At 40.7% G+C, this 72,089-nt stretch overlaps 1 long non-coding RNA gene across 1 annotated transcript; it reads left to right on the top strand.

Annotated features, from left to right (window-relative positions):
• The first annotated feature begins 44,211 nt into the window (after positions 1 to 44,211).
• Positions 44,212 to 52,634, top strand: LOC135443153 (uncharacterized). Its single transcript, XR_010438850.1, has 2 exons — positions 44,212 to 44,279; positions 51,365 to 52,634. It is a non-coding gene; the product is annotated as an uncharacterized LOC135443153 (long non-coding RNA).
• The last annotated feature ends 19,455 nt before the right edge of the window (positions 52,635 to 72,089 follow it).

The following is a 72,089-nucleotide window of genomic DNA, read 5'->3' as shown; positions in this document are numbered from 1 at the left end:
CAAAAAAAAACCAAAAACAAACAAACAAAAAGGAAAAAAAAAATGCCCAAAAGAGCCCAACAGCTGAGGAAAAGCAGGCATGTATGAGGCTGCATACCTAAGTCCTCCCTCGGAGTATCTGTGTAGCCAGCAAACACAAGGCTCGGGCATCTGCTGTGGGAACACGAGGCCCTGGCGTGGGCAAGCTGGAAGGGGCCATGTGAGGCTGGAGCTCATGCTGCTGGTGCTGGTGGATCTTTGTGGGACACCTTGGCTCCAGGTTACCTCAGAACAGCACACACACTGCTTGGCACACGTTCCCAGCCTGCCAGAGAGCAGAAAAACAAAGTGTGGTGAGAGGCATGAGAGTATGAAGTTACCCTGGAGTATATTCTCTTTGCAGATAGAAGTCTGCTGCTCCACGTGGAAAATTCTCCTAGTAATGTGTGGCGTCATGGGGAGAAGCAACATGAAATACCTGTTGGTAAAACAGGAATAAAAGCAGACAGTTAAGACACTGCTGCTTCTGCTTGGATTTGCTTTTAATTCTGTACCTGCTGGCCCCTGCAACAAACAGCTTTCCACAGACTGCAGTTTGTTATCCTGATGGAACTCCTCCCTGCCGTGATTTGCAGGGCATTTACAGTGCAATTATCCCTCCTTGTCTTTCTTGTTTGTGCTAGCTGAGGGTCAAGCCAGCTTTATGTAAAGCCAGAGAGGAACACGGGTGAGGCTGGGGTCAGTTCCAGTTCCCAGGGATCTCTCCTGATCCCTGAACCTCTGAGCCGTGCCTTGGAGCAGAGTTCCTGCAGGGCTGTGGTGCAGTGCTGGTGCAATAGAGCTGCCTGCTGTGCCATTGGAGGGAGGAGTGGGTGCCCTCCACCTCTGCACAGACACACAGACACAGGGACAGCCCACTGCCAAAGGACAGAGGTCTCCAATGGAACCTGAGGTAGCCCTGGGTCACACTCTGGACTCCTGCCCTCACAAATGTTGGTGCTGAGGGAGGTACGAGAGTCCATGCAGCTGAAAGGTCCCAGTTAGGTCAACAGCATCCAAAACACATCCAGAAGTATCCATTTCCATGGGTTTTTCCATTCCAGTGTTTTTTCCAAAATCATTTCCCTATTAGATTCTCTGATATTCAGCTGGACATTGCTGGTGCTGTAAACACTTTCTGGCACTTCGGGAGAGTCAGCAAAGCAGAGTGGCTCAATCACAGGGGGCTGAGATCCCTCTTGCAACATGCTGCTGCTCCACTGAATGCATCAGCAAAGAAATCTGTGTGGGTGGGATTTGCATTGCCCTTTTACCTCTGTTTTCTCCTCTGTGGGCTCCACTCCTGATCCACAGCATTCCTGCTCTGGGCATCATCCCTCCTCGTTGCAGGCCTGCTTGTTTGAATGTGGCTCCTTTATTTTAGCATCATTTTTAGGGGTTCTCACTTGCTCCCCATTCTGCTTGCCTTTGTTCCAATTCATACAGACCCTTGTGTGCCAATGCCTTTTATCCCAAAGCACACCACTTTTTCAGTTGCTGGTTTGTTTCCTTTTTTTTGGTGTTTTTCCCCCCTCCCAGTGGCAGGTCACTTGCATTAGAGGAAAACTCCTCTACTTTTATCACTACATGGCATAAAGCCAGTTCAGTTCAACAAGGCTTTTCTAGATCTGAGCATAGATAGCTGGTCCATCTTTACTGGAAATAACTGGCACAAACAAATTCTCAAAGGGAGTTCTTAATGAGATTTGAGCTGAAAGGCTCATCTTTGGGTCTGTGCACATTTTGTCAGTAGATATTGTCACAAAAGCTGTATGGTCACAAAGAGCCATTGACAAGCCTCACACAGCCACTTGATCACTTATTTTACTATTATCTTCATTCTCAAGAAGTAAAAAAAAAATGACACGGCTATTTTAAAATTATACAAGTACAGGAAGGTACATGCTGAGTGGTTTAAAAACATTCTTTTAAAATCATATATAAATTAAAAGCTGCTTAATTTAAGAATGTATCCTTGGCTGAGGTACTTCATATTGAAAAGTGGTTAGTCAGCATATAAAGTACATAAGTACTTTCCATAAGTATTTTTATGACATAACAAATTTTTTTCAATCGTTATTTACCCAATATTTCTGATGGCCATTATAGTTTATCAAATCAATAGTCAATGTTCCTAAAAGTCACTTAATTCAGATTTATGTAATCCACATTATAGAAAAGATCAGTTAACGTATATTTACCTCAGATAGCTTAATAACTCTCTTGAAACTGTTAAGACCCTCTGCTTGCAGTCATGTGCATTTCTATGAAGGCTTTCACCTTATTTAAATCCCTTAAAACTCAAAGAAATTCATACCACTAAACTTCACTGAGCTGCTGACAAGTCATGTCTGGTGATAAGGACTTTTGACAAATTCTTGAATAGTGAGGGAGGCAGGGTAAGACACAGATTTACCTTTAAGAATTTTTCAGATTGAAAGATGTGATTTTGCACCTTTTCTGTTTTCCTCTGATTCCACTGTGCCAGAGTGCTGGGTCACAACTGCTGGGTTTTCAGTTGTATGGTTTCATGGACTGCTCTTTGCTCACCAACTGAATTTTAATTAATGACAAGAATGCCTACTGCCCAACTAGGTATTCTTTGAAGCTTTAAATTAAAATACCTTAGCTATTTGGCTTAATAACACTTTAGTGCCTTAAAATTACAGACTTCATGTTTATACTACAAGCTCTGTCATGCTACAATTGAATATGCCCATTAGCATGAGTGGAGCAGGATGTTACTGCAAGAAAGATCTTTTTCAGAGTAAGAACTTGATCCTAAAATCTGCAGTCGTGGGAGAGCAATTCCATTTGATTTTAGTGGGTTTGAGTAGGTGACTAGTGATATTTGTGGGTACACTGCAGGGTCAGGTCTTGTTTTGGTTGCTGTTTAAATGTCAGCTTTTGTCAACAGTTACAGCAGCAGTATTAAGGACCTGTACATCTTTATCCTCACAATAAGGATACTTCTGCTCTATCCTACCCTTTGAAATGTTTATTGAGGTCTGAGACTGCAGGCACCTCAGTGTTTCTTTTAGATGTGCAGCAGTCATGTTTGCTAACATCACACTGTTGAAATTTTGAATGTACAAAAACCAAGTGGAAAAAAAGGGGAAAATAAAAAAAGCTTTGGTTTGACTTGCAGGGTGCTGGGGGTTTTTTTCAGTTTATGTTTGTTTGTTTGTCTGATTGTGGGTTTTTTCCCAATAACAACCATAATAGCCTCTGTGGATGAGTGCATAGCAGAGATTGCAGACACACAGTGGGAAGCAGAATGTCACAGAGCCACAGTGGGGTTTTCCATTCACTTCAGGCTGAAGTGAGCCATGCAGAAAGAGGAAAAGTTGGCTTGTCTCAGCCCAGGCCCCATGTCCTCACAGTTCACGTGGCTCTAGGAATGCTTTGGCCACAAAATGAGATTGGTCAGCTGACCTGAGTGCAGGCTGATTAGGGAAAGGGATGTGTGCAAACAGGAGAGAGGTAAAATTGGGAAATGCTTCTGTGGCTGAGAACCCTTCTGGAGACTGCTGAAAAAACTGAAGCAGGCTGGAAATGCATAGACCCTAGAAGAGAAAGCCAAGGGAACAGATACTGTCTGATCTGAAGGGAAAGGCATGTGTAAGGGAAAGACCTTAACTTGCTGTTGATTCAGATTCAGGGATTACTTCAGAAGGGTTAGGAATGTAATCGATAAAGTGCACAAGTGCCATATTTTTATGTGTTTGGGTGTTTCTTGAGGCAAGCTGATGTAAGATACAATTGGAGTTTAGAACCCTTCAAAGGTCATATTTCTGTTTGTTTCTCTTGCCACATGTCCCAGAAGAGCGTACTGTAACCCTAGTTTACCCTGGGTAAACACAGTTGTGGAGCCTAAAGCCATCAAAACCCTGTAGTCCAGTCCTGCAGGTGTTACAGATCCATACTCAGATACCCATCAATGAAGGGAGGATGTAAAAGAGTGGGGTGAATCAGAGGGATGCCACCAAATCAGCTTCAGACTAGACAGCATCTGAGATCCCTTCTCTGAATAAAGTCAGGGCATACCCCACAGTGGAAATCTCCCCAGGGAAGTGACTGGAGCTTTAAGAGACAAAAAAGGTTCAAAAAAAAAAAAATAGAGAACAAATCCATGGCTTTGGGAAATCTGTCTCCATGTAGTGTTTGACACTGCTTGGATCCCACACTCTGTACAGAGCAACTGTTTCCCCCATAGTCATTTATATAATTATAACCTTGCTTCATCCTTTCACCTTCAGAGTGGGAGGTTTTGTAATCCTTGCTAATTTCAGACAGATCTCCCACCGTTTCATGAGGAACATTTTATATAACACAAGTATTGCTGTATGGCTAATGTCTCTAAAGCTGTGTTTGAATATTTCATGGATAGTGGGTTATTTTCTTTCCTTCAGCAGTTGAAACTAAACCAAATATTTTGTACTGCTCACACAGTTAAAATTTGGACATTTCAGGAAGCAGATGTGACAAGGGCTAGACCTAATGGGCACTTTACTGGTGGCTGGGTGGTCAGTGCTTGAATCGGCTAATTATAAAACAGATATCAATTGCAACAAAGATAGTGAGACCTGATAGTCACATAAATCTATCCTCAGGTTCAAACACGACATGGTCAGCAAAGTCAGGCCACATGGATATATATATAAGGTTTTACTTCACAGTTTAAGTGCTGATAGTTTTCCAGATTCATTTCTTCTTTAAAACTAAGCTGTGGTTTCTTGTCTAGTTTTTGATTTCTCTGGCAATTCATAAAATATTTTGTTTATCTTCCCTGCTTTGACAGCACTTTATCAGTGCTTGAATGAAGATGACGTCCAAGAAAACCTTCTTTTTGCTACTAGTTTGCCAGGAGCTGAAACCAGCTTTCTGGTATGATATCAATAAAATTTGTAATTGGAGAGAAGGTACCCAAAAAGGCATTTTTTTTCACTTTGTAAATAAATAGGAGATGTGAAGAGGTAGGCAGAAAACAGTCAAGTGCACTATGAATCACTGCAGGGGTGCAAACAAAATTCCTTAATGACAGAGTTCTCACTGACAAATTCTGTTTGTTTTTGCCTCTAGAGCTGTCTGTGCTAATGACAAGCAACTCTGCTTGGAACTTATTTGCATGAAGTATTGTACAGTGCACACTGTGCACGAGTGGATGAGAGAAAGGAGGCAAGGCTACCCTGGGACTGTATCCCCATGACAACCCCACTTAATGAATTGCTAAGAACCTGGAGAATATTGAACAAAATGTCCCTTCCAGTAGAGCTAGAGGAGCACCAGCATGGGCATTGTCACACAGCACTGCTGGGAAGGAAGATTTGAGGAAAGACCTTTGGATGGGATTAGTCTGATTAAATGTAGGTTTCCACCTCTGAGCTAATCAGCTTTGGCTCCATGTAGTGGTGGGAAATACAGGAGTTCATTTTCCCAGATGAATTTCCTATTGAGGAAAATTATAAGGGGAGTCTTTACAGATTGGTTTAGAGTTAAACATTTCAACTGGGGATACCTAGGATATCATAAATACTTAATCCCCCTTTGTATATTCTCTGCTATGCTGGAATATAATTACAGAAAAATTCAGAGACAATAAAGTTATTTTGAACAAAGAAAAAGTCATATCATGCCAGTAGGATTGTTACACTAAATCAGATCCTTCTTTTTCATAGACTGCTGATAACTTAAGTGAGGGAAGTTCCCTCACTGTAAAACAATGCACATGAACACCCAGAAAATGAAATGTCCATTTCATTTTTAATATTTGGTGTGTCAGTGATTCACAGCCCACAGTGAATTGAGATGTATTTATTTAATGGGTTAATAATGTTAATGATTAATTTCACTTTAGATTAGAAATTCAATTCAATGTCTGTGTCACACTTCAGACTTAGAAGAAACTGGTTGCAAGGTTTTGTTCTCACACTTGACAGGTCAGAGCCCCAAAATGTTTCTACAAGTATCTCTGTTGAGGCAGGTGCTGAAAATAGGAGAAACAAAGTTTGGTACAATTATTTAAATGGCACTGAGTTGCTTAAAGGATTGATAGGCTATGTCTAAGCTGTGGAATGGGGAGCTGGAGTCTACTCTGCCTGGATCCCACATTGGGATGAAATCCAGGTGTGCAACTTTCTGTCTCAGTCTGAACAGCACCCTGGAGCCTGTTGGAAGAGAATTTGAAAACCTGGGTTTTTTTTCTGACAGGTACCCACCATAAAGCACTTAGGATGTGGCAGAAAAATGCACCATCCTGCAGGTTTTGTTGAATTGTAGACTGAGCTTTTATGTTGAGTCTCAATTCATGATCATGTGGTAATAATTAAGTAGCTTTCATTTGAAATCTGAATGTGTAAAAGTGATCAGAATTAAAATTCATCTTCTCTCAGATAGGCTTGTATCTGTAACACATTCATACACAAACAAGTCACTGCAGCAGTAGTGACTGAGAAGACAAGCAAGCATTTAATGAATTACTAGTTTTTCCCATAGATGAGCCGTGTTTGATCTGGAGAAAGCTTGGAGGGGAGAAACTAAAGAAAAGTTTGGGTTACTTGTGGGTTGTATGGTTAAAGGAAACATTTTAGTATTCAGAACTCTTGGGCTGCCAGGCTCCTTAAACACTATGTGAAAAAGGAAGGGTTTTAACTTTTTAGGGTGTTTTTTAAAGAAAAATAAAACCCAGTAAATTTCAGGGCAAGAACAACTGATCCATAATCAGCAGGATCTTTCAGTTGTACTAAATGTCTAGGAGCATAAGTCAAAGCAAGTGATCATAGTTGTAACGTGAAGATTCCCCAACCTGGAGTTCATCCAGCACCTGCAAATGGAGTTCTGAATTTCCAGATTCCCTCTTCCTTTAGTATCCATCCAGTATCCCATCTTACAAAAGAGCTTCTTCTCTAAGCACCCATGTTGAGGCAGAGTTAAATTAAACTGATATTAAACCCTCCTATTCAGGGGAATGGACAGTTTATTCCTGTGCAACTAGTCTGGAAGCTTTCATGCTGAACTACTGTTTATGAACTCTAAAGGAACTTATTTCAGTTGGATAATGGTTAATTTACAGCCAGAGCTTAAAAGGGCAGAAAAAGATAGCAGCACAATTGGGTTCAGTGCATGATGGGGAAAAATAAATATCTCACAGAAAGAGATATCTGAAATTCAGATCACATTGAGATGCAAAGAAAGCTGTGAAAAGCAGTAGGAGGGTGATTGTATTCCAATTAGATTTCTTCTGCTCATATAAAACAGGCTTGGACTGAAAGTTAATCATCTGATTTATGGATCTTGGGAGGAGTGAAGCCCTACGAACTCCTGAACAATAAGAGGCAAATGAGATGGAGGGGAAGAAAAATGAAATATTTCTAAGACTGTGCTTCTGGGAAAAAACAAGGACAACAAAGTCTAAACATGCTCTTGGTTTAAAAATTTACCATAGGGTTATCCTCTTACACTCATGCTTGTGCTATACAAAAACACTGCCTTTTTGAGCAAAGCAGTCAAAAGCAACTCATGATTTCACATGCCACAATCTTTTGGGCACATGATAAATATATTTCTACAAGGTTCCTGCAAGACCTTCCAGAGTTATGTTGCTGTGGTGGATTAGTTCATTTATATGACGGGTCATAAGCAATCTGACACCTGATCTGACCTGGTGTCTCATGTAAAAGTGTGTCCATTCCTCAGCTGAATCCCTTAAAAGCATTCCATGGGCAAGTTGTATGAAAATTACTGCCAGCCAAAGGGGAACAGCAGGATTTGTGTAACAGCCATGCTCGGGGACAGGGCTTGGAGCACTGTCAGGTCAGTGACAGGAGGACTGCCTGGCACCAGCTAATATCCACTTCTGTGCTCTTGTTTTTCCTTCATTTAATCCATCAGTAACTGGCGCTCAGAAATATAATACCAGGGGCATTTGTGAGATGGCCGAGAGAAGAGATGTGATGATGTGCCACAGATGCCATTTCTTTCTGCCATTCTTGAGTGTAGGGCTCCTGCCCAGACCTGCTGCTGGGTCTGATATGCAGCAAAACTCAGCCCAAGCAGGACAAAGATGGTCATGGTAAACAGAGGGCAGTACTCCCAAAACTTTTCAGCTCTTTTCCCTTCAGATGAAGACATAGCTGTGACCACTAAATCACATCCATGGCTAGGTCACTTTTGTAGCATTTTACACCAAGAAAGGTAAAATACTTTTCTTCATCAGGTTTTACTAATGCTTCTAGTTTAGTCCTAAGCCTGTAATCTGGAGTTCCCTTTTCCACTGCACTGCAGTCTTCCAAGTGTCAGCCTGAACTCTCAATCTTTAGCTTGATCATAATGCAGGATGAATGCCTGGCCCAGACACCCAGGTAGAACCTCAAAGTTTGCAAGCTGACATCTGGGCATCATTTATTAGTACCTTTTACACCTTCAGTGAACGTGTTCCAACATGAAGCTCTTTACAGCCTCCAGGTGGTGGGGAATGCTCTCTCTTAACCAATAAAGGACCTTTCCCCTGGTTTCTGTGGTAGCTTGCACAGAGTGCTGACACAAGGTCAAAATTTGGATCCTGATTTTCATTTCCTTGTCTGCATACCAAATACATAAACCTTTTCCAGAGAGCTGTTGATAATCTTCTGTCTTAACCTACAGGCCTAGAGCAGCTTCCCACCTTTCAGTGGGAAAGGCTCGATATCTCTTTCCCAGCAAGCAACAAACACTGACATATATGTTAACATTTTTCTGCTGCTGCTCTGCTCCTGTGCAACAGGAAGCAAAGCTTATTCCCTAATTGATTATTTCTATAATCTTAATAAGGACTATTTATAGTCTGAAATTGTCTTTAGCAGCCATCTGTTCCTTATGCTGCTCCATGCATGCCCTCATTCCGGACCTGAAGTAACCATCCTTTCTTCAAGCAAAGGAGATTTACATATTCATGTTGGCTAGGTCTTGAAGAAACTCTTAATTGGTATCACAATCTCCCACACAGAGGTGGTTTATTCCTCCTTTAGACTCTCAGCATTTGAAATATTTACTGTAGTCAATGAGGACATGTCTTGCCTCACAGGAGATAAAATCTACTTCTTGAAAAAAAAATTCATGTGTTCAGGCTTGCATTTCTGAAGAGCACTGAAGCTTCCACCACTTGAAATGCAAAATGAGACATACCCAAGACAGCATGTTAGGCCAATTTTGTGGTTTTATGTAACTGTGACCGTGTTGCCACCGAGGTCACAATAGGGAAGGTGCAGAAATCCTGGTGATGAGAAAGCTGCATTCACTCCTGTTTTGAATTCCTGAGGTTTCTCAGTCATCCATTCTTTCTGGTGACTAAGAACTGAGGATTTGAGCCACCACCTTGCGCACTGGTATCCTGTACTATCTGAGATACCCTACGGTGGGTATCCAGCCTGGGATTCAGGTGCCACTCCACAAAACCCCCATTCCTCAGCCAGATCCGCCAGCTTTGCAGGATGCTCCCAAGAACCCACACTGAACTGAGCTGTGAACCCTGAACCCTCTTCCCCCAGCTGCACCACTTCATCTCCTGCTCTTCAAATGGAACAACAGACACAAAGAGCTAAAATGTTGGTGCAATTCATGAGCTTCCTCCTTCAAAAGAAATTGTACACCCCACCACCTAGTCATAGCAATCTGCTGAACAAGCACCTAGTGCAGACCAATAAACGAAAGGAAACTCAGGGGTCAGTGCAGGTCATTATTTTCACATACCTTTGAATAATGAGGGCATCACATGTCAGCCAGAGGAGAACAAAATGTCACATTCTCTAGCTAGAGGTCATCATCGGTCATAGGTCATGGAAGGGAGGCCAGGAAATAACCTATGAGGTTAGGATGAGTGCACAAAGAAAGGGCAACAAATGTCAATGAAAGCATGCAGCTGTTGTGAGATGAAACAACTGAGGCACCCTTTTGTGCTGACACAGGCTTAAAAAATGTCTTTGCTGACATTTTTTTTTTTTTAGCTGGCACTTTTATAGGACATTGACATTAATGTACCCAGCCCTGAATTAGCCTTTTCTGAAAGCAACAGTTTGGAAGTTAAGTGCAGCATTTTCCAAAGAATCATAAGCATGACATTTTTATTTCATGTGATTGATGTTACAGTGGACTTCTAGCACCAAATTCTAGTTTGATTCTCAATCATTGCATCTGTGCAGTGTGATAGCAATCAGAAACAAATGGAGGTGGCAGTCTGCATTGCAGAAAGGTCTTCTGGAAATTCTTTCTGCCTTTACCAACAGTCAGATATGTCATTTCATGTTTAATACATTGCCTTGCATTTATCTGATTGTTTTAATTAATGGATTTAAAAAAGGTTGATTTCAGGTTTGCCCCTGCAGTGGTGACAAGCACTTGCAGGGCAATCATACAGGAAAATAATAATGAACAGCCCAGGAATGTGTGGAAATAAGTCCAAACTGAGAGACAATTCCTGATGAGTGAGCTGCACACTTGACTCATCTGTCTTTTGCTTTCTCTTTTGCTGAACAAAAGAGAATACCAATTTCACAATACCATTTTCTCTTGTCATTGTGGGTATAAACCTGACAGTCTTCATGAAATAACATGATGGTGCCAGGAATGCATGTCACTTGAAGGATTTCTGCATCTCCCATGCTATCTTCTTGGAGAGCACATGGAAAGAGACTGTCAGAAAACCCACACCAAATCAGGAATATTTTGCATTGATATCTTCAGTGTGGCTGGGCAACTTTGCAGAATGGAAGCCTTCAAAAATGGTTAAACTCGTGATGAGATACCCATGGTGAAATATTGTATATTTACATTAAATTACAAAACAGTAAGAGAGTGTGATCCAGAGAGAGGAGAATGGTAAACTGGAATACACAATTGCTACCTTTTATTTTAAATTCTTCCAATTCTTCCATTTTATGACATAAGACTGAGATAAAGACCCTTTCTCTGCTTCAGTAGTGCTTCCTGATCAAAGAACACTGACATCTGTTTGGAAATTCTCAGGTGACACTAACTTTCAAATTATTCCTGTTGCTGACTTGGCAGTCAAGTTTTTCTTCAGAAGTTCAATAGTTGAGGTGAATAGCTGGTTTTTTGGTTCACTTTATGTCTAAGAAATTGTTTAAAAATGAAACAAGAAAGCATCCCAGCTCTAGGGTTCCAATTTTGTGCTTTGTACTCATCATTGGCTGCAGTTTCTGATCTGAATCACACCACTCACACCCCTTTTTTTTATAAATTTCCAAAACCTGTTTTGTTTATTTCTTTGTTTGTTTGTAGGTTTGTTGGGGTTTTTTATGATGTCAAACTTAGTTTTGCAAAGATGCAAACACCTGCTCAGATTTGCACACCACTTATAGTCCCAGGGAAGCCACAAATATAACTCAGCGCAAGCCCTCTAAAATCTGGACATCAATGCTTTGGTTTCTGTCTGTAACAGGAAATTTAAGGGATTTTTCCCTGTAAATTTCAGCAGGAAAGAACTTCATAAGAATGAGGCATCTATGCAAATTCTAACAGACAGAATAATCATTTCATCAGACTATATTCTGACTGGGTTTGTTTACAAGTTGCATTTATTTTAATTATGTTTTGTATATATTCACTCTTCCTTTTTTTGGGTGTGTAACTGGCCACCTAAGAAACATACCATTCTTTCAGGCTGACTATCAGGGAAAACACTTCTCAGGCAGGTTTGACTGAAATGTTTTTGCAAGAGTATTTGGCTTTAGAATACGCTTTCTCCAACTTTCCTGTAAACAAAAGCCACTCTGATTAATGTTAACAGAGAAGAGGCTGTAACATATTCAAATGTGGCTGAATTGGAGTTTCAGAGTTTGCAAACACTCCCAGGAAGCATTTGCCCATTCCTCCTTACATCTATGTATAATTCTACTCTCAGTAAACTCAAAGGTTCTAGGGCTTTTTTATTCTGAGTACCTGCAAAGCAGTATCCAAGAAATTCCCTTTCCTATCACAGTTCTGTGCTATTCCTGCTCTGTTTAAACAGATCAGTTAAATTAGAAACAAAATGAACTGGCTTTACAGTGTCTGAAGTGAATAGTCCATGCATCAGAGATTTACTTTTCTTTTCATTACCTAAGACCAAAATAAGTTAACTTTGGTTAGAAATATTTTAGAAAAATACTGTCCAAAGCCCAAAGAATCCTTAATTTCTATTTTTTTTTTGAGAATGAGCTTTGCCAAGCCTGAATTCTGATTCAGCAGAATCAATAAATAAATAAGATTGTCTTTAGCTTGCAGAAAACTGCAATCAGTGTGCTGCCATGACCCATCAAACAAGAAAAGGGCGCTGGCCAACACAGTCCATTTCATTGTCATTACTGGTATTGTGGTGACTCTGGGCACCACCCAAGGAAGGTGAGTCAGAACTCTACAATAAATATTGTGGATCGAATGCTGAAGAGACTTTGCCCTTACAAGTACATTATATAATACTAAATATATATATATATATATATATATATATATATATATATATGCTAGTGCTGAGTTAAAAAAGAAGTCAGTGACTCTAGCATGTCATATCTATATGGAGGTCATTGAACTTTCTTTGAAAAGTAATTTTTTTTCCAATGTCATCTGCTTTTCTCGTGATTTTTGCCCCACTCAACCCATATAAAATGGATGTGTATTCAATCTTGAACTAAGCATGCTTGCAGTGATTGAGATATGTCTAAGGTCAGAGCTTACAAAAATTCATAAGGGAAGCAGCAGGCAAAAAAGAGAGGGTTTTTTTAAAGAGAGTTCAGGAGCCTCTGTATGAATTGGGCATGACATATTCATGTTACTGACTTCATTTATTTAATGTGGCTCCAAATAATTGATACCAGTGCAGTGATAAAAGTACAGAGACTTCACTGCCAGAATTGTGATAATGAAGAGCCTCCCTGCTGATTTCATTCATGGGGCTGCTAGTCTGCTGGGAAGGACCTCTGATGAAAACTGGGCTTCAGCAAATGCCATAAAATAATCAAAGGCACAGAGCCCTTTACCTGAAGGGAGCTCAGTCTGGGAGTGATTCAGGCCAGCAGAGGGAAAAGAGGGAAAATTGCATTAGCTGACAAACCAGGCACCTCTTTTTAAAAAATCTGATCCAAATTGTGAGGACTGTGTTATGTACAGAAATCTTCCACATCTTTGGAACAGATCAAATTGCATGGCTCTTACAGATAGTTAACTGGTGTACCAACAGTGCTGCTTACCCCACTGAATGCAGTCCAAGCTTATTTTATCCTCATCTACCAGCCATTTGTTCTCTCTGCCTCAGACTGTGAGCTCTCAGAAGCACTGGCTGTCTTTTTGTTATGTGCTTAGCACAATGGGCTCCCTGTTTAGGCTGTAGAAAACAATCCTGTAGGCTCAGGACAGCCATGCAGTGCTGAAACACAGTTAATGTCAAGAATCCTAGAAAGGAACTGAATATTAATATGAATCTAAAATCCTTTCTAAGCAAGGAACCTCATTTGTCAACTCTGCTCATTTGTTTCACTTCATGTAAGTGTGTCAATGGTTGATTAAAATTCATAAATGTGCAGTAGAGTTACTGGATAAATGTTGAGTTATTGTTTACATATCAGAGTGCAGTGAAGGCAGGAGCCTGGATGTGGAAAACTGTGTCAGGAGGAAAAGACCATGGGATGAGTCACTGCCAGGACAGACTCACCAAACAATCCACAATGTCCCTGGGCAAATTCTGCTAGTGGTTAATTATCTGTTACAATATCAAAAAGGAAAAAAAAAAAAAAAAGAAAAAAGAAAGCAGCTTATATAGCCCGTGTTTACTGAGCTTCAGCTTCCAGTGACTGCATGTCTTGATGATTTTCTTTCCTACTAGATAAAAGCTTCTGCCATCATAAATGTCCTGCTTGTGTGGGTGATTGAGAATTATCAAGTTGCCTAAATTCCCCTTGCTGTGCTTTCTCTTTATTACATCTCTGTTACCCAGCTGTCTTTATGTCTTCAGATGCAAAATCTGGGTCACAGCACTCTGTGTTTCCCAGTCTTGAAGTTTCTGCGCAGTGTTTAAGGATAACTCCATCCTGTGTCTTTAGCTACTCTTTCAAAACTCCTACAGGAGGTAGGAGGTCTAGTATCAGCAGGTCTAGTAAAAATTTGTCATGAATAACCCTTTGCTAATCCTAAAACAAAAGGCATTTCAGGTGAGTTCATAGGCACCTAGAAGTTCTTCTGCAATTGAGTTGTAGGGATTTGCCCACAGAAGCCAAAGTCACAGCTGCTGAGTGCAGTTATGGGTCACACATACTGAAGTGGATGCAGAATTAGAAAAGGCTTTTGCTTCTGGAGTCTGATTTTTTAATCATGTACCTTGGTGTGCTGCATTCTTTGGATTGGACAGATGGACAATTTCAGAATAGAGCTGTATCTGTGCTTGCAACAGAATCTGAAAACTGGTTTTCAGAGTTTTGGTGTGAACAGAAGTGGCCTCTGGGATGACAAAGACAGAGTTATTGCAAATGTGGCTTATTAATGACATGTGCAACTGTTCTTTGGGCAAAGGACTCAGAGAGAGCTGATTGCAGCTGAATCTCAGTATGGGACAGAACTGCAGCAATGCTGAGACACCTTCCCACGGCTGAGTGAGAACAAAACATCCACACAAATAGGCAACAGTGAACATTGTGTGCTATCCAAATATTGCCACTAACATTGTGTTGGCTGCACTTCTATTGACAGAGCTTTCTAATAGAGGAGGGAGAAAATTTGGGCAAGAAGGGCATAATGTGATGTGCATGTAATGATACCACTGCTCTCATGTCTGTTCTTTAAAAGGAAGAAATGTAGACACATCTTCCCATTAGTTAAGCTGTTGAACTTCTAAGACCTGGGCCTTGCCCAGACTGCAAGATTTATATTGCTGAGTAAAAGAGGGCCAGGGGGCAGCTAAGCACAGGCTCCAGACTGGGGACACTGCTGAACTGATGGCTCACATCTGTCTCTGTCTGGCACCTCTCCGATGAGCTCTGCCCAGGGACACTTTGGATTCTCTTTGGGAGGTTGCTCACCCCATGATCTTGGCTAACAATGACCTCACTGCACTGAGCCTGGTTTCCTCCAGCCCACACAGTGCTCTGCTGCACCTTTGCACCCTCCAGTACGACAACCCTGAGGCAAAGTGCAAAAGCAGCCCTTGGGCAGTCCTGTGGCCCTGCTGCACGTGCTTGGAACAGTGTCCCTGTCCCAAACAGGGTGAGAGGAGCCGGGGACAGAGGAGCAAGCATTGTGCAGTGGTGGAACAGCCAGTCTGCCGCGGTGGGCCAGCAGTCCTGATGAGTTTAGCAGCCAGCCAGTCAGTGCCACTCCTCCCTTTGTGCCAGGTACTGTCCCCTGGCTCTCCTTTGCTTGACTGTGCAGTATCATCCAAACTGTCCAAAGGCCAAACTCAAAAGTCCAGGGCTATCCAGTGAGAGGGTCTGTGTTAAATGAGTACATCTGGGGTTAGGCATTCACCTGACAGCAAGAACATTCCTAAAGAGAACTGAATCATTATGTTGTGATAGCTATATCTATTCCTAATCCAGCCAGGAGAATTGAAATGGTTAATTTACTGTGATGTGGGCTGAAAGTTTCAATTAAAGCCATTTCTCCCTGGCAAATCTAATTATGAGAAATTATTTGAATAGATAATGAGAAATAAATTATGTTATTTGAATAAATAACAGTAATATAAGGGTAACAATTGCAATTGAAAAGCAAAAGAGCACCACAGCAAAACAATGTCTTGCTTTTGAAATAATATGCACAAAATATTTTGCTTTATTAAAAAAAGCTGGTATTAGAATTAGAAAATAAAAGGATCCAAGGAAGGACCAAATATGGTATCCATGTTTGGATTCAAAAATTTTGGGCAAAGTAATTATCTTCAATACTTAATTTTTCCCTATGTTTGGAATATATTTTGGGTTTTTTCCCCACTTAATTTAAAGTGGATACTTAATATGATCTTTTATATGTCAGAACTTTTCAATCTTGACATTTTTAATGGAACAGAAAATCCATTTGACAATCGACTTTAATTTGTGTGCTTTTGAATTGTTGTATCAGCTTTTGGCTTCTCGCTCATAATGTCACTTAGCCATGGCACTCCTCGTTCTTGAAAGAACAACTATTGCAAATACACAATACTTTTAAAACACCAAAGGGTGGCTGAGCACTGTCTGTGTTCCCTTGCATCAGCTGTTTGCAGAAGCAGGGCACAGGGATAAACAAAAGCACCAGCTAGAAGGCTTCTCCAGGGCAAGCTCCTGTCCATTTGCACTCACTGCTCTCTCTCCTTGAGCAGGAGCAGTCAACACAAGTCAGCTCCAAGGAAATCACTGCCACTATCAGCCTGGCTAACATCAAACTGGATCCTACAGATTAAGAGCCTGATGCAATTTCATCTTGAAAATGACTAAGTCAGGACTTGGAGTGATTGCTCTGGAAAGCAGAGGTTCAGCTAAAACCAGCTCCAGTTGCCAGTAATGTATTGATTTAGTATGCCAGCTACAGCATCGATTATCTTCTGCCTGATTCAGCCCTCAGATTCCTATCTACTGGAAGAGCAGAAAACCCTCTCTCATGAAAATTATTTCTCCATCCTCCCACCAAATAAACCCCCTCCAAATTGAAAGAATGCTTAGCTGTAGTCAGAGTCACTTCCAATGTCCAGAGCTTCATGTTTCTCAAGTAAGGTTTCCAGCAAGGGTTGCACAAACTAATAGGGTCAATTGAGGGCACACCTGCAAATGCAAGGGTATTGACTACAGGCAAGTTAACCTCTCTGGCCATGATCTAACCCATCCAATCCACTGCCCTTTCCCCCCTTAGTAATAAGGCAGCTGGACTCCTTAAGGAATATGTTTTAATTTCTTTTACATTATGGACATTTCCTCCTGATGTTACTATATGTTAGATTTGCTAAACATGAGTATAGTAGTTAGACAATTTTTAAAAGCTAATTGTATTTCTTGTGCTAATGAATTATTCATAGATAATCATATAAATCCACTCTCCACATTGATGTTTTATTTTGCATACTAATCTGAACATTTTGCATTTTCTAGGTTTTGATCTACAGATGATCTTTGATACTGACCTATTAATGAATACAGAGGTTTAGTTGCCCTCAGTGTTCTGGGGTTTTTTAATGCAGCCAAATAGTGAATAGTCAAACAGTGAATTTCATTAATATATGAGATAGGCTTTGTCTCAGGACATCTTGTCCAACAAACCCCCTGGCTGTTACTTACCAAAGGCCTTGAAAAGATTTGCTGAGGACCACTGCAGATGTCTCTGCAGGTGACACACAATACCTGTGTACCAGATTTCACACCCTAACTTTTACTCTGCAGTTTTTTCTACTAATTTAATGCATTCAGGAGCCCCAGGAAAGTAATAGAAAGGGAAGGAAGTTACCTTGATCTGGAGAACAAAGCACTGGCAGTTGTATAAGGCTAGGGGCAGACTGAACATCATCATACAATTGAGGCAATGCATGCAGTCATTATGTCCAATATCTGGTCCCTCCTGTGCTAGAAATGGTTTATGTTTTCAAGGTTCTCAGCAGCTTTAATCAACACAATGGCTTAAAATTCAAATAGTGAACAATCTGTGTTGTTTAATTACAATTTTTTAGGATTTGGTATTGGATGAGAGTGAGTTAAAGTTGTGTCAAGGGAAGCAATTCTGTGGGAATTTGACTAGTAAGCCTGCTTTTGCAGCAGTTTTGTTATTTGCAAACCTCAGTCACAGCAAGCTTTGCCCATGAGTATTCCAACTGGAACTACTTAATATTATCAAGTTGGTGGTTAAAAGATATGCTGAAAATTACACCATAGTTTATCCATTTGCATCACTATTTTATACTGTGTTGAAAGCAGAATATTTTTCACTGATACTGGGATCAGGTTTTTTTAATAAGAATAATTAATCTTGAAGAAGAGTGAAACAAGGCCTTACTGATGCAAGGAGATTTCCTAAAAGAAATTGCCTGTCAGCCTGAGGAGCTGAGGTGTATGTAGTTCATGAGGTGGAGAAATGGAAAGTGAGCTTTCCCCGAAGCAAGCTGTGAAATCCTGACCTGGTGTGTTCCTGTGTTCCTGACTTCTGGAAATGCAAACCTGACTGTACAGAACAACAGCTTTGCCTGTTATGAAAGCATAATTAGCCCAGAGAGAAACATTTTTAGGGGAATTTAAAGATTGGATGGTCCTTTAGACCAATCACTTGAAATTTGAGCATTGTCATTTTCAGCATTGAAGTCTCCACCCCTGGGAAACATCAGGAGAGATTCTGCAGAGATGGAAAAACACTGCTACACATCTGGCTAGGTGAACAGTATCTGATGCAACTTCTGCTAACATGCACAGATTTTATGATCATGCCTATAACCAGGGGGCTGAGGGGAAAATGTTAATTAATCTGAAGGAAAAAAGCATTGCCAGAGGCCAGCTGCTGTCTGAATTGATAGAGTAGCTCCAGCACTGTGATTTGCAACGTGTAGATCCGACAAGACTCCTCTCTGCATTTTCATCTCTCAGGCACCCCAGGAGTGCTTTAACTGCTGTCAGGGAAAAGCTCCATCCCAACAAAAACTTTCTTGGTTTAGAGGCTGGCCAGAGTGAGGGTCTGTCTGCAATGTGGCTGCAAACTGGCTGGGGATGTCGGCTTTGTCTCACTATGAACTGAGTGCTATTGTTAGCAGACAGCCTATGAACTTGTGCTGGGCTTGGAATCCAGCCCCCAGCCCTTTCCCTCATTCAGCAGGCCCAGAATTGACAGGAGGCAAGGGAAAAAAAGGGGATGCAGTAATGATGACAAGGCTGCACCTCTGTGTTGCTTAAAGAACTTCCTCTGCAGAATGTGGTGTCTGAGAGAAAAGAGCCTGGCCTGGCTTTCAGGTCCCTCAGGAGCTCTGCTGAAGAGATACATTTTCTCAGTGAAGTTTGGCATCATCCAGACTGTAAATATAGATGTTTGATTGCAGGTTTAAGCGTTTTCTTTTCAGACTTCGGTACTAATTCTTCGACGTTTTATCCCTAATTCTGCCCCTTTGAGCAGTTGTGTCAAGCACAGCACTAAACAATTTACTCCCTATTTTAATAATATGGTCTCTCTAATCACTGAAACAAATGAACCGAAGTAACTTTCAGTTTAACTTTGATCCTTATCTTTCAGCTTGCTTAAACTTCCTAATCCTGTGCCTTTCCAACATCAAGAGCTCTGTGCCTAAAGGAGCTGCAATTCACAGACATATCTGGATCAGAGAAGCTTATCTCTTTAACACAATACCTGCCATATTGGTAAGCTTAAGTTACATATCTTTACATCAGTATATATTCTATAAATAAATTTTAAAACATTTGAAAATTAACCATTTTAAACATTTGAAAATTTCTCTGGTAATTTATCACCTCATCTTATATGATGAACTGTTGGAAAGAACTAAATATGTAGTAATTAGTCTAATTTCTAATCTAATATTGCATCATTATTTTAATATGTGACAAGGGTTGCATCTTAAATTTCTGTCATGTCAGAGGGATTTGTTTATAGGATTTCCAGAAGGAGAATGAAGGGCCATGCAATCAATGGCTTTGAAGCTGAGAAAGAGTCACCATGAGGTCACTCTTTGACAGATAAATGATGAATTTTTAAGGGTGATGCTTTATTCTGTGACCTTTTGACTTTCAGAACTGCCCTTGTAGCAGAGCCATGAGCTTCAGCAAATAAGTGAAATGTGAAAAACAGAAAACAAGGCTTATTATTTGACCTGCTTGTTAGGAAAAGCTTTTTGTGTGGGGACTAAGAAAATCCTTGGACTGGGGTTGTTGCTTTCTAACTAGCATCAGAAAATAAAGCTTGCATTATGTCAAACTCATCCTAATGACTAGGACTCTTCATGCTCGTGTAAAAGCTGCACAGTTTGACCAGGACCATGAGGTAATGTACAGTAAATAGAGGATGATGTTAGAGAAGAGATCTTGCTGACAGGAATAATGTGATTCAGCTGCTAATGACTCAGGGCTTTAAGAAGTGTTTTGGAGTCTACTTCAATTTACAATTCTCCTTTGAATTGCACTTGCCTATCATTAAAGCCTCCCAGCTGAAAGCCTCTCTCGCACACCTCAGGACAGGATAGCATCCTGCCAGGAGGAGATGTGGGTAGTGTTTCACTCAGAGTGATAAATATTCCCACAGGTACAATAAAGCCCCAAGTGCCATGGATGGTATGGATGGGCCACCCAAGGTGATGGCCAGCCCCTCCTCCAGCAGCCCTGCCACCACTGTGTCCCTGGAACCAGGGCACATCTGGATGCTCCTCTCGGCATTTCTGAACTTTGAGCATCTTCAAAAACAGCCCCTGGTGTGTGCCCACTTTTTCCTGCCCTACTCCATCTTGAGTCTCTCTCCTAGAAAATTCCTGCTTGCTGCTAGAGAGGTTAATGGGGTTTTCCTGCAGTTCTCCCACTCTCAGCACTTTTATTTCCAATGCAGCCCTGGGTCTCTCTGGCCTCCCAGCCTTGTCTCTCACACAGGTGTCCTGCACATCTCTGAGAGGTGAAAGATGCACTCACAGTGATTTTGGTTGGTATTTTTTGTACCTAAAATTTTCAGTGTCCTGTATTTTCCAGAGCTGGTTACTGTATAGAGAAAGAAAACAGGGAACCAAAATCTCCCTAAAGACTGAGCAAGAACAGGGAGAAGACTGAAATGAAATATTTCTGTCCTGCAGAGCAATTCCACTATTTCAGATTTTTTGTCTATCCCAGATAAAGAAAAAATACACATATTAAAGTTCCCTGCAGAAAATGCATTTCCAACCCCTACAAATAATTGAGAACAACTAAAATATGTATTTTCTGATTACCTAACTAAGCCTTTCCTAACAATTTTTTTTTAATTGCATCTTAGCAAGCTGCTCCTACAAGACCAAAAGCCTTTCAAATATAAGCTGAGCCCTTTTGTTCTTCTTGATTTTAGTGAGACTTCTCTCAGGTCCTGGAAAAATGGAGAATAGAGGTGTTGAAAAACTTCTCCTGCAGCCTGGGTTTCTGGGCTCTCAGCCATGTTGCAAACCCCTCAAAACTTTGTGGTCTCCTAAATCTGTGGTAGTCCATATGAAAGGACCATCCTGGAAATCTCAACCCTAGAAATCTGGATTCATTAGTAGCCTGTAGGCAGGAAGCAAAGCAGCTTCCAGTGGCCACCTTTTCTAGCAGAGCTTCATCTAAATTCATGTATTTCTGAAAAAACATGCTGCTATTGAAAATTTTACACATTTAATAGAAAAGGAAACCAGATCTGATTTTATGGAAATCTCCAGACATCTCTATGCATTGCCTGGATGGAAAAGAATGTCTGCAGAATCAGACACCAACTTTTGAAATATTCCTCAGGATGATAATCGTGAGGCTTCAGTTTGCCTATCTATACATTGTGAACAATTTAGATGAACCTTGGACCTCACACCCTCATTAACATCTGAAGGGTGCTTGAGCATCACTGGATGTACAAAGAACGTCTCTTCTCATGCCTGCAGTGGGAGATGCCTTGTTTGTGAGGTTCTCTGTGAACCTCCAGACCTCACTTGTCTGATATAAGATTGTAGTTGGGTGGTTTTGATGTCTTAGGAAGATAACTTGAACTCCCCAAAGTAGAAAATCAAGTTGAAACTTATTTCTTTCATGTGGTGTCTTACGAATAGGTGCTGTGGGTGTTAGGTTTAAGTACATGAGACTTGTACTTTTGGAAAACACCTTTAGCACAGTCTGTGGTGGGTGAGAAAGATTTCCCTGCACTCTTTGGTTCTCTTATTTTTCTCAATCAATTATGGTCTTCTAAGATGAGACTGTGTCAATGGGCATTCCTGCAAGATGGGAAAGTTCATATTCTGAGCTCAAGAGAGATGTGATTACTTCCTTTCTGTCTGTAAGGGCTAAGCAGTTACTCAGATAACACAGGAAAAGTCCTCAATTACAATCAATTTTCTCTCCATCAAAAAGTAAAATTTTTGAATCTGTCATCTGTGTTGACTCAAAGACTGTATGTGATTCACTTCTGAACAGGAGACAAAGAAAGGGGAAAAGCAGCATTCCTGCAGTAGCTACAGTTACCAAATTCCCAGCAACTTCTCAAATAGTCTCATTTCTTTAAATGTGTTAGGAACAGGCTCTTCCTCTCTGCCTGTCTGTATCCTCAGGTTGTAAAGGCAAAAGAAGGATTGCACCTCTTTCTTTTCTGCAAACTCAGCTCCCTCTCAGTCCCTTCTGATGGAGGTCTTTGGGCAATACGATATATAAATATTTATTGCTCTGCCATAGGAAAGAGTTTATTTCTCTTCCCAGGGGCATTGGCCCCATGAAACATTATGAGTTCTGAATGTTTTACTGCACAGTTACTCCACTACAAGTTCCACCTCTCTTCATTATACAGCAGCTGAACATTACATTTCTCCTCAGGGATGCTGAAGTGCTCTCACGCTTTTCCAGGGCACGCTTTTCTGGAGTCACACAAAGTTATTTTTTTACTGACTAGAGGATATAAACATCAGTGTGCCAACAGTCTTCGAGGCCAAGTGTCTAAATTTGACCAAAGTGAGCAAACCATCTTCAAAACCTATTGCAATGAAGTTTGTAGAGCTCTGTTTCACTGTACAGTCACCCTAGTCTTATACAGAGAGATTTTTGGTTTTGAAAACTGAGGCAACTGCCTGCTCACTCAGGAAGAACTTCCATTAGCTGTTGGAGTCTTTGAGACTGCTCTCCTGGGCAGGAGTCAGTGGTGCTACAGTCACCTTCTCCAGTCTGAGACAGTTTTACTGCAAGAAGGACAGAGACTGCTCCAGTCCTTGTTGCAGACTCGCTCAGAATGGATGGCTTTAAATAAACTCGGCAGGCCACTGTTTTCTGGCACGCCTCATAAATCTGCCTATATAAGTCTCAGTACATTCTGCCATCTATTACTCATGTCCATATTAGAGATAAAGTAATTCTCTTTGAAATTCTGCTGCTGCCAAAAAAAACAGCACATCACACTGCAGGATAAATACTTCTTCATGTTACACCCCCTTTATTTTGTGTTTGACCCTTGCGTGGGAAAAGATGGGAAAAGGTTGACAACTTCTCTTGGTTTTTGGGATGAATCCTGCAAACTTTGTGAGCCCAGGTGGAAGGGGAAGAAACTGATTTTGCAATACCTTGTGAAGTGAGTAATATCTTTAGCACAATATTCTGGAATAGTTCTTGCTCCTTTGGTGTACACCCCAGAGCAAATGTGTGCCAAATTAAAATCTATTAGCAGCGTTTGTGGGTGAATCATTAAAAAATCAGTTGCTTACACAAGCTTTGAATAAGTCTTTGCATCTTTGATACAAAACCTGCACTTCTCTAGAGACTTTTGGATAACCTTTGTGTGAAAGTTCTCATCTGGAAAATTTCTTAATTTCAGGTTTCTTTCATTCCTCACATCTTGAGGACACCTTGCCTTTTCTCTGAGCCCAGTAGCCTGCAAGACAGAGGCTGCAGATGGCCATCAGGAAAGCAGGCAGTGCTGTTCAGGTAGTGAAAAATTAATCTAATCACTTTTGGGATCCATTTTAGACTACTAGGCAAAGCTTCAGCCATTTCCCTTGCTTGGGCCAGTGTGCTTTCTCTAATTAGAGAGGTAGGTTAAGTTATCTTCTCATTGCAGCAATTAACACTTGCAGTGACTGCCAGAAAATTTTGTAATGACTCAGGAAGAGCATCCAACTTCAGAGAGTGTTCCTGTACTTCTTTGTCAGAGAGGAAAGTTCACATTTCAGTGAGGAACAAGCCACTCCAGAGTGCCATTAGGCCATCCTTGCTCATAGTGCCCAGCGTGCTGTATATTAATGTTCTTGCTATAAATAAAACATTCTGTTTATCCCATACATCTGCTTTTCACATCTATGTGAACAGCCTTGGGTTAGATTTGGGCATGTAGACAAAAAGCACCACAGCAAAGGTAGACAATGGAGTACTCCACTTAATTCAGTGCAAATTAATCTTTCCTGTAGCAGTTTGCTGCAGTGAAATTCACCCATTTGGCTGCTGTATAAACACTGAGACTGCATACAGCAATGCTAATGAATAGTTTCAGGCGCTTATTTACAGAACCTAACTGAAAGAAAAACCAAATAAAATATCTGTACACTTTCAGTTTTTGCTGTATTTGAAAGCCAGAGATTTCCTGTCTCCTGCCATCTCAGCAGTGATTTTCTGTGTCAAGCAATAGAGGCAGAGGAGCCTTGCTTCATCACCATGGCATGCATATTTGATAACTCACTTGTGCTCCATGTTACTCTACCTTTCAAGAGATTTTAAGGGGAGTAATTTCAGATACATGCAACTGTTGTCCTGCTTCTTCAGGGATTACCTTTTCTAGCTGCTGTCTTTACTCACTGTGTGTCAGAGCATACTTCACCTCACATGCTTCTCCTTCTAGGAGAGGTATGAACCATAATTAGGTGTATGGGGCAATAGCCTGCTGTTAAGATATGTTTACACATTAAGTTTTCAAAGATACAAACACATACCATGATTTTATAACAGGAAAATAGGCTGCATCAATTTTTTTTTTCATTTGCTTCAGTGTGACTTAACAGTACCTGCAATCAGCATGAATTAAAAGCTGAACACATTTTAAACTTAGATAAGTGTTTACATACATACTTGCATAGGTTTATCTAGATTGTTTAAAACTCTGCATCATGGTCAAGGCTTCTGTTAATCCTGTACTATCCCAAAGAACTCTGCAGACACAAGCAAGAGAGGAATGTGGCCTGTGACATTGTATTGGCAAAAAGAAAAGGATTGTTGCAAATAAATTCTGAAAAAAAAATGAAAATAAAAACTGAAACCAGTCATCTTTTAGTAGACACTGTTCTGGAAATCTTTACCCCCAAAGTGACAAACAAGTAAAGACAGTTTTGTAATGGAATCCTAACCAAACCTTCTGCAATTTGCCAAAGAGATTTATATTTAATAACATTAAGTGACAACAATCTTGAAATTCTAATAATTTTTAAGGCCATCCACATTCAGAAAGAGGTTGAAAATTAACAGCACAAATTTATATGGTTCTTGTGAAATTTTCCTGGTCTGTCTGGAAAGAGTATCCTGTTAAATAAAATATCATTAAAAGCCCCCTGCTAAGAAGCAGCCAAGTGATACCCAGGGTCTAGCCACATTTTAAAAATACATTGTCTACTTAGAATGGAATTCAATGAACATGGTTAATTCACTGTATATTCCTAAATAGCCAGACTGTGTCCCTAAAGCAAACATTGGAGGGCACATGGAAGAGCTGCAGTAGTCAAGTCAGACAAAAAAAAATGGATTAAAGTTTTAGCAAGTGGGCTAGAAAGAGCATAGGTCTCAGCCCAGCTAGATTCCAAAGACAGTAGTAAGACACTTTAATTACATGATTGATGTGGGCTTCAAAAGCAGGCACCAAATCCACAATGACCCCAAGGTCAGCAGCATTATCTGAAGGATAAAAGAAATACCACAAATGGAAACTACCACAGATGACACCTGAGACCTCTGCGCCAGTGAACTAATCAATAGCAACTCAGTTTTGTCTGTGTTAAGTTTAACAAAATTTGAAGTTACCCGTGATTAAATATCACAGAGGCAATTACACAAAACATCAAACTTCTTTGTAGACTCTGAAGGGACTGAGAGGATATCTGAATATCGTCTGCATACAAATGACACAGCAAACAGGGCAGCTGAATACTGTTAAGTAAGAGAGGTATATAAACAGAAATCAAAATGGAAATAGAGGAGAATCACAGCTTTCCTAAAGAATGGATTCCTTCCAGCAGAAGTGAATTTTATCAATACATATGAAGCAGCGAAAACAAACTAGTCCAAGCTCCCAAGTGGAATAAAAGAAAGGCCTGATAAATAGTCATTGGAAAGTCAACATCTAGTAAAATACACGAGCTACTAAGTAATTTAAATATTTTATTCAGCTTCATTAATATGTCTGGAAGCAATAATTCCTGGTGAAACAAGTGGCTTTATTCCATTTAAAAGGAAAAGCTTAATCTATGTAGATGTATCAGTGATGTGCTCAGCTTCTCTCTGTAGACATCTGAAGTATTCTTAAGTTGCAATAATGCATTAATATGGGGAGACAATCTCTGATCAATGATTTTGTCTCTTGAAAGGCAGGGCAGCGATGACTTCCAGCATCTCATCTACCTCTGGAATGAGAAAAAGGCCAGGCACTGACAGAAAGTGGAGTTAGGTCACGGTTGAAGGAGTGAGAGTAACTTTGTGCACACATTCAGGCCAGATGGAAGCTCCACTTGACAGGGGGAACATCAGGATGAGAGTAAGAAGAACAAGCAAAGGTCTGCGAGTGGGAAAAGTTCCAGACAAACGGTGGCAACGGCCAAAAAAATCTAGGCCATTTCCAAAACTTAACCTGGGAATTAATAATGATTTATGGCTGTAAAACTGACGTTAATTAAAGCAATTTTAGCAGTATCCTTATCACTTCGATTTGATGCTATTACAGCTAGAAGGGAAGAGCATACAAATTACCCAGAGAAAGACTTTAAGCTCACCTATGGGGTTATTTTCCTATCATGTTCACATTTCTTGACCATGTTAGTGCAGGATCTGAGCCAAAAGCAGTCACAATGGAATATGGATAGAGGATGAAATCTTACTAAAACGTAGAGGGATTGCAAGAAAGGACTGTAACAGAGTTCAACAGAAGGCAATGTCAGGGATGACAGCTTAAAATAATCTCTGAAGTAAAAAAGTTCAGAATATCAGGTACCTAAATAGAAACCTGTGTATAAAGGTTTACTGGAGATTTTATGTTGGTGTTTTTTTTGTTTTGGCTTTGTTTTTTTGGATTTTTTAGAGATATCTAACTGATCCCAAATACAAAGAAAATAAATGCAAAGACAGTTGCTCCCAAAAAATCAATTCTTGGTTTCTAATAAATCAGGACAGAGAGGAGGGATCAACCATGGACCATATGTTTCCTCTGCCACCTTGATTTAGTGGCAAAAATTGACCTTTGCTCTTGGGTTCAAAAGTCCAGGCCTTCTGTGAGCTTCCATAATGAGACGTCAGCTGTAAGGCAATAATGTAATGAAACTCAGGTGTGGATTTAGCAGGACAGCCAAGGGGGATGTGACCTCCTCCTCTCCCTGCCATTCCCCTTCTTGATGCATTCTGCCTGCCCATCCCCATGCAGCACTGGGAATGGGGCTGCCTGTCTCCAGGTCCATGTGTTCCTTCTGTGAGTCCAGCAAGGAGGCAAGAGAGGCTCAGACCCTGCAGGAGAAGATCCAGGGCTCAGTTTTCCTGCGTGGATCAGCACCTTGGAATGGTGCTATCAGCCTCTGCTGCCTACAGGATTGGGCTGTGAGAGCCTGGTGGGACTCAGAAATGCTTCCCAGCTCCAGGCACACATTTCAGTCATTGTAACAAATACTGAGTGCAGATTGTGAAGTTTTGCTTCCCATCTCTGCCTTCATGGCCTGATACCCACAGGAAGGAAATTCCAGAAGGTGCATGGAAGGGCTCTGAGAGAGTTCAACTTTGTCAGGTCAAGTCCCAGGACTGGACAGTCAGTGCTTGCGGAGATTTAGCCGCAGCGAGTCAAAATTTCCATGTGTGATCCCATATGAGTAACCTAAAAACCAAGAGAAAGAATTAGTAACTTTATCAAAATTGTCTGCATTTTACACAGAAAATAGAATGTTTTGAACAGTAAAGACTGGTAGAAACCCACTCTAAGTCTTTAGAAACTCCTGAACAGAAAAAGATCCTAGTTGTACTACCTGATTGCAAAAAATTCCATACCTGCATCATTTCTAGACCAGGGAACAACCTTAATTGCATATGTACATGGTTAGAAATATATCCTTATTTTAACTACTGTGAGTAGTTACAGTGATCACCACTCTATTTTTTATAGAATTCTTTGTTTTTAGTTTTGTGTTTGGATTTTTTCTTATTTGGTTTGTTTTCTAAGGTTTGGGTTGTTTCTTTCTGTGACATCATCAGACATACAACTGTAATATTTGCATTTAAGTCCTTTCTTGAAGTTCCCTTCTGGCTATGGGACATATGAAAACAGCTCTTAGCTCTTTCTAAAAGCTTTGCCAGGTCACTAACTCTTTCATAACAGTCTGGCCTTTCTATAAGGCATAAAATAGAGAGCAGACATGAGTGTTTCACATTGTGTCCTCACCACCAGTATTACATGGACAAAATACATGGCCTCAGAATGACCTTCTCATTAGTCCTTCTTGGTGTTGTCATGATTTCTGGTTAAATCCTATTTAGATCAGAAATAAGGCATGCAAACAGTGGTGTTCATAAAACGCTCCTGAATTTTTTACACACTACTTTCACATCTCTAATTTTGGAATTTCCAGACACTTAGGCTTCAGAAAGTTGAGAATTAAGCTGTCCTGTTTTGTAAATCTGGGAAAAATAGTCTCTGCTTGTTTTCAGCAATATCTATGTGCTTTTGCTGCTATTAATAGCTTATATGTGTATCAGGACTGGAGAGCTGATTATGCTTCAGTGGGAGCAGTTGATTTGGAGTAGTTCTTATTTCTCTTCTTTCCTATGTTGCCATATTTTTGGGAACAAATGCACTAAGAGATTCCTTAAAAATCTATATTGCTTGAGCAGGGCTCATACAGGTGACCTCTGCCAGGTGTAGCAACAGTGCTCTGAGACACAGCAGCCCAGCTGCAGACAGCTTATTACTTGCAGCAAAGGATGCAACAGTAAATATTCTGGCAGCAGTTGTCAGTCCAACATGCAGGAGGCAAGCAGTATTGAGCATTGACAGTACAATGGCAGCTAGGTAGGGTTCCCCTAAGCCAGAATGTAGGGGGATACAATATAAGAAAATGAAGGTGGTATAGAATGTCATATTATCTCCTAAAGAGTTGCAGCTGAGCCAATTACTAAAGATTAGGAGCAGGCCTGATGTTAACAGGCCATACCTGTAGCCAATAAGCAGAGTGTTATAAAAGAGTGGATTGGTGGGAACTGGAGTTAGTTGGCTGCTGTGAGGACAAGGGAGAGTCAGTGCTTAGAGGAGCTGCCTGCAAGAAACATCAAGGAGGTATGGAACCCTTGCAATATAATGACAATAGAGCTCTTGCGCTGTAATGGCAACACCAGAAAATCCATTTTCTGTTTTCCAGATCAAAAAAGCCGTAAAAGGAAGGATTTTTCTAGTTCCTATCCATCCTGACAGGACTACCTTTCTCTATTAGCGTGGCCATAAGGTTGCAAGCTTTTCACCCCTCCAATTCTTTTTGTTTTCACCAGAAATCCTTGCCTACTCTCCAGTGCGGGCTCCAGAGCTCTGTAGCATCTTTCTCTGTGGGCACTGACATTAGGCCTTGGCCATTGTGTCTACATGCAGCAGATTCAGCAGATGCCATTTCAGTCTAGCCAGGACCAAGCCCCAGGCCAAACCCAGCTGTCTGGGGCACCCATACACGTCAGCTCTGCTGGGAGAAGCCTGACATTTCCCTTCCTTGCCTTGGAGCTCTTGCAGCACACACACCTGTGTGTGCTGGTCCCCTCTTGCCTTCTCCATGTGGCCACAGTGGGCAGGGAGCTGGTGCCAAGGCTCAGTGTAGTCATGGCTTTGTCCTGGCCCTGCCAGGCACAGACACATGCTGCTGCTGCTATTTCTGTTGCTCAAGAGAGAGGCAAAAATAGCACAGGGTGCTTGTAATGCCAAGATTCCTGGGGCATTTTGGCCTGCCTGTGGCATGGCACTTTTTACAAAGCTATTTCCTGGGTCACCAGTTGACCTTGGAAAAGGAAAGCTGGCCCTGTCTAAGCGAACTGCCCCAAAATATTCCTGCTGTGAGGCAGGGCTGGTGGCCTGGTATGCACAGGGCAGACAAGCAGGGAGCTGTCTAGAATACCAGTGACACGTGCTGGCAGAAAATCACCACTGCATGCTTTTGCTAATTTGGCTATGCCTCCTTGTGCTCATTTCTGAGCTGGCTTAGCTCTGCCTTGCCTGATGATGCAGCCAGTGATGGCTCTGATACCTGAATCATGGTAAGGGCTGCTGCAAGAGCTTCCAGGGCTTCTCTTCCCAGCATAACTTGCATCCTGACTTCTCAAAGCTGTCACTAATTTTTCATCACTGTAATATGTGCACTAGGCTGCTATTATTTATTCTAGCGACACAGGTGTTGCCCTGATTTTTTAAGCTTTTTGATGTTGACATTCTTGTAGTGAACTTTCTCACACACTTTCTGTAAATAACTTGTTTTGCATTCTTTTGTAGAAGAAGAAAAAGTTGATAGACTGTTGGTTTTTCTAGTGTCATTGGAGAAGTGGCACTGTCACCCTCCAATCCACTGTCACTCTTAGAAAACCATAAATGTTAAAATAAAAAAATAAACTTTCCTTTTTTTCTTCACCTTGAGAACAGCAGTGTGCGCTTGTGTTCTTTCGCGTCCCATAGTGACACACAGGTAGCTTTCACAGAACCAGTACAGAGAAATTCTATCCTCCCTGGTAGTCAGGTTAGTTAATACACACCATGGTAAAAGACTCTTCAGATTTTTTCATTACAAATCACTCAAAGCTTCCCTGTTTGTTGTAGAGCTTCGATATCCAGCAAAAAAGAGCATTAGAAGTGTCTTTTTTTCTCTAAAACTCTCTTCTACTACAGTTGAGCTACAAGTTAAAGAAGTTAACACATTTCCTTCTATTGAACATGTGCATCATATATAAAAATTTATAATTTTAACCTTACTTAAAATATTCTTAAGAAATAAGACATCCAAATGATGCAATTTCTGTGTTATGCTGGTCTTGTCTGGAGTAGAGTTAATTTTCTTCATGTGGCTGGTGTGGGGCTGTTTTTTGGATTTGTGCTGAATGTGGGGTTGATACATAGAGATGTTTCTGTTATTGCTGAGCAGGGCTTACATAGAGCCAAAACCTTTTCTGCTTTTTGTGGTGCCACATTGGAGAGGCAACTGTGGCTAAATGGGAAGTTGGGAAGAGACATGGCTGGGGCAGATGGCTCAAACTGACTAAAGGGATATTCCAGACCACATGGCATCACTTTCAGTATATAAGTGGGGGGGAAAAGGAGGAAGGAGGGATGTTGGAGTGGTGGCATTTTATCTTCCCAAGTAACTGTTACTTTGCTTACATGTGTGCCTTTAGTTTTCCCTATTAAACTGTTATTGTCTCAGTCTACAAGTTTTCTGGCTTTTGCTCTTCTGATTGTCTGTCTGATTCCCCTGATGGGGGAATGAATGAGGACCTGTTTAGGATGCTGGCTGGGATTAAACTGCAACAACTACAATTAAAATTGAAGCTGCAAAATGAAGTACTAAAAGGTTGGAAAATGACACAGTCAATGTTGGCTGTGTAATCATAGGTGGTCTCCAGTCAATCTGAACTCTGGTACTATTGGAAAAAATCTGTTTGAAGTTGCTGATCTTTCTTCTGACAGCAGGATCCCCTGCACGACAGAGCTCACAGATCAAAACAGAAATAGTGATTCTCTCATCTTGTGGTCCTCAAGTCTAGTTCTATAGGACTCAGGGGTGGAGGAGGGGTGTCAGATTAAGAAAAGTAGGATTTGAATTTTTGTTTGCTTATTAATTACTCTGCTGGGAGATAGAATAATATTGCCTTCAAACATGTCAGTGCTATGGACCAGCAGGCTCCAATCTCAGCCATACTGACTTGTCTGCCCACAGACTGTAAGCTGTCTTGACAACTGCATATCCAACTTTTAAGGCAGCATTTTAAACCAAAATAAAACCCCTCAAAGTCTAACCCCCTAGCCCTGTTTTCCACCAATCTTAGAAACTGTGTTAGAAACTTTATTAGAAATTTTCCTCTGATCATTGGCCAAAGCATATCTTTATTCCATACTTTTTCACTACTGACCACAAGTATTGGCTATTTTCATTTACAATATTTGCATGCACCTCAGATCATGGTGTTTGGATGCTTGACAGTGCTATTCTCAGCTAGAAAAGAATCCAAATGGGACCAAAGAAAATATGATGGAATAGCCAAGAAAAAAAATCAACATCTTAAATTTGTTACTTTTGTAGATTTTTTTGCTTGGGTGAAGATCTTTTAAATCAAGCTTGCTGGCAAAATGCATGATAGCCATACAAATTGTAAAACCTGGAAAAAGTGCTTCCAAATTAAAGAGCTTGAAATCAAGAGATGATGAATATAGACCATATTCAGATCCTTAAAATATGTGCAGTTGCAGAAGCTAACCTGGGCATACCATAAAGCATAAGTCTTTAATGTCTCATTAGAGACTAAGGACTATAGGTGGTTATTAGAGAATCATGGTGTACTGAATGCATTCTGAATTGCTGGGATGCACTGCACCCACCAAGCCAGAGTGAGAAGGAAATGAACGCCTTGTCTTATTTTTGGAATACCAAAGCCAGGTACCTTTGTGCTGATAGTGAGGAGTATGAAAATTACCTCACAAATGACAGTTCTTAAAAAAAAAAATCCTATAATAAAAATAACAGCAGTAATAATGTCTGTGGTAGCTAACTTGGGACCAAACATCAGCATGTGCATTTTCTCAATGTGAAATAGCTGTACCTTCTGCACTCAGCTGGATAGGCTTGTGCCATGAATTTGAGGCACCTGAGGCTCTGATTCCCATGACCTACTAACAGTCATGCAAAGCAAAGAACTTGTACAGCACAACAAATTCCTGTCTTCTTATTTCCCTCCTGACAGGCAGGGCCAGAGAGTTAGAGCTCCTGTGCTGCTTACAGGGCTTTTCATACAGGAGTTATTCTCATGAGACCCTTCCATAATGTTTAAGATAATTTTAGATAGAAGAGTGGATTAAAAAAAAGACTTAATGTAGTTGATGATCAGGTTTGTTGTGTACCTTGCAAAATACTGAGACATCCAAGTTTTTAAGAATTAAAGGCAGCAAGAGATTTGTGCATTAAATTTTGAGCATGGCTATATTCCAGCAGTAAAACATAAATATTGTCAGAATGACAATAAAATGATGGCCATTGAATAAAAAAAGATCAGGATGTCTCAGGTATTATTGGCCAAATGCAATGTAATAAGAACATCTTCATTTTGAAACATGATATGCAAGAATGGTGAGAAACTGCTTCTTACTCCAAATAAGAAAATATTTAGTTTTTATAGTTGATATCAATGTTAGTTAGAACTTGACCTTCTTCCCTTGATATTCCAACAGACACCAAGTCAGTTTCATATTAACCACACCAATTGGTTTCAGCTGATGCTTTATAACCAAACTGCAGAACTGGTGCTATATGCAACTGAGCTTTCAATTTCTATGAGTATGAAAAAGGATTCTCTCAGGTTTATATGCCAAAAAAGCAGGCCAGACTTTAATCAGTGATGCAAACAGTTCACGGCAAGCATCTGACAACAGACGATTTATAGAGGCAAGAGAGAAATTATACTAAGGAAGATCATACTAATTAATGGTCATAGCATATTAATAATCTAATTATAATCGATGGCAAGAGAGAGCTTTGATATAAACATAGAGTACACCAGTGGATGCTAAATAGACAAGTATTTTGGAAAGAGTGTGGCTGGATTTAGGCATGTATTGGCTGCAATACTTACAAATTCTTAACAAAGTATCTCATGTTGGCATGAAGCGTGACCATATGGAGACAAATCTGTCAGAAGAAACTTTAAGTGGTACATAGCTATAATCCTAAAGATTCTGAGAGAAGGAGTTGCCAGTTTTTATCAGCTAGATCAACTTGGCCTACTGGTAATGAATTAAAAGTCAGAAGCACAACCCTCAACTCATGCAATACCACTCTTGAGGTTAAAGAGTTTGGCTTTTGATCCTATACACAGACACATCTGAGGGGCTCTGACATCAGTTCTAAAGTCAGAAATGCTTGTCTACAAAATATCAGCAGGGAAACAGGCTTTTGTGGTTGAATATTCTTAGAAAGCAACTCTCTGAGAGAGATCTGGGAAAAACAATGTGGGACAAGGCTTTTTAAGAATGTCTTTCAACAGACTCAAAGGTTTTGATCATTGCTGATTAGATGCTCATTCAAGATGTAATTGAGCCCATAACAAATTTCAGGTTTTAAGTACCATTTGTACACTACTGATTGACCTCTATGTCCGGGGCTGGTTTTTGCTGCCTATTTTCTGCCTGCATTGGGGCCAGCAGAGTGGATCTGAGTGCATCTCAGCTTCTCTGAACTTCCACTGAATTTCACTCTGGGCTCCAATGAGCAGGAGTGGGGCAAAGCAGCTCAATGAAAGCACCATCCATGTGCAGCCTGTGACTGCAGGCACCTGAGATCCACCCAGAAAAAGGTGAATAAGCAACTTATTTCTGAAGCTGGACAAGGCCAGTTATGGAAGGGCTGAAAGAAATCAGGAGAGGCCAGATGTCAGTGATTTAGTTATGGGTGTTGGACTGCAAAGCTGTCTTTGATTTGGGTGAAGTCCAGCCCGCTCTTTCCTTGCCTTCCCCAGTGCAGCTTCTTGGTACAGACACTATGGGAGTACAGCCTTGTGAAGTAGTTCCAAACCTTGGACTTTCTCTTTCCAAACCTCACCCACATGAGCATTTTGAGTTGGCTTTAGCCTGTCTGTGGCTGGGTGGCACTTACAGCTTATAACACAAAGGCCTTTCAAAAGAGTTTCTGGACTAATGGCTCTTCCCTCTACTACCACTACAATAAATCTAGATAAAATAGTGCAGCTCATCTATGCATCCCCATGCCTTCATTTCCTCAGTTTCTGGATAATTCTTTAGGCTGAGGCACAAATTTTCCAGGTTCTTTCCTTTCTTCTCTCCCTCTCAAATGTGCCTCTCTGCCAGACTCTGGAATCTGCTCTCTTTTGGGAAACCAACTTCTTATTTCTGCTTCAGCTCCCTTAAATGGCTTCTGAGACTTTGGTGGCTGCCAACCTCTCTTTTATTTTGGTAGGTTGATATCTTGGTGGCAGAATGGATGTGGCTCTGAGCAGCCAGTGAAGATGTGGTTCAGAGAAATGCTTGTGGAAAAAGGTTAGAGGAGACTCAGAAGGGAGACTGAGCATTAATCAGTATTTCTGTTTGCACTGAGGGAGATCCAGGCTTGAAAGCCTCTGCACTGCCTTCTTTGAGGCTGCTTATTCCTATTAATTACTAATTACTCATACTAATGAAGAAAAGGAAGATATGCTTCCAAGTATGATTACAAAATCAGCGATTGGGAGCTAACTCAATGGATCTGCAATGACTTCCCTGACTTCTTAGTATGAAATTGGATACCTCTTGTCACCTTTTTATGGCATGCTTCTGAAGAATTTATGGGAGCTAAAATGAAATAAAAGATTAAGCTAATTAAGAAAAAAATATTAGGCTGAAACAATCATGTGAAAGATATCTACAAACCAACTGGTTCTATGTGGAAGCTTACTTCAAGAACATATATTGATCTAGAGGTTTAACTGTAGTGCTTTTATTTGACATGAATCCTAAATAGTATTTAGGTTCTTTCTCTAAATGTAAGGAAGTAACAGCAAAGACAGGAAAAATAAGCAGAAAACTCATAATTCCAGGAAAGGTAGCTGCAACTTATACCACATTTATTGGTTTTAACAAGTAAATATCCAACTACCACAGTCATCTGGCAGTCAGTTGCTGCCAGAGGAGAAGTGAGAGGTTCTACTGTGCAGACACCCAGCAGACCCATGAGCCTTTCATTATATTTTTCTTTCCCCGTCCAGTTCATGAGGTGAGTGACAGAATGACTTTAGCCACTGGCACCTGGTGTGCAGCTGGGGACAACCCACCATGCTGTCCTAGCTGCATTTCTAAAGCAATTAAAATTATAAAAAGAAAGCATACACATTGAGTTCTGCATCTAAATTTCTTTTGGAACGCTTAATGTTTGGAACATTAAGTGAAAGATTTCAGTCTTTGAAAGGAAAGAAAAACAACCCTACACTGAAATTGGCTGTTTGGCTGGTCCAAGCACTCTCAGCTTTCAGGCACCTGTGCAGCTGAGTGGAGAGAAGGGCACAGCCTTCCTCAGGCTGGGAGTGCCTGGTGCAGTTCTGGCCAGAAACAGGTTTTCACCTTGCTCCTCATGTCACTTGCACTGCTGCCCATGAAGAGAGGACAGCATCAGAAGTGGTGAGATACTTGCTTTTAATGCCTGGCTATGAATCACACTTGAGTTGAGATGTTTTTGTCACCCTTTTCTCCCTTCTGCTGCTGTTTTGTTGTGTTAAGGCTCTTAGATCATAGCTCTGAGACACAAACAATCAGTTATGGTATATCTTTACAATGTCTAATACAACAATAATCTGAATATAGCCTAATATTTCATTTACTACAGTATAAATTATACTACTGTAACAAATTTTGGGACTATAAAGGAACATCCATTATTTCTGTGTTATCTCAGCTAAAATTCTTGTGCTACATAATGCCACATTTCTCATCCCTCTTATTTAAAGTTATTTACAAAAAATGTGATGTGAAACTTCAGAGAAATCCCAAGCAATGCAATTTATGTTGTCTGACAGCAAAAAAAAAACCCAAAACAAAATAACCCGACATTAATTTGAACATCCAAAGAACATAATCTCTCCTGGTGCATATAAAGCTCAAATAAATGCTCCTCTTCATGCAGTAAAAAGCCCCGAAGTGGCTAGATCTTCTTATTTAACATGAAGGAAAAGGTCTGGCTTTTAGTGACCTAAAAGCCTTTGGTCTCAGTGTGTTTTGGTGGCAATTTGCACTTCCTCTGCTCCCTCTGGAAGCTGCTGAGCTGCAAAGGGACAAGCTGTGAGTGTCTCAGCACCCTCTGCACCTGCCCAGCTCCCAGCATGGACAGGAGGTGGGACAAGTGTGAGCAGTCTATGGGAACATCCTCACACCTCAGCCAAGTGTGGGGACCTGGACGGCCTCTCTGTCCCTCCATGGCATGTGCTGATCATTTGTACATTGCTTGAAGAGTTCAAGCTCTCTCTCTGCCCATTCAGTTTTTAAGGGAAATGAGAAAATCCTCTGTGTGGATCCTCTTTTTCATTTTTATAGTACTTACAAATAGACGCAGTGGAGCAATCCTGACAAAGCCAGGTATCACCAGCACAGGAAAAACAAATAGTGAGAGCTACAGAAGAGTTAAGAGTGTTCCTGTGCTTGGATGGAGTAGATGAAGTGTGGGTCTCTCAACAATAGGCTCTGTACTTGGCTTCATTTCATCCTGCACTCACTCCTCTGCAACCTGCTTACCATGACAAAAGTCACCAGAGACGCAAAGTGCTGTGATAATGAGAGAGCTGCAGGTAACTTCCAATCAGTCCCCTGTGGCACATTTGGAGTTTACTAGCCATGGGATAGAGTGGTTTCTCCATGCAATTGCTGCTGACTCCACATTTCTCCTTCAGTAAATATATGCAAGCGTTGAAAAATAAAATTCAGGTTTACCTTAGAATAGTGCTGAGCACGTCCCTCTTTGTGTGCCTCATGTTTATCCATCTTGCAATCTTGGGAAATCAGTATTGGCTTTTGTTATAGTAGTCTCACTGCTGGAAGCAACCATCATTTGGCTATTGGATATTTTGTGTAATTAGTAATTTATGGCTCCTAATTTTCTCAGACACTTTTTGCAAGTGAAGCTGCAAATAACTTCATGCCAACTATTAAACCTCTGGATGCAGCATATGCAGCCTTTCACAGACCAGAATTATACCTCTTTAGGAGTTTTACTCCTCTAAAAATCATTTCTTAAGAATTATTTCTCTGCTGGCATAAATTATAATATAGGAAATTTAATAATTAATGATAATTTTTAATTATATGGTTTCTTCAATGTTATATTTTTATCAATTAGAGAATGTATTACTGTAATAATAGTTTTATGCCTCCTAAGACACACATTTGAAATTACTTCATGGGCTAAATGTTTAAAAGCTATATTACATGTTTCTTTTTTTCAGCTGTTTGCAAATATAGCTTACCTCTGGTAACACTGTATGCAATATAGAGAGATGAGAAACCCGTTCAAGCATCTCGTGACATTACCCTTAAATTATCGTTCCCATTTTCAAGAGAAAGAGGAATGTGTTTAACATTTTCTTTCATTTTGTTCTGCTTTTAAGTATCCTTAACACTGCGCCAGAATTAAAGTCAAAAGTTAACACCATACTAATGGGGTTAATGTGTGGTCAAAGTCTGCATTTTTTTCCTGCCAGAAAAGCATTTGACATTATTCTTGTTGAATAAAGACAGTGGGCAGCGATAGGTTACAAGCCTGCAGCTCTGAAGAGGAAAGCCAGGCTGTTTGCACGCACTGATTGCTGGATGTCTTTGTTCCAGGCAGGGCAGGCTGTGCCAAGAGGGGGTTTTATTCCCACTTCCAAGTGCCATGCTGCTGCTTTGCAGTGCAAGGAGCACTTTGGAGGCACAAGGGCCTCAGGTATAAATATAATGATGTGACTGTGTATTCTCTGTGCTGACCCGCTGCAGCTCTACTCCAGCCTCATCCCAGCTGATTTCCACGGTGTTGTATTGCCCTCGGCCTGGCAGCAGCGTGGTGATGGATCAGGAATCCTTTCCCCCAGTTTGCAGTGCACAACAGTGAATTTTCTGCTCAGAGACCTCTGCATTCCCTTATGCTCTAAGACAGATGAGGATGAACAGGAGCCAAAAGGAAAGGCAAAACCTAGAGAGAAGCCATCTGCCCTCTTTCACCTTCACACGGAAGTCTCCTGGTAGTGATACTGTGAACTCCGGCCCTGGCTAGAAAGGGTCAGCTGAGTTTGAGAAGGAAACATTTTGCAATGCATGGTTCCCCATTAGAAACTCAGTAGAAAAGGGAGACAACAGTGATGACGTTCCTTTGGTTTGCTTTCTACCCTGGCTTGTGCCCAGAGGAAGAACTGGGAGAGATGAAGGTGCAGCCATGGCACTGGGAAACAAGGCTGATGTCTGTGGCCTCAAGAACATGAGGGTGGCGACTTAGGATATCCACCCAGCTGCTAGGAAGTTCCCATGGCTCCAGGAGGTCCTACAGACAAATGCTTTAAATTATTTTTTCCTTTCAAGGACTTGCAATTCTCACCTACAGTACTGACACCTGCTCTCTTTTCAGCATGAGATTCACAGGTCTGGGAGTCAGACTCTTTCAGCTCTGTGCCCTTTTTAGACACAACATCATCCAGAGGCCATATTAGTTGTACATAGGAGAGGTTTTGAGAAGCAAATGTGTGTGATTCTCAGATTTTCTCAGCTTGGCCTTAAAGCAAAATTGATTATTTAGTTAAATCAGACACGCAGAGGTTGGAGAGTTTTGCTGTGGGAGTGTGGACCAGGAGGCACCTCCCTGACCAGGCCTGTCCTGCAGATCCCAGCAAGATGGGCCAGGCTGGTCTGGGGATGGTGATCCAGGGTCAGCCAGAGCCCAGTCATCCATAGACCCCCTGGAGCTCAGCCAGGAAAGGATCCTATGGGATGGGATGGGATGGGAAGGGATTAGGGCAGTGCCAGCTCAGCAGGGCCCAGGGCCAGGCAGAGCCAGGGCTGCAGCACCCAGCCTGCATATCAAAGAGGTTCTCATTACTAAACGAACAGAATGTTTCAGTTAATCCAGTAGAGAAGGGGTACTTAATTAATTTCTACCGAGGTCTGCTGGGAAATTCTTCTAAGGTCTGTTAATTCTTACTGAGATTTGATCAGCAGGAAGCACTGCACTGGTTCTGCTCTGCCTTCACAATTCACAGCCACCTTCTGAGGGAGCAGGGTAATGGGAGGAACTCCTGGGCTGCCTGCAGATAACGTGAAGTTTGGGTAAAATGTGCTCATGAGCTGGATGAGAAGCTGCTATTTAAGTACCAGCACAGCACTATGTCTTCAGAAATGTAAATTAAAGTTACAGGTGAGAGCACAAATAGCAATGAATGGTTTGTTCCACGTTATAATTTTTTTCCAGCAGAAAAGCCTGCTTAGCAGGTTCCTGATCTCTCCCTTGTCTCACCTCCATCAAGACAATGACCACCACAATTTCCCAGGCCTTCAGTCAAGCTGCTGCAGCTCTTTGTGGAGACACTCCTTGAACCCACTCAGTGAAATCATCCATTTTTTAAAACAAATTAGGAAAATAAAAAGGAACTATTTCATATGTAGCCACATATGGACTACACTGAGCACTTACACAACTGTGGTGCAGTGGAACTGGAACAGGGCAAACAGCTGTAAAATCCTTCTAAGAGCCTCACTCTTAGAGCAGTCTGGCACAGAAAAGCCCAGATAACCACAGCTCCCAGCAGAAATTCCTCCAGATCATTGTATCACCACGAGTCCCATATGTTTTCCATTATAAAACCCAGTATCATATTGTTTTTCAAGATCATTCTGCTTCCTCCAAGCAGACCAGAACTGCAGACACTGGAAGGATGAATCTGCAGAAAATTGTTCATCTACAATAAGTCAAGTGTTTCCAAACACAAGGGCATAAGGGTGCTTTGTTTTAACCCTGTGAAATTGTTCTGGCAGCACTTTATTTGGTGAAGGTGTCAAATTCAAAATTCCCCTGTCTTACAGAACCCTGATTCACACCCCACCCAGGCATGAGGTGCCAAGGAATTGAGGCATATATAGAGACAGCCCTATTAAGGTTACGCAGGCAGCATTAATTTTGGTATTTCCTCGTTTTTGCATGTCTGCCTGAACAAGCATGATCTACTGTCCTATGGGCTGCTGGAGGGAACCAGATCTCAGTCACTTTTTGTCTTCACACACCTTCATTAGCTCTGCATGTCTGTTATAGAAATGTCTAAATCAAAGTTGTTCATGTGAAGGGAAAGCAACTGCTCTAACTGAAAGCAAACTTTCTCTGGTTACATACAAGGTTATCTACATGTAAGTTAAGCAAAAGAGCTGCAGTTACCAATATATCTAGTGACAACTCACTGCACTGTCCAATTGGTTTGGTTGCTTTGTTTCAAGAGCCAGCCAGGAGTTAAATTAATCCAGCTAACATTGCTTGTACTTTTAATCTAATGGAAAAACTGAATTTCAGACTTTTAAAAGTGAAAGGCAAGCAACTATCCATCAGTGGTACTACCTAACTGCTCACAGTGGGTAACTGTGGAAATAATAGCAGACAATACATTTAATTTCTAAGGCTGAACAATCAGGAACCATTACAGGAATGTGGAAGACACGAGTAAAGCAATTAAGATAAGTGGAATGTCTTTCATTACTTGTACCAAACAAGTGAACTATTCAGAAAGACGGGCCAAGTTGGCGAACTTGCTCAAAATAAATGACCGATGCAACTTTCCATGTGTGCTTATTGAAACTCAGACACTGCTAGCTGGGCTGGCTCCTTGTCAGCCTACTCCTGTGGCACTCAGCTCCTGTTTAAATAAGAGCATTACTTGTTTTGAGTGAAATGAGAGTTAAACTGGCAGTCAGAAATGTGAAGTAAATGACTACACTTTGTTTGTAGAGAAAGCTGAGCACTTATTTGCAAACACATAAGGAAGAAGTGGCTTCTGTTCAGTGGGACTGCTCCAATGTGGGTAGTTACTCATTTGCTGAAGTGTTCACAAGATCAGATCACAACATCCAGAAACTCAGCTGCTACACCCAAACATTTTTCCCACAGCACCCAGTTCTTAGTCACCGCTCTCCAGGGAGAGCAGACGGTGTAGAGCAGAAGTCTTTGTGGTCAGTGTGTGGCTTATTTAGTAAAAGAACTTATCTTGCTCATTTTCCATGATTCATATTTCAAGAATGCATTATTAATTTCTGTCAGACTAAATTTATACTAAATCAAGAGTTGCAGAAAGGCTTGCCATTTGTTCTAAAGCCTAGTGTGAGAACACCAACCTCACATATATACAAGGTAACACTTAATTTCGGATCAATAGTATTAAGTCTATCAGTGATCAGTATTTTCAAAAGGTACAAATGATTTGGTGTAGGGGATTACAAATGAAAAGTGATTTTCTTTAGAGAGATTCCTTTAGGCACTGTGGTACTCAAAAAGCAGGTCCTTCACCCTTCTGAAAAGTCAGTGGCTCCCTGAAACATGTCAGAAGGGACTCCTGAAACCCCCTGGCACTTTGGAATATCTTTGCCAGTTATTTTAGCTATCCTGCAGAGAAAATGCCCTGTCTAACCTACTGCTGTTTGCTACCACCCCTATGGAGCCGGCAGTGCTTTTGGACGTGGGTAAATAATGACATTATTTCCAGTCATAATGTTTATTTAGCCAGCAGTTAACTGACTGGTAGTGGACAGTCTTCAGACCAACGTTCATTCAATTCATGAGCCAGAAGGAGAAGTAAAAGGTAGCTCTCAAACACCTACACACCCACTCCCAGCAGATTCCAGCAGAGAAATCAACCTTTCTGCCTGCTCACTGCTGCCCAGGGAGCCTCCCTAAGCCCCGGGGATCCTGGTAAGAGCTGAGGGGAAAAGCAGTTCCAGCTTCCAGCAGCTTGCAGGAGCCACTGGCTCTGCAGAAAGCAGTAAGATGCCTTCATTAAACAATGCAAAATTTACACTACAAACCACACCAGGAAGGCCGTGCAAAAAAATGCAGTAACATTTTTTAAATACCTCGGTCAATTCATTCAAAAAATACACATTGGCAGGAGGAGGGGAAGTAGTTTAATAATTTTAATGGCTGATACTTAAGAAAAGATTAAAGGTCTAATACATTAAAAAGGAAACTCTGCTGATGGTAATCAGTTCTGCTGCTTTTATGCATCATTTTGTTCCGTGTTTGTGTATGAAATGAGGTGGGGAGGCGGGGTGGGGGAAATTTGAAGATTTAGGGAGATTACTGCTTTCATGAGAGTGTTTTATTGCACTTTGGCAGTTCTGGATTTAACCAGAAAATCCAATTGTGGAAAAAGGATGAAACAATCTGTTTTTCCTCTAATCAATCACAAGGTTGCAGGACACATTAAAATAAATTTGTGACCGCCATTCTTCTTCCTTCCCACTGCTGTCGTAGCAAATGATGATCCAAAAGCTGACTGACACTTCCCATACCAGCCCTGATGCCTGCTGCCCTCCTTCTTTTACCAATTCTTATTATTACAAACAACTAACTTCAGAGCTGCTGCAAGAACATGGAGAAAAACCTTCCAGCAGATGAAGCATTTTAATAGTACTAAAAATTTAACCCAAAAAATCAGCAAAATTACAATCAGTCATGAAGCAGTAGGAGCAGAGTAACAAATACTGTGAAGTTTTCCTCCTAGCTTTTGCCTACAGCTGCCTGCTATTCCTAACCTAGTTGATACCTCAAATAAAGCAAGTACCTATGAAAGCCAAAAGCCATGTGCTCAGATCAATATGGATTGCAGAATCAATCCCTGCCATTGCCACAATCAGGAGCAGTGTAAGCCACCGAGCTCCTGTGCAAAGTCTCAAATCCAAGGTAAGCAGAATTTAATGTCCCAATTGAGCATATCAGGAATATGCATCACATGCAGACCACTGGCAGGCTGCTTGTGGTACCTGATCAAGTTGGTTCCTGTGACTGCCGTGGAAATAGACACCAACATGGAGGTACAACTTGTTGTCCTGTATTTAGGAATCTAGATTGGAAATATCTAGGCTATAAGGGAGTGTTAAAGGCACTACAGCAAATCCTTGCTGAAGAAGCTTTCTCTTCTGCTGAGACCAGGTATAAAGTAGATAATCAGTATTTAGGAAGTTAAATTCAAATTAATTCCATCCAACATTGACTTTTAGGAGAAGCAGTTATTTAGTTACTACTGTGCCAGTGATACAAAATGAGACCTTTGCAAGTATGGAAGATTGCAGACTCAATTTTCGTTGATTGAGGTAATTAACACTGTCTTTGGACAGCAATTTACTGTACCTCCCTAATTACTAGGAACAGTTTTCCCCAGTCCGCCACAGTTAGGTCCCTGAACCCATTCACAAGAGGAAGGTCCTCCCATGTAGGGGGATAGAACATAAGTAAATAAAGGTAGTATAGAAAGTAATCCTACCCCCTAAAGAGTTGCAGCTGAGTAATTATTCAGGATTAGGAGCAGGCCTGATGTTAACAGGCCACACCTGTAGCCAATAAGCAGAGTGTTATAAAAGAGTGGATTGGTGGGAACTGGAGTCAGTTGGCTGCTGTGAGGACAAGGTAGAGTCAGTGCCTAGAGGACCTGCCTACAGGAAACATCAAGGAGGTATGAAACTCTAGCACTATGGAACCCTTATAATATAATGACAACACTCCCACTTTTTTTTCCCTGGGAACTATTCCCTGATTCTGTGACAATTTGTAGACTTGAACTACTGCAGTATCAGAGCCCAACTGCAGCATGTGCACCTGGGCTGGACTGCTGGGGTGTGAATGAAACAAAATTCCATAGAGAATTCCAGTAGCAAAACCCCCATTTAGGCATATAAAGATCACCCATAGTCAAAGACTCTATGACCTGACAAGAAATCATTAGGATTTTTTAGGGCTTATATCCTAGTATCAATGCTCACCTATGTGAACATTGGTATTAGATGGTACTGAGCAATTATCTTTTTGCTAATGTCCAGATAACAATTAATTGGGAAAGTGAAGCCATTGATAGGCATTGAAAAAAAGTGCTGTGTTATATTCTTATGTGAGGTTTGTTCTCTGCCATGTTTTCTAGAGCCTTCTCATTTATTTTTTCTCTAGTGCCTTTCATGAGCTAAATATAAAAGTGGTGTGCAAAGGGTTAAAAACATAGAGTCTCTCATGCTTCAATTAAAATGTTCAGGTGTAACATTGAAAAACATGGCTGAAAAAAAATCTTTGCCTTCCAGCATGGAAATAAATGCTGCATAAGAAGATAATTAAGCAAAATACTATGGCCTGTTGCTCCTCAAAACAAAAGCAGCAGTGGGCAGGAAGGTTTTGCTGAGTAACATTTTAGTGAAGGAGAGGAAGGGAAACTGAAAAAGAAGCAGCAGACCATACATAGACAGCTTAAAGAAGCATTGGAAATGCTGCCCTTGAGAGAAGCCTTCAGACAAAATTCTGGGCTGAGAGCTGAGTAGCAGAGGGCTGAAAATGTAGGAAAAAACCCCACCTGTTTGAATTCTCCCATGTGCAAATGAATGGCTGTGGTACATGTTTTGTGTAAAATACACACACAGAAAAAGATCAGCAAAGGTAGCAACTGTGGAAGTCACTTCTATTTCTAATTAAGTCACATCTTTGAAAATTAAGTAAACTTCCACATATCATAAATATGGCTTTATATAGGACAAAATTTTTATACTGTTCATTCACTACAGTCTTATGCTTGATTGTATCCTTAATAAAAATAATAAAGATACCCAAGTTTTGATAATACAGATATATGATGAATATATGTTACTTCTCAAGTGCTCACCACATAAATATTTATCATGCAGGGGTTTTTTTTTCTGTGGGAGAACTGCATTTAACTTCATCAATTCAATTTCGTTTAAAAAAGACTAAGCCAGCATATTGAACTGATTTCTGGCACAATAATAAGATTTTTTTTTCTTTACTGTCATTTTAATTCATTATATTACTGTGCTATTTTTAAAAGGTCCCATTTATATTGTACATTGCAGTTCCAGAGATTAACAGTTGGAAACTAAAGATTAATTTACAGGAAATGCAAGGAAGGTAGCAAAGTGTAGTGATATGAATTTTCTTTGGAGTTATTTTGGATATTATACCACAAGATCTTTACCATGGTATATTCTGTGCAGTTTTGATTTTAAACTTTTAAAGTTGGGCTAAATATTCTTGACGCTTCTTATGAAATGACATAAGTATACTATGTCTTATGGTTTATTACAGCTTCATTCTATTTTATCAAATACATTGCATGGTAAATTATGCTTACAATTTAAAATATGGAAATTAATTGCTCTCAAGTACCAATAGTAAAGCTCAGAGTAGAACATTACAATATTTCAGTTACAATTACAAAAGCAAACCCAGTGCAGGTGAACAGCAGCTGAAATTTATCACCACCTGATGGCTGTTCAGTGGACCATGTGAAGGGAATTAACTTGTCTGTCCAGTTTGGAGCTGAAAACTCTCTGTATTCCAGAACCTGCCACCAAACCTGGCACATTCATTGGCAGAGATCAAGGGTTAGGTGGGTGTTGGCGACACAAGTACTGCTGTGCTTTTAACTGCTGACAGACTAAGTGCAGAACTTGATTTGTCAGAGAAGATGGCAAAAACCTTCAAAAGTTTTTTAAAGCCCAAAAAACAAATAAACAAAAAGACCTCCAGACAGTTACAGCATTTGCACAAATTTTCTCAATTCTCCTTTACTTGGAGTAAAGAATTGGGCACTGAAAAGAAAATCTGCCTCTACAATAATTATGTTCACACAAACATGGGTTATGGTCTTGGGGCAGAAATTAATGGGTGGGAGTCTCTGGCCTTTGTGATACAAGAGGTTAGAGTGATACAAGAGGTTAGATGATGGTCCCTCTGGCCTTTTAAATCTAGAAATCTCTGATCAGTGCGTGGAAATCAAACTGTTTGCAAAATCAGGCAATGTCTCTTTTTGTTTGGTCTACACAGTGGCATCTGCATTTGACATTTTATGATGTAAAATAATACAGAGGTGAAGAGGCTACTCTGCATGTGTGTGGGCATTATCCATTCTCACAGAAAGCTTTCTGCATCCCAGGCTCTATCACAAGACCCGTTTTAGGTCCCCTTCTGCTGTCAGTATGGCAGACAGCACTTTATCACTTGAGTAATGAAACTGTGAGAGGAAGCAAAATAGATCCGTCAGTGCTCTGTGGATTTTAGGCTTGCACTTGAGGAGTACATGGGCAAAGGCAAGGTTATTCTCTCTCTCTCCCTCTTCTTATTCTCTCTTCTCTCACTCTGATGTATGATCTGGCTCCTTGCATCCCCAAAATAAATGAGAAGCAATTTCCCCACCAATATCAGGGAAGGCTGGATGGGGCTCTGAGCACCCTGGTCCAGTGCAAGTTGTCCCAGCCCACAGCACAGGGGTGGGGACAAGGTGACCTTTAAGGTCCCTTCCAACCCAGGCCATTCTATGATTCTGTGATTATACATGTGTACAGAACTACCTATTTTCCAACCATTGTCAACCAGATTAAGTTTACCAGTTCCTCCTGAGTATGCTGTTGGTCATGATGGAGTGGCAGCAAAAACTGACAGAATTTGTTTGGAGAGGCTGGGTTTTCATTTACTAAGGCTTTGATTTCTTTCAAATGAGAAAAATTCCATAAAAAAAAAGATAATACTAAGTAGCTCAAACTTATTGATTGTGCTTTCAGGGCAAATAGTTGCAGTCAGTAGATAATGGCAGTCTTATTCACCTCACAAAATACAGAGGAAAAAGTTCATTTTCAGGTTTACTATTTGTGAGAGACTAATATATATTCTAGGCATGACATTCCTTGTTTATCAAAGGATTTCGCTTGCTGGCTATGTGACAGAATTGTTTTCGCAATCTAGTGCAATTTTTTAGTAGGCACTTACTGCATGATGGAACAGCTAAGAATGAAAGGGCACCCTGAACACAGTGGGACAACTTTGCTCATCCTCCATCATCACTCTGCCTGGAAAGAAGGTGTCTGGACTGTCTTCAGGCTTCATGAGTGACTTATGTGAGGAGATAATTTCAGCCTCTCTAGTTTTGCATTACAAGTATTCACCCTCTTTGTACTTCAGTAACTGGGCCATTTTCTCCTTGCCCTGGCTATCCCATCACAGTTTGCCACAAGTAGGTTCAGAATCTGATGGTCAAGTTATTCTTTGTAGTGTACTTTATTGCCACTGATGAAAACCACAAAAAGTAGGAAAGATGAGCACTGTGTACTAGATGCTACCTGCAGTGAGGGAGAGAATAAACCTCCAGTACAGGATAGAACTGGCTATTATCTCTCCAAGCTGTTCTCAATGTCTTCTGTTAGTCTGGAAAGGAACAAGATAATGGAAAGTTGTGGATTTAGCAAAACAACATTTCTGAGGGACAGCATTTCAGATCAGAAGCCTGGCTTCTGTTTCCCCTCTTAGAACACACGGCCATAGGATGACCTAGGCCAGGTACCTCTTGGGGAAGGTGTGTGGAGGGGGGATTTTAGAGCCTATTTTAATCCTTCCCCTCGGTGACACCTCATTGTTTTAGACTTGTAGTGATAAATGTGATAATGAGTAATGACATCTATTCGTGGAATGTGTGAAAGCAGGTCTGAAATGTCAGGATTTAGCGTGAGGAAAATGTGTCTCCAGCAAGGTCAGCTGCATTGACTTTCTTCAGCCCATCCCTCATTAAAACACAGCCGGGATTTCTCGTAAGTCTGGGCAGAGCACATTCTCCGTCTCTCTGTCTCCTTCCCCCTCTGCCTGCAGTTTTTTTAGATGGTGCTCAAAGGGCAAATTATGGGAATTTTCAAACTCATTGTTCCCCATTAAAATGCTAATTCTGCCTGTGATTCCTATTGTTTAATCCCTTGAGTGTTCTGGACACACAAGACAGAGTGCACATTCTGTGAAAGAGCGCTCACCCCGTGTGCTTCCCATCCCACTGCCAACAGCCAGCCAGGACAAATGGTGTGGCTTGGCCAGGGGACAAGAGGCTTCAGCGAGGTGCAGCAAACGAGCTGAGCCCACTTGTCACCCTGACTGTGCTCCTGGCACTCCATGGATGCACCTCCTCTCCTCCACACTCGTCACCAGAGTGCCCGAGGGCTTTCTGATACCGCAGCAGCCACAGCACCCGATTCTGGCACATCCTTCTCCTCTCCTCCTGCCCCCAGGAAGAGAACATGGGCAGGGAAAAACCTTTGGTAAAGGGAGTTCTTTTTTATAAAAGCAGGATAGGGAAGGAAGCTTTTAAAGTCTTTATTAGTGTATATGTTGTAAATTTATATGGAGCAGGGGCAGTGGTCAAAAAATGTACTTGGACCAGAAGGTTCTGAAAGGATATGATGGTTCAGTCTCTGAGGCACTTGACTCTACAGGGTTGGTGGACTCTTGTTTCTGGCACATCCTTCTCCTCTCACCCTGCCTCCAGGAGGAAAACCTGTGCAGAGAAAAATCTTTGGTAAAGGGAATTATTTTTTATGAAAGCAAGGTAGGGAAGGAGGATGGCTTTCAAAGTCTTTATTAGTATATATGTTGTTGTAAATTTATATGAAACAGGGGCAGTGGTCAAAAAATGTACTTGGAGCAGAAGGTTATGAAAAGATATGATGGTTCAGTCTCTGGGGAATTTTGACTCTACAGGGTTGGTGGGCTCTTGTGGAAAGCCTTGTTCTGAACACCCGTGTCACAAACCTAAAAGTGCCAACCATAGGCCTGGTATATTGGAGTAAGACCAAGATTTTGAATCTGACACCCAAAAAAAATACCAGTGGTCTACACCAACAGCAGCAAGCTGAGCCTGTGTGGGTAACTACTGTTAAATGGCATGATTGTGCTTCTCCATTGGTTTTGGGTTAACTTTTGTACACCTTAAGGCAGGTGAGACTAGACACTGACTTTTGCTTCCAAAGGAAAATGAGGATGTGGCATTTTCACCTAGAAAACAGGATCTTTCCACTTATGATCAGCAAAGGACTTCATTTGCCACCTATGCATGTGCCTGGCAGAAGTAAAGATGCCTTTTTTGCAAGAAGAGGAAAGGAATCACAGATAATGAATTAAAATCTCCATGACTGAACTATTTTCTGCAAGACTGTGTATTCTCATTTTCATTCTGATACCTATAACTGTAGAAGACTTCTTTGTTCTACTGTATAACATTTTGCCATTTTGGTTAAAACCATGATCTAAGGATGCAAGTGAGGAAAGGGAGAGGATGCAACATTTACTAAGTCAGATAATATTCTGGGAACTATGCTTTTGGATTTGACCTTAAAAGATGACAAGTCCAAAAGCATCTCCATTTTATTCAACCTTATCAGTTTGTCTAGGAAAATATGTACTTTATTCCAAAATACTGCCATTAAACTCTCCTTATATTTTTTGTGACTATATCTAGATTTTTAGGTCCTTCTTAAACCATTGATAGTTCTTCCTGCTCTTCTGACTTCAGTAATTTCTTTATACTTCCTGAACCACTTGGTTTTTATTCCATAATACAATCATCATCCATGCTTGGCAGACACTGCCTGAGAAAACACTGCAATACTACATACATGCTCACTAGCTAGTTTAAAACTGTATTTTGACAACACCGAATGGCTTATTGTGCCTTTTTTCTTTGCTTTATATTAATTTGTTCTGATTATTTCTGCCTTAAATTAACTCTTAGGAACTTTGGCTATATCCAGCTGAAGTTATATTTGATCATATGCAAGTAGGCAGGTAACAGAGTTTAGTTCTTAGGTTTGAATCAAACTCAAGGAGCCTTGCAACTGGACTGTGCTGCTCTCTGGAAATGTGCACTCTTTTATTCTGTGACTTCCTGGAATTTATACATAGGAGAATCCCTTTCCATGTCATCCAGCATCAAGTAATTAACACTAAGGTGATCTGCCTTGCCTTTTAACAATGAAAGATACTTTGTTCTTAAGTTCATCAAGAAGAAAGGCAAGTTACTTAATTATTATTGTAAGGTCTGGGTAATAGTTTGTTTTTTCTAAGCTTAAGTCTGCCTTTTGAAGATCTCTTTGCTTTTTATCAGTATTTTTCAAAAGCAATTACAAGGAAAAAAGCCAGAAAATCATATTTAGCAGTAAATAATTTACATATTTTTATGCCACTGAAAGAACAAACATCTGTAAAATTGTTGTATACAAATATAAAATATCACCCTTGAAAGACAAAAAATATACTGAATGTTAAGCCATCATTTTGCTGTTTCTATTTCATATGTTTTATTGCAATAATTAACATTGCTTTCTCAATAATTACAGTTAGGAAATGGTAAAAAAATCTGTTAGACGCAGGCAAAACAACAAACAACACACATCACACTGTGTTTGTGACTCTAATCCATATTAGTGTGACAGGATGTGGTTTTAACATAAATGTACCAGAGATGTAAGAATATGTTATAACTTGAATATATACAGTAGATGTTCAATTGAGTCTGTGCTATTTAGAAAGTGTTTGCACAAACTGATGGATTCACAATATATTGTCTTCATAATTTTCAGTGACTGCACCCCTTGAGCCTAATCATTTTTGGTGTCATAGGGACAGCCATGTGACTGTAATGCCCATGAGGAGGAATAAAAAAAAAAAAAGCAAAGCAAACTTAAGTACCTAAGTTTGCTAACACATCTTTTATTGGTCTAATTCTCTCAGGCCACCTGTTCTGTAGCCGCATAAAACCAAACAGCTGTGAACCCAGTGAACTCCAGGAAAGTGCATGAATGCAACACTGCAGATCAGGAGCCTGGATGTGACCTAACTCCAGTTTCAGGAACAAAACAAATAAAAAACCAAAGTGGTGTTTGCGTGACATTTTTAGTGGCCTGAAAACCTGCCATATCATGTTGCACCTAATCTGCAGCTGCCAGCATGTCCTGATCCTGCCTGCCCTCCCATGGTCCCCCCAGCTCCCTGGCAGAGAACTCAGCACCAGCTGCACAGGGTTTTGTTCGGGGCGAGCCAGGTGATTGATTCAGCTCACCTTGCAGCCACACAATCATTACACCTGCTGGAGGAAAGGAAGAGGGGACACACAGCCAGGCACAGGCAGATTGATGGGGGACATTAGCCCTTTCATTAGCATTGCCCCATCAAATGGGGCAGGTTCACATGAAAATGTATGCTGAGAAAAAGCAACACTTCATTTCCCTGGTGCTTCAATAAACTATATAAAGCACTAACAAATTCCCACATGCATTGAAGTCAAAACAAAACAATGTGGTCACAGGTGAGAATCATGTTTGGTAAACTTTTAAGTGTGAATGTGTCAAAACCAGGGCAGAATGACAGAAAAGGGTGAAGATTCGTTGTGGAGTGCAACAGTATGTATAAAATATTACACATGCATCAAAACAGAGTGAGATTTTCCATGCACTTCAGTTCAATCTCACAGCTTGGTTAATTGATTTGGATGCTGCTTCAAAAATCTGCTTCCTATTTAAAGCTAAAGACGGAACATTTGAGACTTCACACGAGTTCCTCAGCATTGACCTCATTCACACATTTTATAAAGTAACCACTCTGACAGCAAGGACCAAAGGACAGGGTCCCAAAGGCTTTATGTGAGAGCTGTGCGTGTCATTTCCAGGAAAAGAGAGTCCTCTAGCGGTGAATTCCGAGTTTTCTCTCCAATGTAGCATTTGAAGGATTTAACTTTTAACTGGGTTTCTAATGCAAAAAATACTCCAGCTTAAAAGTCCTTGCTGAAGGTACAGTGAACATTTTAATACCTACAAGTTCATGCTCATTGTCAGCTTCATTGACAAAGCTTCTTGCTCCTTTTACTCGGGCTTTTTCTTTTGTTCTTGGCTTATTTGGTTTGGTTTTAAGGAGATTACACCTGTATTAGCAATCAACAAATATATACATGCTTTAATAATCTTATTTTTTCTGCTATTAAAAAGAACTGCCATCTGAAAAAGAAGGGGAAGGAACCACTTGTTTTATGTGACTCTCCCAACAACATGAGCCATCAAATGAAGCGTTGGCAAATTGCTCAAACACTCTTGCAAATAGCAAATATGCTTCCAGGAACAAGAATTGGTTCACAAGTAATGTACCAGTAGCAGAAAGTTAAATTAGCAGTGAATATCAATCACAATGAAGCACTCAAGCAGCTCTGGATGTGACACAACTTGAAGGGACACAATGTACTTTGAAAGGGCACTGATGTAATAGGATGAGACACGGTGACCTTTGTATGCTTGCCTTATTTGCTACACAGGCAGCAATCAAGCAACTATAAACAGCCCTGAGATTTTGTTCCTGACCTCTTCTGAACATTTTTCATTTAATAACGTGTCAGTGGCTTTTACATTGTCCCTTCCTGTTTGGACTGCACAGAGGTGGGGAAAAGAGAGACCAAGACAGATGGCAAAAGCCTGATCTGGTGGAGAAAGGCTCTCCCCTGTGAAAGACCTGTGTGAGTTACAGGGTTTAGGAGAAAGAACCTTGTGTCAAGAACAGGAGCCAAAGCAGTTCAGTTCACATTCTCTTTTTTTTCTCTGACATATTTCACCTTAGCCTGTTATTCCTCTTACCAGTCTTTTATCTATCTTACACCAGATAGGGAATTTCCTGCGCAGGGTGCAGCCTTTATTGTACCAAATGTATTGACAACTCTACTCTTGCAAATTTATCCCAAGACCTGCAATTTCTGGAAACATTTGCAGAGACCAGCTGCCAGACCATAAAGTTTCAAAAGAAATGTCAGCTTTTATTTAAAGAAAAAGGGGAAGGTAAAAAAAAAAAAAGAAGAAAAAACAAAGAAAAAAAAGGAGAAGAAAACAATGAAATTGAAGTCTCCATATCTACAGTGTAAATGCAAAAATACAGAATATATTCATCTGTTTCATACTTTTAAAAGCCCTGTGGCGCTGCTCTGAGTCTTGAGCTGTGATTTCCGACTGTCTGGAGCTGCCAGTCCTGTGCCTGTGATAATTTCTCATGTGGAGACTTTATTCTCCACCACACAGCTCTGGCCACTTCTGAGTTGCAGGGCACAAAGTGAATTTGGCAGACAGCAAGATCTGTCTGTGTGCGTCAATCACGCTTACTAAAATGTCTCTCCTTATTCATTACATCCAAATGCTCTGTGAGTAAACTAAGAGTGAATCGCAGAGCAGAGGATGTTCTCATGGTTGGAGGGCACAGTTTGGCTAGAAAAATGGAGTAGGAACACCTAATTCTCACAGTAATTTTTTCCTCCTTGCCTCAGATGCTGAAGTACTGGGAAACATTATCTTCAGCAGTATTCAGGCATATTTTCTTTTTAGTACTGTACCTGTGCTATCTCCCCTTTCATTTCCTTCCATGGCAGCTACATGTAATTGCTCACCTGGGCAATTAGAAAATCTGCAAATGCAAAATAAGTCTAAAACAGAATTTTTTTTCTAAGTTCAATGATGATTAAATAATAAAATAAAAAATCAAAATAAAGCATTATAACATAAAAAAATAAAACAGTATAAACAGTCTTTACATTATTTTCTTCAATTGTATTCTTAATATTTTGCACCCTTTTCCTCTTTCTTATATTCTAGCAGATAGCATCTCTGGGTGAATGTGCAGAGACCCAGGGCTGTGTTCAGTCTCATTTGTTGTCATGAAAATTCTCATTAGGGCTAATTTCATCCAATAAGAAAATTTAAACCTACCTTAAATTACATGAGATTTCTCAAGTAAATTTTAGTTGGCAACAAAGTACACTGCCATTCCCATGGCTTCTCACTGAGTTTTCAGCTCATGAGTTTTCTGGGTCTCAGGCATTTCCAAAAATACTAACTTTACTCCAGCAGGCCTCATCTCCCCACTCAAAGCAGGAATAATAACAGCAATTCTTCATTGCCCCATCATTACCTTAATATGCTAAGCCTATGCCCAGCTTAATACTTCATTAGGAACGGAAGGCACACCTAACCTATGGGGGCAGAGAAGAAAAAAAAAATTATCTAAAATGCTTTGAATAAATTTGTAGAAAATGTACTTTGAGTTTTTTGAAGCCTAATTGTGCTGTGCTTCTAAGAGACTTGGAGGGCTTTTCCCTTGGATCCTCTGAAGACTTGCTCACTAAAAAGAAGATAAATTAGATTACAGCATAAAGTGAAGTCTGCATTTGGTGCTTTGGGACTGCATGTTATACAGTGCCAGAGGTTTCCACAAGAGTGAGCAAGCTGTGAATGCAGCATTACCACAGAAACCAATATAAGCAGAGCAGACAGAGTCACTGAGAGACAGCAAAGCTGATTTCAGGTCTTTTCCTCAATTTCTTAATGTGGTTTTCTCCAATGAAAGATTACCACTACCCCAGATTTGACTGCTGGTGGCCTAGAAGCCTCAGAAACCACTCCCAACCACTCCCTTGCACTCTGTTTTAATCCATTGGCTTGCTCTCACCACCACCTCCTGGAATGACAGCTACAAGCACTCCTAGACTGAGAGGCACAGAAAGGGGAAAATCAATTTTCAGTATGAAGGAGGGTTGTAGGCCTAAGTTTCAGTGCTGGACTGGTGTTGGGAGGCTAGGCTTTTTTTTTTCCTTTTCTCAGGGAATTTTCTTCCCATTTGTTGTCAGGCAGATGGTGAATGGACAGTCATCTAGAGATTATGTGGCTGAATGCCTTACTTTTGGAATGGTGCTGGGTGACGGGGGAAAACAGGGGGGTTTTGGCAGTTTCTTGGCAGGATGGGGAGCAATTTTTGCATGGATGGGACTGTGGTGCTTCTTCACCTTGGCCCTCCCCTGCACAGCAGTTTTCAACACTGCCACGGGGCTCTGCCTGCTGCCAGCTTGTGAGCTCATTGCAGGAGTGGAAGAGAGTCCTAGCTGCTCCATTGACTGAGATTTTGTCAGCTGCCCCTGCTGGGAAACCATCCATGCCCATGGGGGTGCCTGGGGAAGTTGTCCCAGCTCCACTGGAGCTGCATTGTGGAAAGCTGCCTGGAGCCAGAGCAGCATCCCCGCCAGATCTCTTCTCTGAGATGAGGGAGAGGATCCATCAAGGACTATCCCAGTGGAGAAGGAAGATGATGATGATGACAGTGAGAATGTGTGAGGAACCAATTTAATCTTTACCTATGTCTCAACATTGTCTGGGTTTTATGTTATAAATTTGTTTTCTGACATGGGGTGAAAATTACTATTACTGTACACTTAACACGTGCCATGTACAGGAGGCATCTTGGCCATGTGAGCAGGCAGAGACCACTTGTCACCATCATATTTTCTGAAAAATCCTTTTGCTAGGATCAGTTCTCCTGAGAAGCTGGGAAGCTTCAGCTTCTCCATGTTTTGCTACTTTGGAATGTGATTTGGAGAATTGTTTACCCAGGATGTGAATTGTTTTTACTTGATGACCAATGACAGCCAGATGTGTCGAGGCTGTTAGCAGGCACAAGATTTTATTATTCATTCCTTTCTTTTCTAGCCTTCTGATGTCTCCTTTCTCTTTCTTTAGTGTAGTTTTAGTATATAATTTTCATAATATAATATAATATAATAAATATAATATAATATAATATAATATAATATAATATAATATAATATAATATAATATAATATAATATAATATAATATAATATAATATATCAGCTTTCTGAAACATGGAGTCATGGGGTTCCTTGTTGGGGTTGCCTGCAAATTCCACAGACCACTTGTCACCATCATATTTTCTGAAAAAATCTATTTGCCCAGGATTCTTCTCCTGCGAAGCTGAGAAGCCTCAGAGGAAAAGGAAAACAATAGTTTCATTTTCTTCTCCTGTGTTTTGCTACTTTGGAATGTGATTTGGAGAATTGTTTACCCAGGATGTGAATTGTTTTTACTTGATGACCAATGACAGCCAGATGTGTCGAGGCTGTTAGCAGGCACAAGATTTTATTATTCATTCCTTTCTTTTCTAGCCTTCTGATGTCTCCTTTCTCTTTCTTTAGTGTAGTTTTAGTATATAATTTTCATAATATAATATAATATAATATAATATAATATAATATAATATAATATAATATAATATATCAGCTTTCTGAAACATGGAGTCATGGGGTTCCTTGTTGGGGTTGCCTGCAAATTCCACAGACCACTTGTCACCATCATATTTTCTGAAAAAATCTATTTGCCCAGGATTCTTCTCCTGCGAAGCTGAGAAGCCTCAGAGGAAAAGGAAAACAATAGTCTCATTTTCTTCTCCTGTGTTTTGCTGCTTTGGAATGTGTTTGGAGATTGTTTATCCAACAAGTGAGTGTTTCATCGGTTTCTGATGTGTTTTGACTCAATGGCCAATCATGGCCAAGCTGTGTCAGGACTCTAGAAGGAGTCACGAGTTTTTCATTAGTATCTTTTCAGCCTTCTGTAAGTATCCTTTCTGTATTCTTTAGTATAGTTAAGGTTTGTATTCTTTAATATATACTAGTATCATAAAATAATAAATTAGCCTTCTAAGTCAGATACATCTTTTCCTTCCTGACACAGGGAACCCTGCTAATACAAGACTGACATCAGGGTCTCTAAGGGGACAGCCCATTTAGAAAATGGAGGGAAGCTTTGTCTCTGGGCTGAGTTTGCCTGGCAGCCCATCAGGGGAGAGGAAACTTCCTCCACTGGGCTGTAAGTTACTCCCCTTAGAGGCAAGGAAACTCCTGTTGCCCAGGAAGAGTTTCCCATAAAGCAGTTAACTGTGCCACAGGCGGGTTCCTGCTGTTTGGCTAACACACCTTGCAAAGCAGGTGCCGTAAATGTGCACTGCAGCACTGTCCTGCTGGTGTTCCTGTTGGAGGTGTAGGGTTCATAACAAGGATCTTTTAGGCAGGTAAAAAGCTGCTTCTGATAATTGTGAATTTCAGCGAGTTCTATGGACAGAAGGTGACAATTTGCATCTGTGCTATATGCAGAGCTGCAATATTTTCAGAACTAATGTGGTTACTGTTACCACTTAATATGCTTTTTTAACCTTTTTAAATAAAGAGAAAGCACAAGTGTGGGGAAAATCGTATTAGATATATTCATCTGTTAACTCAACTGACTTCTAATCCACTTAAGAGTACCTGAAGTCACTAATATGAGTTAAGGCCTTGATTCTACAAGCAGTGTGCAAAGGCACTACTGATATCCAAGAAACTAATTATAAATAGATATTTTAAGTCTTTGCATAGATATTTTCAGAATAGTGCCTCATATGTATTGCTTCAGTTTCAAACTTGACAAAAAAGAATCTCTGTAAGATACCGTTAGTTAAGACATGTCATATTTTATCAGTACCATTGTAGCTATCAAAATTAGCCTGGTTAGAAATGTAAAAGCTTCATTTCCTAATGAGTAAATGCACAACATGAAGTATTGCTCAGCTCTGAGCCACAGTTCCTTTTTGCAAGTTATTGGAGTTAGACTGAAGAGTTTTTCAACACTTTTTATACAGTATTTAATTTTCTTTTTGGCCATGTAGCATGTGTGGGACCAGCTGCTAATGGAGTATTTTTCTGCTTCTGAGACTTACTAGTTTCAAATATGGAATCTTTGCTTTATATCCTTTATGAAATCTTTTTGGTTTATATCCTTTATGGACCTCAGTTTGCCATCAAAATGCTTCTGCTGAATTAGTTCTTGTGTGTTTTCAGACATCAAGTGTAATCCAATAATTCAGCTCTTAAAGAAAGATGTTTTTTAGGGACTTGACAGGGTCATAAACATGTGAACTTTGGTAATAACAAAATTGAAACCTCTTCTCTGTGGAGTAGTGTGACATTGAAATAAAGCCCATTTTTGTTGTCTTGTTTTATATATATATATATATATATATATATATATATTTATATAGTCTAGTAAAGAACTGTTATTCCTTTTCCATATCTTTGCCTAGAAGCCCTGTCATTTCAAAGTTATAACTATTTGAAGTGGGGGGTCATCTTTCCGTCCAGGAAGGTTCCCACCTTCCTCGGCAGACATCTATGCTTTAAACCAGGACAACTAACTAATGGAGACACCTTGTGCCTCATCATTGCTATTGCAGTCCACTTTCTCGTCAAAAACAGGACAGGCTGTTGCCATGACCTTCTTCACTTTAACTTTTGCAGATTCTTTAGGTATCTGATCTAGTATGCAAGAGTGAAAAAAATCTTTTTGTTATCCCAGTAAACCCATAAACTCAGAAAAAATACATTAAAAAAATACACAAAACTTCACATGTACTAATGCATTTCTTGAAACTACATGGTGATTTACATCACTCCATTTGCAAAAATTGTACAGTGGTACAGGTTAGTTTATTAGCAAAGAAGAACCCTTAAGTAACATGTATCACCTTTTTATTTGGATTGCCCCTTTGGACACACTAAACACTGTCTTTCCTTAATACTGGCAGCCTATACACAAGTCATTTTTGGTCAGTCATGTGTTGGTCTTTGTCGGTTAAGACAGTTCTAGGTCAGTTGCTGAAGAGAAGTGCAGAAAATATTGAATGGTTTGAGCATGTGTTTCTATACTTTCTGAGGGAGGACTTGCTTTCTGGGGTGTCCCATCTGTATTTCATGTGCTTCTAAGAGAGCTGGATTATTCTCAACTATTATAGGCAGAATTGGGAGCAATATGGAAGATTTTCCCATCCAGCTCTTACACTTTGGATTTGAATTCCCTGCTGAGAAGATCTATAAAGGTTATGGTTACAGGAAAATTTTCTCTGGTTTTTAACAGGTAGAACAATGAGCTTTGTGCATTGTAGACAGTCAAATCTGTTTGGGCTGAATCATCAGATCACTGGCAATCATGCTGACCTGCTTCATGCTCACTCCTTCCTCTTGCTAGTCTGACAGTTCATAAACATTTATCCTTTTTTTAACACTAAGGGGAAATAAATGCTTTTTTACTTTTGGTTCCTTTTTTTTTTCATTGAATTGCATTCCGGTCTTCATATACAACAGGGTCCTGACATAGTACAGTAGTATTATTAACAAATAATGCAGTTTGACCAAGATAAAGTACATGAAATGAGAAAAAAAAAATCATGTATCAGGCAATTCTGACAGATTATTAGCTCATAATGTACATCAACTGCTTGCAATATGTAAAGAAAATGAGTGCCTTATGAATGTTTTTTCTGAAGACACATCATCTATCATTCAATTCCTCAAATGTTTTATAAAGAAACCAGAATCACAATGTTTTAAGATCACTTGCTGGCAAAGGAAGCAACCCCAAAGTTCAGTCTTGAGCAACAAAGAAGGAAATGTGTCCTGTTCCATCCATCCATCCATCCATCCATCCATCCATCCATCCATCCATCCATCCATCCATCCATCTATCCATCCATCCATCCATCCATGCCTCCATCCATCCCCATGCTTCCTCCTCCCTGTCCCCACCAGCTGATGAAAACCAAACTTCTGCAGCAGGCAAAATGAATTTAATTAACTTACTTTCTGTCCTCTTATTTTTCCCCTTAGTTACAGGGATGCAGAAAACTTCTACAGTATGAGTGCTCTGGGCAAAATATAAATCCTTTGTAATAAAAATGAAATGCATAGGTAAGGAATCTGGGCTGGAAAAGTGTCACTGCAAAATGTTGAGTCTTAAAGCTCAGGAGATACAAAGTAGAGGAGGTGAGGGGCTTACAAAAGAGGTAATCTCAGACAATCCTTTATGCCGGCAATGTACAAGGGGGGGATTTAATCAGTTCAGAGGTGGCTTATTATTTTTATATAAACAACTCATTTCCATTTCCAGCTAGCTGAGTGCTCCTGCTGCTGGGCACTGAAGGAAGCTCAGCAAGGGCACAGATGTTGAGAACTGTGGTAAGGTAACTTCAAATGATTTAATGTCTGTACTGTAAGAGAAGTTAATTTATCATGTGAGAATGAATTCAGAAAAGAACTTCTTATTTCTGCTAATAAAATATCTTCTTGCTAGAAACCTAGCTTCAGTTTTTCATGCAGGCAGCAATTTTTATTAATCTCTACCATTTGACTGACACATATTTCAATTTTCAGATGATTTTTCTGCAGTGCTGGAACAGTATATTAGCTGAAAAATACACTCTGGAATGTGAGTGTAAAGTATGCATCCATTATGCAGCAGCATCAAGGCAGAATTAGACTGCACTTTGAGACAAGATATAGTATCTGTCGCTCCTGTGAATGAGCCTTGATTAAATTAAATTCCCTACAGGGACAAAGGTTCAAAAGTTCCTGGTTTAATAAAACATACAGCACAAAATGTGGGAAATAGTCAAGGATGTGAAGCGTTAGCGCTGTAAATGGTTCTGTTTCCCAAGTATGTGCATTTCCTCTGTACACAGCTACAAACACTTGGTTCTTAAATAACTCAGTGTTTGCACTACTCACAGAATGTGTGTGAAATATTCCTCAGTGGGCATAGGTACAGCTTTGTGTACATTTGGAATGAGGAACAGAAATTTCAAGATACCACTGCAAACTGGAAATTCTGGGGCCTTTTATGTAACTGAAATATATTTAAAAATATAAAAGCCATATATTATTTATTTTGTTATTCACTTCAACATAACTCTAGTCACATTTTCAGCCATTAGAGAGCCCTTTTATCTTCTCTGAAATCTTCCATAGATAATGCCTCAAAGAAAAGCTGAACTACTTGTAGCTTGGGAGGATGATGGAAGGTAATTATCAGAGTTCAGAGTATGGTTTTCTCATAAGCATTTGATAGTGTTGAGCAAACATAAAACCATTACATAAGCCAAATTTTATAAATTATATTATTAAGTAAACCAAAAGACAAAATCATTCCAAGTTGTGGAATGGAGGATGACCTGCTCAGAGACAGCACTGATGATCCTCGTGCTACAACAGTTGGATGCATAAGTGGAAGGAGATGACAGAGGTTTGGGGGCTTAACCATCTTAACTGAAACTGTGGCCAGCTGTAGTGCATGTTGTTGAACTCTTCCTGGTTTTCCCATATTAAGGATTCAAATTGTTTGGTAATGTCATCTGGGAAAAAAACCTAAATGCTTTGATAAAATAAACAGCTCTTCAAACTGTTAATAATTTTCATGGACTGCTTTTCAAACTTGTTCATGTATCTGAATTTTGAGTCAAGTGGTTCAAGGGAAAAAAAGTTTATTTCTCATTCCTGCCAAGAGACAAAAATCCTGCCCAGAACAACAACCACCACATAGAAACAAAATCCTTCCACAGGCTTGTATTGAGACACAACACCATGAAACACAAGAACCAAGAGGATAATTTTATACACCTTTTTAACGCGCATTTCCACAATCTTTTTTCCTTTCAATGAATAAAGAGTGCACCTTCAGAGGGATGGATAAAACCAGCAGATTCATCTTCCACAGAAGAGCATAACTGATCACCACATCCACTGTGAATTCTGTCAGGACACTGTCAGCACTAACAGGTTTTAATTTTTCTGACCACTTCCCTGGAACCACCCTCCATTCCCCCCAGACCTCCTCTGTCCCTGTTCTCCAACAGGCCTTCCCAGGTGGATCCCAGGTTCATGTCATCACCTTGTCTCCAGTCCTGTCTCATTCCTGCTGTCCCTGGATGGCCCTGCCCCTGGTTCATGCCCTCTCCTGTGTGTGGGCTCCTGGCAGATGCTGTCACAAGCCCCTGGCTCTGCTCACCCCAGCTGCTGAGGGCATTGCCTGTCCTGGAGTTACCCTTGGCCCCTGGCTCATCCTCCCTTGGGAGCAGCCCCACTGTCACTGTTCCCTGACAAACAGGACAAAAGTTTACTGAACTTACAGCAAGGTAAGTTCTGGATAACCATTAAGAAAATTTCCCAACTATGCTTTTTTTTAAGGTCCCTTCCAGTCCTAATTTCCCAGAACCTGTGAGGTGCTTGCAACAGCCACAACTGAACCTAAGTTAACTGGTTAAAAAGCTAAGAGATTTCAGGGTTTGTTGTTTGGGTTTGTTTTTCCTTTCCTGAGCAACTCCAGGGTGTATTTGCATGGCTCTTCACAATTACAGCTGACACCTCCTCTTCAAAACTCTGTGGAATTGCTGCTCTGCAGCAGACCTGTAACTGATATTATAACAAAATTTCAGTTAGTTGACAGCTTTGGCTGACAGTGGTGGTCTCACTAACCCAGCAACTCCTCTGAATACACGTGGATCTGCAGACAATCTGCTCCTGATGCCAGTAAGTACCTCTTGAGACTTTTCTATCTGCCACTAAGGTATATTCTGGCCATCTTCAGAAAAAAAAAAGTAGACTAGATAAGCCCATATGGGATTCTTACAATATCTGTAACATTCCAGAGTAACAGATTTTGCTGTTTTGCAAAATATCACTGCAAGCTTTCCTGCACAATGCATTTTGTATGAGGCATGAATAAATTTCCTTGGTACTGAGATCCCCAGCTGGGGTGTCTTAGGCCACAGCCTGTGTGACACAGCACCATGGCATCAACATGACGGCTGCCTCCGGACAAACATGTTAAATTAAAATAATCATAAGCACAAACTGGAAAATAAATGAGTAAGCTTTGTATTTGCAATGGAAATCAATCAGGGCACACGAGAGCTTTCACTTTGATGTTCTCCCAGATTTGTATAATAGCTGTTTTGATGTTTGCCTGAGACGTGCCTCCATATTTTTCCAGCCCTGTATCAGGAAGGTGAATACAAATGTAGGGGCTGACTCTCTCTTCTCCTTCACTTAAGTCTTCCACTGTGTATCAACACAAGGAAAGCAGCCCAAAAGATATATTACTTCAATTAAAGAAGCCACGTACAGGCAATATGATGAAGTAGGAGATAAGCACTATGTGTACGGTCAGAGGAACTATTCTGGTTACAGCTGAGCTGAATCAATATTTTACTGCCACCACCCACACACAAACACCCCCTCACCTTCCCAGAGCAGCTTCTTTTCACCTTTAGCCGCTGCCTCGGCCAGAGATCCCGGCCACTTGGTTTGGGTTTCATTTGCTTGTTCCACTTTGAGCAGGTTGAGATATGCAGGTTCTAAATCAGTTCTGAGAAATGACCCAACTGAAAAAGAAGAAGAAGAAAGCTCTTTATAAGAAAAGGGTTGTTTCAAGCCAGCTCAATCTGCTGGCAAGAGATCAACCAGGCAAATACTTAAATGAATAGTACTGAGAGATGAAATCTCTGTTGGCCTTGAGGTGTGGGAGGAGGAAGGGGTCAGGGAGATAAAAGATTTCCCTTAATCTGCCACCTGCAGCACAGCTTGTACTCCCATTCTGTAAAGCAAAAAGCATTACCTAAAAGACAGGAATGAGGAGGAGATTCCCTTTATGGTACCCTCATTAGCTGTCTTATTCTCAAATGACTGAAAGGACTGATTAAATCGGTTTTAAGACACCATAAAATAAGTCAGCTCTACTAGTGGCTCAGCTCTATCAGTGTGGGGTTTTTCTGCAACCAAGAAGCTGAATCCAAGTGCTGCTAAATTAAGATTTTAATGAAGTTGCTTCAGATTATGTTTAATATCAGGAATTTGGTGTCTGCTGGTTTAGCCTCTCCTTTGTGAAATGACATGCTTTTAAACTTGACAAGAAAAATTTTTGTCATTTTAAAAAAATCTCTAAGAACTAACTCATCTGTAACTATTAGAGTTGCATGCTCTTCATCTTACTGCCTGCCTTCTGTGTCTTCTTTGATGAAGTTTTCTCTAGCATTCATAAATAATTGACACTGTTGATGATTTTTCTTAAAGTATGACATCTATCAAAGACCTTAACAGAATGGCAAAGATAAAATAGCATAGTATAGTTTCTTACCCGGAGGAGAAATAAAAAATTCCAATTCCTGAAGATGCATGCCAGCCAGGATAGATTTTTCATTACTACTATTATTACTACCTTCCCCCTTTGTCTGTCTTCCTGTCTGTTTTTGTTTGGTTGGTTTTGGATTGTTGGAGTTTTTTAAACAGTATTAAGGTTTGATCATTCCTGTTAAAAAGAAAGGAAACATTTGAATTCTCCTGTACATTTGGGGTTCTGGCTCTTGTAGAAATATAAAGCAAATTCTTCTCAGAAAGAATTCTTCTCAGTAAAAATTTCTTTGTGGAAAAAGTTGTCAAACATTGGAACAGACTGCCCAAAAGTGGAGTCACCATCCCTGGACTCCTGAACACCTGGAGGTGTTCAAGAAATGACTGGATGTAGCACTCAGTGCCATGATCTAGTTTTCAGGCTGGAGATCTATCAAAGGCTGGATTAAATGATCTTGGAAGTCTTTTCCAACATAAATGATTCTGTGATCCTACCTGAAGGGGCTTTCTGCATATTTTTTGCCACTAAACTGAAAGGAAGAAGGGGCTGATTTTCCTGTCAAAGAAGAGAACTCACTCTTGTAATTTATGACTTTGGCCTTCCAAAAATTGACCCTGTTTTCCTAAGGTGAATGCTTCCTTATCAGTGGTCTGAGACCCACAAACCCACAGGGTCACTTTCCAGTGCATCATGTGAATACCCAAATACTGCCTACTAGCTTGGGTAGGGGTTTCTTTCAGAACAAAGTAGAAATATTTCTAGTTTGACCTTTGAAGACAGTCTAGGTATTATGTGGTATTGCTTTGCTTCTCTACTATTTATACTGAACCAGATCCTTGTCATGACTGACCCTGTGTCTGAAAGTGAAGGGCTGACCTGTGTTAGTCCCAGCAAGAGTTACACTGGCTGCCAAGTTTAATCACACAGGTCCAGGCACTGCACACCAAAAAAGGAGAACAAAACTTATGAGATTCATACGCTCCACAAACTCACTGTAATCTTAGATTAGCCATGAAAATTTAATCTAGTCATCAAAACAATGTGCAATTTCTTGAGAACATCACTGGCTTGGCTGGTAAAAGAAATGATCAAAAATGATCTTCTGCAAGGTGTTAATCTCAGATTTACACTGTGGTTTAACTTGTGAAAATGAAAAAAAATTAGCACTGTCAGACTGAAGGTAGTCTCTGGTAGTTGCTAACACCTCAGGGGAGAACAGAATTAAGAAGCTATTCAAGAAGATTGGGCACACCTGCAAGATGCCTGTAATACTGTGAGTCAGGAATTAGAATCTGAAATTAGGTGGAGGGTAGTATTTGCAGGTCTATGTCTGAAAAAGGACACAGACTTTGTATGCTAAGACTGTAAGTAAGGTTTTAGCACTAAGGGCCCTCTTCTGGAATTAAACAGGCCTAGCATTATGAAGGCAATATTTTCTTCTGACTAGAAAGTGCTATATTGACAGACAGTATAATTGTCCTAAGACAAGGCAGCCCCAATCCACTGTATTAAGAAGGACATATTATTCAGGAGGTTATGGGAGGGTTTTATTTGCTGGCTTGTTTTGTTTTCTCAGCATCAATGGTAAGATCACTGTTGAATGCTGCGTCCAATTCCAAATTAGCACCTCTGAAAAATACTGAAAAATCTGGAACGGCCTCGGAGAAGAGCTCTGAGAATGACTGAATATGGAAAGGTTTAAGAAGGAAAGAAAGAAAAATTGTATGTATGAGTAAGTATATAGTAGATTACTGAAGCTGAATACAGATAAATGAAAGCAAAGGTTTGTTTTGTTTGTCTTTAAAAAAAAAAGAAATCAAAACAACAAGACCAGGATTACTCAGGATTTCCCAAACCAAGCAAAAGTTCAGTTGTTTTCAGTCCCTGATGTTAACTCCAATGGGAACCATTGTGAAGGAAGAGCTGGGGTGAGACCCAGGGGATCAAAGGCCAGGGCTGCCCAGCAGGGCAGGTGACAGAGCCAGGGCAGCTCTGCGGTCACTGCCCGGGCACAGCAGGACACACAGAGCCTGCCTGGCCCTCCTGGACACAGCACAGCTGCTCCCAACACGTGTGGGCCACACCTGGGCACGGGGGTAGCAGATGGCTCCAGCCATAAGGGTTCAGCTCTTTGTTGCCTTTTCCTCAGCCCTCCTTGTGTAAAAAACGTGTATTTTATGATTGGCTTTTCGCAAATATTAAGATGAATATTATGTGTGTTGTGTTAGAAAGTAATGCTGTATTAATTCTCGTAAGTAGTGTGTTAAATATAGTTTTAAGTTATAACAAAATGTTAAAATAAGAAACTATGCTATGTAGGATACTTTTTTTAAAGAAAGGACTTGCACTGAGATAGCAGCCACAGGATACTTAAATCTTTCAGAGAAAAAGAATTTATTGCTCCATTATCAGAAGAAATGAACTTCTTCCCGCCTCGCTCAGGCAGGACAACGCCCTTAGGATTAAGAGGAAGAAGCTGACACTGACCAGACAGAATCCTGTATTTGAATGGAATTTATGCATCATGTATAAAGTGTAGAATATGCAACAGGCTATTGTTTTTAAGGATTAATCCTCTGTTAATGTGTGTCCTTTTCTGGGCTCGTGCTGCACAGAAAAAAGTACCTGGACCATCCATAACTCTGTGTTTCTATTGTCTCATATTGTCCTAATTCAAACGGTCCAAATTATTATTACTTTAATTGTATTACTATTTTTATAATAGTATAGTAGTATAGTAATTTTATTACTATTAAACTTTTAAAGTTCTAAAAACAAGTGATTGGTGTTTTTCACACTTGCCTAGGTACTTGCACAGGGCTTGTGTGCAGGTGCTGAGCTGGGATGAAGCAGCGGCATCAGAGGGCTTTGCCATGGCAGCCGTGACAGGGCACAGGGGCACGGGTGAGCCGGGGCCCTCTTGTGTTCAGGGCACTGTCACTCCAAACAAGCTGATCAGTGATCGTGCTCACCCTCGCAGCCCGCAAGGCTGGCCGTAAATCAGCGAGCCTGGCCTGACTTATGAAAGCCTTAAACCCGTAGTAGGCAAATACTTCCTTCACCTCTGGAGGTGGATTGACTTAACGGCATTAACTACAAACATAGCTGCCTCCCAGGCGTCTCGATAATCCCCTGGAAAACACTGCAGCGGGTGAGGCAGGTGTGTACTCCTCTGAAATCACCAACCACGCCTTTGGCGGAATTAGCAGCGAACCCTAAATTGTGCTGGCCCGACCGGGAGCGGGAGGGCACTACCGCACCCGGTTCAGGGCTCGCCCAAAATCGGTGGGACGCGGCTGGCCTGGATTTCCTCCGGGTGGGACTTCCCAAATGCGGCTCCTCCTCACGGCCGACAGCTACTCCGCCACAAGGTGGCGGCGCGGGCCGGGGCTGTGGGGCTGGGACCGCCCTTCTCCGGCTGCCCTTTTCCTGCCGGCACCGCCCTTCTCCTGTGGGGACCGCCCTGCTCCGACCGCCCTTTTCCTGCCGGGACCGCCCTTCTCTTGCCGCCCTTTTTCTGCCCTGGCAGGAAAATGCCTTTTTTGTGCCTTGCCCGTCCTCGCTCTCAGCACGCAGCCGCCCGCGGGAGAGGGAGCCGGGCCCGGCTCGCTGGGAGCCCCGTGCGGAGCTCGGAGCGGGAGCGCTGTGTGGGCTCGGTGGCTGAGAGGGCTGTGCGTTTCGGAAAACAGAATCACAGATTGGTTTGGGTTGGAAAGGACCTCTGCGATCACCCGCTCCAAACCCCCTGCCAGGGTGGGAGCTGGAGCGGGTGACACAGGAACGAGTTCAGGTGGGTTTGGAGTGTCTGCAGAAAGGGAGACTGCGCCCTCCCTGGGCAGCTGCTCCAGGGCTCTGCGATCTTTAGTGCAAAGTTCTTCCTGATGTTGAGATGGATCTTCTTGTGTTTTATTTTATAGCCACTGCTGCTTGTGCTGTTGCTGGGTACCACTGCAAAAAGCCTGGCTCCAGCCTCTTGGCACCTCTTGGATATATTTGTATGCACTGATGAGCTCCCCTCTCAGCTGGGCCTGTTCAATCTCCAGACTGAGCAGGCCCAGCTCCTGCTGTCTTTCCTCTATGAGAGAGATGCTCCAGACCCATCATCAGCTTTAGTCAGATGGTTATTGACCTATAATTATTTTTTTTTAACTATTTAGAGCATTGAAGATGTCAGATTTGTGAGGCAGTAACACTCTTTTACTGTGGTGCCATTAGAATGATTAGAATGCTGCCTCGGGGAGATGCAGATATAGAGAGCTAGCTTGTGTAAATTCCTCATGGTAGTGTATTTAGCTGGATTAGTTCCTTTAAACAAATCTCCTCAGGCTTAAGTTTTAAATTAAGATAATGAGCAGTCCTGCTGAAGCTGGACAAATAGAGAATTTGGTGTGGGCATTCACTGAATCGGGACTAGCCTCTATATTCAGCCTCTTTAAAACATTTTCTCTTTGGAATGTGGGTGGAAAAGCTGTTTTACCTTCTTTGGCTTTTTTCCAGTGTGCCTGTATCCATAGCATGACTGGTCAGCCTGCCAAAATGTGTGAGAAAAATAGTAAAGATGCTGCCACAAGATATGGTTCGGCCTCAGCATGACCTTAGATATTTGTTGGCTTTAGCAAAGTTGTGCTCAGTACAAATGAAGGTCTGAAAGGGATAGAGGTATTAATAATTTATCGTAAATCTGTTATTGATGGCAAGAAAAGCAAGCTCTCTAAAAATGATCACAGGCCGTGGTGTTTGTCTCAAGGATTCTATTACTCAAGCTGAGATAGCAACAAAGCACTTTGAAGGTTAATTATGGGCCACATGATGGCAGCAACAGGTGAGATGTGGTAATCATGTCATCACCAGAGATGCTTTAGAGACTTACATTGCCAAAGGTCTATATTTAAAAGATGAAGGGAGATACTGCAAAAGCTAGGAAGTGGTGAGAGAGAGAGCATGAAGAAAAACTCACCTAGTGAGCAGTTAGAGGTGACTCTTGAGTCAGTGAAATACCATTCTTGAGCCAGTGAAATACTAGCATGGGGCATTTCATTTTAGCATATAAAGGAATTCAGGTGTCAGAATGAGTTTACAGAAAGAGATTAAGCAACTAAACTTCAGTCATACTTTTGGTTGTTAAGGAGACTATATGCTGATTTACTTATTTTTACTTTATTTTAATCCATTTTAAATTATCATATTTTGATGGTTTATATATGGTTCTAGCCCTTTATTGCTGACTGAAAATCTGAATCCTTAAGATAATTTTCAAGTCAGTTTCCTGTGCTGAAGGAAGTCTTGTCAGATGTTAGATGGAGCCTGACTAATTAAGAAACTGCTTTCAGGCTCTGTTAGAAGATCAGATGCATCTTAATAAGAAATCATTGATGGTGTAAACAGTTCCTTTGGTTATTAAAATATGGCCTGAGTGTTACAACCTGTTACAGGTAAGGGTATGTTGATATGGAAGTGGCACAGAGAAGAAAAATCCATCACACTTTTCTATTTTTAAGTTGTTACTAGTTCATACCCTCTCTGCAAATCAAATTAAGGGATTCTAACATTCTTATTAAATTTACTGGTCAGGAGCTGAGGAACATTATTAAGTGCTTGCATTTGCTGCTTGAAATACGACAAGAAGCAAAGATGTGTAAGACGCCAGTAAAGAGCAATTTTATGGCTGGTGCTTTCAAGCCCACCTCTTTAGCTACTATTTACATGTCATCACTAGTCCCTCTTCATGTTCTGAAGAGGAGACACAGCACAGGCAGAGGGAATTAATAATAAAAGGGATGAAATTCAAATGTAGGAAGTGGCAGAGTAATAATGAGGTTTTGATATAATGCTCTTTATCTTGAGTACTTCTTAAAGCTGAAGTGAAGGGTAACTGTGAATGGGGAGTTGCTTCCTTCCCTAGGTCAGAAATGCCCAAACTGTAGCACTGTGAGCTGTCAGTCAGGCTGTGCCATAAACCCCTAATCTGTCTCTGTGCATGTGTTGGGCACTGAGGACAGAGTTACTAAGAGGTTACTCATACCCTTCTCTCACATGGTGTAACTAATACAGAACAAGTGACTCCAAACCTAAGAGTGCTCAGAGCAGGATTGTCCCACATCTCAAAGAATGTGTGAGTGGATGGTTTTAATAGCCTGATTATGGAGCAGCAAGGGTTTTAACATAGATTATGAGGCATATCATTTTATTCCTTAAGGGGCAACTAATTTGACAGTGAGCACCCTCTGTGGGGGAAGGAAGATGGCTTTCTGGAGGAGCTGTGGGGCTGGCCAGCTTTTATTTCAGGGAGCACATAAATCCTGTTGGGTGCTGCAGGTGTTCATCCCTGATCTGTGGTGCTCTGAGAGCATTTACAGGCACCCTGACTCACCAGGATGTCTCCTGCTCTTACTCTTTTTTAGGGCTCAGTGTTTTACAAAGAAAGTTCTACCTTGTTTATACCATTTCTGCATCTGTAGCAAGATTTGTATCAGATGTCACAGGCTTACTCCTTAGAGATCTCATAGCAGACATTTATGTTTCAGAGGAATGGCACTTGGAAAAATCAGCTCCAAAAACTTCATTGACCTTCTGTGAGCTGTGTTAAATGACCAGAGAACCAGTGGTAATTATGTACTCAGTTTTACCTGCCCAAGAAAAGGTGCAATCATAGAGAAGTAGTCTGAGAAGACTGTTCCTATCAAGTTTTATGTTTTTTTAATTTTTCCAGTTATTTATGAGATCGGTTTGGAAGGTTGTGTTTAAAACATAATTTCTGTTCAGTAACCTCAATTCTCTCATTGTCAGAGGTTCCTAAAACACAGTTGTGCCTAATACTATAGAAATTGAAGTATGTGACAATTTCAGAGGAAGTTCAGCTTTATTTGGGCTGAACAGCTGGAAAAATTTTAGCTATTTCATGATTTGCACAAATGTTTCTGGGTTCTCCTAGAGGTTTCTTTAAAAAATTCATGTAATAGCTGCACGATAAACTAAATTATTGTAACACCAGGAATCAATCAGAAATAATTTCAAGCTACAAGGAGACTGTATATATGCAAATGTCATACAAGATATTTTGTAGCAACCCCTTCAGAATTGTAATTTGCAACTTGAAAGGCTAAATAATCTGATTTTCTTAGAAGTGTATTTCAAATGCCTCTTGATTTGGAGCAACTGATATATCCTAATTTGAGGGACTTTTTCAAGTCTGGACTAATCCCCATTTCCTTTTTAAAACAGAGAGGATGTGTAGGAGTTGCTGCTGTGAAGATGCATTTCCATCTCAAAAAGCTGCTGTTAAGGAATTATTTAAATATAATAAACTGGAGTTATCAATACTTGAACTAGCTTTAATTTAGCCATTGAGGTAATGGAAGTGGCAATGCAAGAGTTTGATAGGAATAATTGGCTCTCAGCAGGTGAGCTGGGTAAAACTCTGTTCCTTCCTGCCATGGATGGCCTTTTATATAAACTTCTCACACTTGAGCAGCCAGTGTCAGGTTAGTTTGGCTATCTCTACAGTGCTGCTTGCTCTAGCTAAGTTCTCTTTGTGTGAAAGCTGCTCTAAGTTGCTGGCCTAAAATGGTTTCTGAATCCTCTTTTTTGTTTTTTCTTCACTCTAAAATAATAGTGATACATGCTCATTCATAAAGCAAGACATATTTTTCTTTTAGG

The sequence above is a fragment of the Zonotrichia leucophrys genome, chromosome 1 (assembly GCF_028769735.1).
Source record: "Zonotrichia leucophrys gambelii isolate GWCS_2022_RI chromosome 1, RI_Zleu_2.0, whole genome shotgun sequence".
Taxonomy (NCBI): Eukaryota; Metazoa; Chordata; class Aves; order Passeriformes; family Passerellidae; genus Zonotrichia; species Zonotrichia leucophrys.
The sequence above is the reverse complement of the archived record's forward strand: the minus strand, read 5'-3'. Positions and strand labels throughout refer to the sequence as shown.